A 72,089-nucleotide genomic window follows, 5' to 3' on the forward strand; every position below is an offset into this window, starting at 1 on the left:
TAGCATGTCCTATGCTAATGCATGGCCTATACCTAGCCTATATCTACTCATAAGTTAGACATACCCCTATGTATAGGCTATGTTTAGTCTACACATGGCACAAGGTACATCTATGCTATATGTATGTTTAGCCTAGACTTTTCCTAGGTTTGGTCAATGTTTACACCTACACAATCTATGACATGTAGCCTAGCCTAGCCTATGTCTAGTATAGCTTACACTTACATCTCACACAAACTCAAAGGAGTATCCATAAGCTGGTGAATCACTACATGACTTTGTGATTCACTCATCACAACACAAGTAATGGTTCTTCGTAGGCTATGGATCTATCCCGTTTTTGCACCATCTCAATAGTAGAAATTCAAGACTCAATTGTCCTCTCAACCTCTCTCATCCCCAAGAGAAAACCCACTATGCATATAGCTTGGCAAAGCTCACCAAAGTTAGTCATGATGAATCAATATAATTACAATATATTTAATTAACACGAGAAGAGATCAAATAACACTAAAAATAAACAAAAGAATAGGTAGTTGAACAGAATAGAAGAACATGCAACGTATTTATTGGCATGTGTATCTACATGTTTGTGTTGTGGAATTGCATGTTTAAGGATGCAACTATAAACACATATGTTCCAAAGAATGCATTATCAATAATATTGTAAACACATTTGTCCTAAATAATACATTTTAGATAATCTTGTAACCATGGACAATTTTAAATAGATCTGTAACACATGTGTGGGTGAAAATGAAGACTTTAAGCTCCAAAGTGGTTCATGGTGCAAAGTGATCGAGGTATAAGAGACAAAGCATTCTGAGGTTTGAGACATAGTGAAGAGCCAAGTTAAGTCTAAAAATAATGAAGAAGCATCTAGCCATCACTTGGACATCAACACACATGCTTGGGGCAAAATTTAAGGCCATGAGACTTTAATTTATGTGGGAATGCAGAGTGGGTAGCCAAGGAGGCCAAAAAAGGCTCCAAAACCATGTGGGCATGCCCAATTTGAAGGGGCACTTATGGTAGACCTCAAAGGGCTCTTTTTCTTGACGTGTCTAGTTTTTTGGAAGAGAGAAAGAAGGGGAAAAAGTGGGTAGAAAATGAAAAATGCCATCATGTTGGGCATTTGATGATTGTTGCATGTGAGATCCTCATCATTTCTCGTGTGTGATGGATGAAATGAAGCCCCCTTGCCGTCCTCTATGTGATGATGTAAATTTTGTGGCCTAATATGAATAATAAAGAATGTTGGTTTTTTTTTTACTCTCTCCTCTCTCAAAACAATATTTCTCTATTTTTCCTTTTGCATAATGGCTATTCTTATGAGAGAAGGGGGATGGGTGAAAGAGAGGGAGAGGTGAGAATTATGTGAAAGATACAATTTGTGGCATGTTGTTGGAGCATTGTGGAGTGCTACCAAGTATGTTAGCGGCTATCTCAAGCATTAGCAACCTTGGAATCCATATGGCACCTCATTTGTGTCTCATGGCGTGTAAGGTGATTTTCAAGTAAGTTTATTAATTTTCATAGTATATGAAATGGGATTGAAAAAATATTTTAGAGGATGTTAAAGAGATGAATACTTAATTTTCAGCACTTCATATTTGCTATTTTCTATTTTTTTTGAATTTATATTAAATAAATGGATAGAAAATAAGAAAAATCATAGATAAATAGAGAAAAATACCAATAAATAGTGAAATATTGAGGATGGATCTAAAAATAGTAAAATATAATTCTATTTTATATATGAATTCAAACATCATAAAAATAAGTATTTTTGTGTCTAAATAAGTTCTTTCGATAACACATGAGTGGTCTTAGTGTTGTTCATTGTGTGTTAAAGTAATCCATGTGTTAAAAATCAAAGAATAATTATTGAAAAGAATGATTTTTTTGCATGTTATGAGTAGGATGTTCGTGTATTATTTAACTTTTCAAAGATAGCATGAGTCAAGAGGACTCAGTGCCTTTGTGGTGTGTTTAGCAACACTACAACAAGCAGAGATTTCATGGAAAGATGCAAAGGAATGATTACTACACATTCACACACTTTGATTGTCTCATTAAACATGTTTATACACATTTATTCACATTTTTCATACAAGCATAATCTTGCATATACCGTCTTACTGGAATTGTATTCTATTGACCGAGTGCACAAGATACATCCAAGCCATTGAAATATGTGGATCATTAGGGATATTAGTGAGAAAAGAGTGGAGAGTGTTTTGTTTTTCTTTATATATTAAGAAGGTGCATCCTAGGGCCAATCCTTGGGGAGTAGAAGAGCCATAGGGGCCACAGCAAGGTTGGGGGGACGCCCTTTGTGGGTTTGTATTGAGGTGAAGTAGTCACCTATGTGTGGGAGGCTCCCTTTGCTTTTGGGCAGTATGTTAGACCATAGTTTAAAAATTATATCTACAAACACAGTCATTAGATACATTATTTCGTAGCATCTAGATGCTCTTGGCCACCACAAGGCCGTGAGGGTTGTTTGGAGAGTGTAGGAGCTCACAACTAGAGTCTTAGAGCTAGTGTTGAGTCTGTTTTTGGTCTTGATAGGTGGTGCGTTTGTCGGGAGACACTTATAAGTGGTAGTTTCTGAACCTTGGCTAAAAAGGGATCTAAACATTCATATTATTTTGGTCAAAATTCATGACTTCTCAGTCTTACTAGATGCTTGGAATTAGACATTATACTTGAGTGGTCTACACTAGGTAAGAGTTCTTATGAGTTGTAAAGAAACGTCAAAAAATTAGTTGTGGTGATGTAGCAGATCAACAATAGCTATCTAGGGGACTATTTTCGGTGTTCAGGAGACTATCTCTAGTAGTTGGTATGGGTCCTATGCAAATGATTCCATGATGCAACATTATGGTAGGTATAGTGTAGTAGATCCAAGGTTAAATTATACTTGAGTGGTCTACGCTAAGCAAGAGTTCTTATGAGTTGTAAAGAAAGGTCAAAAACTTAGTTGTGGTGATGTAGTAGATCAACAATACTTGTCTAGGGAACTAGTTTTGGTGTTCAAGAAACTATCACTAGTAGTTGGTATGGGTCCTATGCAAGTGATGCCATGATGCAACATTGTGATAGGTATAGTGTAGTAGGTCCAAGGTTAAATTACACTCAAATAAAATATCCCACATGTAAATTTGAGATGGATTACTACAGGAGGATCTAAAGTTTTCCAACACTTAGTACATTTTAGTCTTCAAGTACTTCAAAATGAATATTCACATGTCTCCAAGCTTGAATGCTACCCTTGTCTACAATGATTGATTCATTTTGTAACTCAAACCCTATGGCACACATGGATCCATTTCAAGAGTTTTGGAATGTCTCCCTACACATTGTAGGGTTTAGGCCACTTTGTGATGTCTACTATGGGTTTTTGTCAAGGTGCCATTGAACACAAGATTGCTTGGATGCATTGTTTTATTGTGCTAGATGTGTGCATAATGTTTCTCATCTTTTGATCTCACACTAACATCATGGCAATATCTATGGCAATTGGCATGGGTCATTAAGGGGATCATTCATGAATGTATGTATATATCACATGAGTTCAAAATAAGGGGTTTTAAATATATAAATTTTATACATTTTTAACATGCAAAGGGTGTTATATAAAGGGTTATAGATTGAATAGAAAAGGATTGTGTTTTATTCAAAAAAATCATAAAATAGGATACTTATAAATAGGCCTTGAATACATGTGATATAATATTGATTTTACATGTTGAACCTATTTTTAATAAAAAGTGTTCAACATTTCACATAACACTTTTACTTTTCTTAGTCCACCACCATGACTTGTGATTCTAACATAGCTTGGTAGTGCCACATCTCCATGCCTTGTGTGTTTCATATTGATAATGGTCCATAATTATCAATAAAGTTTGTTCCATACTTTAGCAAAATGTATTACACAAAAAAGGAACTTGTCACAGGACCATAGAAAAATGAACTTGTGAGATAAAATTTTAAAGGTATATACTTACCAAGTAGAATTTAATGTCCTTTTTTTGCCCAAGCTTTAGCTATTTCTTTTACCAAAATTTTTGTATACTTCTTGAATTCTAAGCAATATCTTACATTGTTCTTGATCTGTTGCAAAAGTAGTACAAAGTTATCGAGCTCCATCCAAACCCTAATTTGATCATTCGCTACCAAGGGGTTACTCATGACATTGGTTGTACATTTTCATAATTCTTTCAATATTCCCATATTGATTTTTTTTTAATTATCAAAATTAGATAGAATTTTCTAGCCTTTTGCCCTATCATTGATATAAGGGCTAATACATGGCTTGATTTTTTTGGTTGTTGTGTATCCTTCTGAAGTTACACATGGGCCTCATCATGAAAGCCCATTCTTGAAAGGGGTTTTTCACATTTCTTGATACAAGCATCTGAAAGTGATGTACGCTTGATAGAGTAAGCATAATCTAAAAGAAAACTTTGAGTCTTATCAAGAATATGAATCTTTGCATTCAATGTACAAATATTCACTTTTTTTAAAATGCAATTTGAAGGATGACCTCCTAATTTCTATCATGCAATTCTTGGAGGGCACTTCTTTGTAACCACTTTCCTAACTATTTAAAGTTATGGTTTGACTATTCATTTTTCCATTGATGGCACAACTCTTATCCTTCTTGCATCAGACCAACTTGAGGAGGTCATTTCATCCATACAAAACACAAGCATGGATGTGGCATTGTTGCTCCACTAGAAATCCCAAACATGCATTTTAGGGCTTTCAAGTCAATGTTTTAAATGCCATTCTACTTCAAATGACCCAATTTCCCACCTAAAGTAGCTCTCCTTTGTACTATGACTCTATAATGCTTGGGATGTATGTGTGATTGAAAAGTCATTTGAGGGTCTCAAGGCTCTCATTGGGAACTTGAGCTACATCTATCCACCATAGATCTTTCTTGGATTGAATACTTTAACCTTGTCATGATGAATCCCTTGCATATTGTAGGGCCCCATTCAAAAATGCAATACTTGTACATTTTATATTTTAATGTTCTATTATTTATGCCTAATTTAGTTTTAATATAAATATGAGCCTCTCCTCTCCATTCTCTAGAGTCATGTTATAAGCATATACCATTGCAACTTGCATGCTCCTAAGATTCAATATACATTGTTGAGTTCATTACACTAAAAAGGTAGTATATCTTTTTTCTTTCCCTTTATAAAATTTGTTGAATCTTTAATGTGCTTGTAGTTACCTAGCAACTATGTGATTGCTAAAATTTACTTTTGCCTTTTTTTTTTTCAAGCATATATAGTTTAGAAAAAACTAAACCACTTTGATAATGTCGATTAAGGGTCTTCACCATTGTCATATTAGTTGTTATGTACCCTTTTCTACTTATTGATGCACTGCCATATGCTTCCAAAACTTCAGATGGTTCAACTATATTTTGAAAATCCTCACTTAACTCCTACACATCTTTCAATAGAGAGCTTGAAGCCAGATCCCTTAGCAAATTGATAATGTCCTCTTTGTTTTGGCATGCAATGTACCTGCTGAAATAAAAATTGTTGAAGTCAATACCTATTATATTCTTTTTAATTGTTCACTTGAGCACTTGTCCTTTGGTGCTAAATTATCAAGGCTCTTGAATTTCTATAGTCTAAACCTTAATTAGCTAAAGTTAGCAAGGCTTTCAATTTAGCCACTTGATTCTTTTCAAATTAATTCTTCTCCTTCAGCTTCTCCATTTCCTTGTTTATTATTTTTAAATATATGTCTACCTTGACCAATCTTCCTGCTTATTGTCTATACTTTGTCTCCCAATAAATAGCTATGATAAAGCAATTGCCTCAAATTGTGAGTCTCCCTTACATGTTGAGACTATAGATGATTACAATATCATACAAGCCATCCTTTCAATCTCCAATGAGTTGGATGTCATGAGGGGTCTACAATTTGGGTGGTAGACTTGTTAAATGTTGATTTATATGCCTCTCTAATAGACTCATTTCCTATAACTGAAACCACTTTTCTTGCTCTTGATTTGTCTATTATAGTAGTATTCCCTGTACATGTATCTACTATACTTGCTGAATCAAATGTTGTCCAAGTGTTGTCCTTGCATTAAGGATAGCTGTTCCTACATTTATGGCAGCTATGCCTACAAATATAGCATCTAAAAACTCAATTCCTATTATCAAATAGTCTCTTTTAGTGGTAATAATGCCTTGATGGTTTGGGGGTACAATGCATTATGGAATGTGGGGATCAAATGGCATTTCTCAATCTCATCTTCTTGGATGAGTCTTAGAAGGTCATCTAGGTGGTCACCGTATTGCTCACTTAGGTATTCTTGCTCTTCCCAGATAATAGGTGTGCTAAGAATTTCTCAGCTTTCTTAGGGCGGATTCCAACATCAAACTAGGCATAGACACGAGTAGGAAATGTGATTTTATCACTTAATTCCTGAAGGAAAATAGTCGTTGGTTGATGTTTTTTGTGGGAAATTTCTGTTGCAATGTCCTTCAATCCTCTTATCCCCAAGTTAGGTTTCCACTGAGTTGGAGGCTTTGACTTGAGAGCTTCTGACTCACTTGGGCTTGTTGGTTTCATGCTAGTATCACTCTTTTCTAAGGCATTAGGAGTACTTTTCTTAGTGGAGTTGGTGGGTGTAGTCGTAGTTAGGAAGTGCAAATATTGTGGTTCCACATTTTGATGGGAAGTAGTAGCTACTAAGTCAATGGTATTGGTAATGGTAGGAGTTGATGGCAACTATTGTTTACATCTTGGGTTTGTTTGGAAGGGCTTGTGGGTTTAAGGGACTCATGTGTGTTTCTGGGTCCTTGTGGACATGTCTCTAAGGACTATGATTCGTCCCCTTTAGATCCTCTATTTAGGATTCCTTTGGGAGGTATGGAACCTTGGCCTAGATCTATAATATGATTGCTCATTTCTATTTTAGTCATGTGAGGAAAAGTCATGGGCAAGTCACCCTACCTATCATCCTTAGATGAATGAGTGAGTTGCACTACATCAAAATTAGGAGATGCATTAGGTTTTGTGTCACCTAGTCATGGGTTAAACCACTTGAAGAAGTCATGGTTATATTTAAGTGAAGCATAGCCATCTAGAATTGTCAGGTTTGGGTCTTATGTAGGGCAAAATATGTAGGCATTGATACCAAGCACCATGCTTCCTATGCCTAGTCTGGTAGTCACCTATAGATCTTCTACAAGGTCTTAACCGTAGGGATGTTTTTGGATGGTGGTTGAAAGCTCAACACTATGGACAATTGATATCACTTATAGAGGGATGTAGGGGTGGATCATATAGGGATGTCCAAAGAGCTTTTCTTTGCTTAGCTATTGTCATTAGTTGGTGGCCAATTTTAGCTACTAGATTCCAGTTAGAATGCCATTTGTGCTCAAAGGTACCTTGTTCATTTCCTTTTTGTTCTAATGCTTCTAGTTTTTCCTTGTTTGTCTCACAAAAGGCTATGTAGAAAGAGGGAATGAAACATAACTCTCTAGTGGTGGCTTTTGGCATAGCTTTCATGAGTTTCTTAGTAATGGCCATGTAGGGAGAGAAAATGTAGTATTGCTCAATTGTTTTTCTAAGAACTATTTGTGCTTGTCTGTTGATTTCACAATGCCAATGCAAATATATGCATGCATTATTGATGTCGACTTTGTATCTAGCTAGACTAAACACTTCATTGCTGGCTCATTAGTTCATTGCGCTATCTCATTAGCCATCTCCTCAAGAGTTTTCTTCCTATGCCTAGGCTTTAAGTGCATTGGGGGTTTTGGATGTGACAAAGATGTTCGTTGAAACAACATTTTTGAGAGTAGGCTGACTAGAGCTTTTAGGTGAAGAGTTTTTAGGATACTTGGGAATTCTAAGTGGGTTCATCACCATCTCTAGTGGTTGCTTGTTGCTTCTTGATGGTGGGACTTTTTCTTGTTTGAGCATTTATGTGCAGCTAAAGCATTACCATGAGGTGGCTACCGGGGTCCCTCTTTGTAGTTGCTATCCCATGGGTTATTACTAACTTTTCCTTGGATTCACAACTGTATCAAGCAATTGTACTTCAATCAAGCTAGGCTGATTCTCCTTTTTTTGATAGGTGAAGTTTGGCTTCTTAGTTTCTATCTTAACTCACTCAATCTCTCGAGTGGTTTTTGTCATAGACCGTGATCCATATTTAAGTCGTTTTCTTTATTTCCTTTCTTTGGGTGAATTTCGGGCTATGCTTGACAAAGGTGGTGATGTGGGTGGTTTGGGTAACCAAATCCATTAATTTCCCATGTAATACCCTTGAGCACATAGCAACACTTTAGGAACCCATTGCATCGCTGTGACAACTCTTTGTCGGTGTTTATGGTGGTATCCTTAGGATTTTGTTTCTTTTTGTGTGGTGGTATATTTTTGGCAATATTAAGAATCATGTTAGAGCTATGAGAAGCTTGGATTTTCTTACGATGACTAGGGAACTTAATACTATTGGGCATTTGCTTTTGGTCTTATTCCTTCAATAGTTCTCTAAGAACTTCATGACTCTTCTTGCTTGAGTTTATATCTAGCTTAGAAATTGATTGCTTACCCTTGTTTTAAGCAATGGCAAGAATTGCTTTTCTAAAGATTGTGATAATCTTTATGCTAAGTAGGGTCAAGTGTATTCATTGTGCTAATTGTGTGTTTGAAAGGTCTACCAAGTAGGATCTCCTTTTCAACATCCTCTCTATTAGGAAGCACATAAAACATAGTTGGCAACCTTTCTGTTTCTAAGGCTAGTAAGATCTTGCATTTACCTAGAAGAGAGTATGGTGATCCTTTGTAAGGATTGATTGTAGCTTCGGTAGGCACTAGTTTGGGTTGTCCTATGTAGGTCCAAGTGTTATAGCTAAGGATATTGTAATCAGCTCATTCGTCAATGAGGGCTTCAATGATGTGCTCTCTTTTCACAATTAACTTGACCCTAAGGTAGGCATGTGAGATTAGCTCATAATCTTTGTAGTCAATGGTGATAGCCGTTGCCATGAGAGTAGAAATCTTAGGACCAATAGGCATAGGGAAATTGCTATCGGATATTGCATGTTTGAGACAATTGTGACACATGGAGGTGAATCTAATGTGTTGAGGGTCCTTAGTGTTGGTTCGTTGCCTTGGGTAGTAGTAGGCCACATGGCCTGATTGATGGCAATTTTACCAAGCTTTAGGCTTGCAAGCCTGTGTAGTAGATGATGTATGGGGTGGGTCATGAGATGATTGCATGGAGTGTGGAGTACCAATACTTCATTGAATTTTCCCTCATCTCAAAAGTTTGCACATGATTTTCTATTCTCACTCCAACTTTTTATTCAATATCTTCTTTTTCTTTGTCTTTTGTTTCAATGGATAGTACATTTTTTTGGCCATCTCTTGTCTTCTATCAATAATTTAGATATAGATAATCAGAGATGGATTCCATGAAGAGGGCCTTGGGCCAAGCACAATGGAAAGAGGGGTCCCTGAGATTTTTGGGGAGTTGCTCATCATCCTCTACCAACCTCAAGGTCCTCTCACATTATGCTAGACTAGGGCTAGCACAACACGAGGAGCAACCCACCATTATGTTTGGAAAGACTTTATTATATTATTTGTAGTGTGATATGCACATCAACTTTCTTATTGGCAACTCCTCTCTTCTATAAGTCATGCAAAACTATTAGAACATATATTAGGTAGAATGATCACATTTCAAATTCAAGCTCTTTAGCAATGGCTTATACCTCAATGAAGCTTGATTTTGTTGGCCTTTATTGAATGATTTTATGTAGGATATGCCATGTGCCATGCTTTATGTAGGATATGCCATGCTTTAGTATATATATTGAATATCTATTTTTTATAGCAGTGCTTTTGGTGCTTACACAATGTAAAGCAAAGACTGGTAGCTCATTCAAGCAAGTATAATATACTATGAGAGCCTCAATGGTTGAAGTTGAAAGTCAACTCATGACCATTTTAGAGCAAAGACGAGCCATCTTGAAATCCTAAATTGACCCAACGTACATAGCTCTAACTTCCCTCTTGAGTGCTTACCATCGTACGAGGAGTCATGCTAGCTAGGGACCCCTCTTAGACCTTTCCTTACTCGACAAAATCCTCACCGAAGAAGAGCTCCGTGTTGCAAGTAGATTAAATCAAGGAGGTTTGTTCCTTGATGTTGCAACTTATCTAACCCTAATTGCATAATTTCCACAACTTCTTGACACATACGTTGCACTCCAATATGTTAAAACATGGATTTAGGACATGGCAATGCGGAAGCTATAGAGATTTAAAGATGAAGACTAAACTCATGAAGACATAGACATAGACAAGACCGACTGTCACACAAGTGAATTAGGTTCCAAGATTGAGACTTGGACTCATAACACAATCTTGTGTGTGCACAATGACATTGACAATTTACTGGAAAGAAAAGAGTACTATCATTGCATTGAAAAGGGAAGCAAGTACAATGCCTTATAGACCTCTGACTAGGCAACACTTTCCACCACTCTGCATATGGGATAAACAACCTGAGCCCACATTGCTTCATACAAAGAGGCTAAGCTAGGTGTGATTGCCAACATCTCAACACGGTACAATCTTGATTGTTATCACTGGCTCACATCCTAGCAAAATAACCTTGTACCATAATCCATCACACTTGTACATCAAATTTTCATATACAATAGATTTATAAAACCAAAAACAAAAACAAAAACATAAAAAATCCATGCATTCCACACTATTAGTATCCCTACAATGCTCAAAAGCATCGCAACATTTTTTGTGCAAGGAGGAAGTAAGTTGAAGCAACTAACTAACAACACGAACTAGTAAGTGATTTAAATAACGATTTTTAGACATTTTTAAGTCCTCATCAAACTCAGTTACACATGCTCTCAATTTTTATCAAGTGAATGTTGTCAAATAGGTGCCACGCATGATATGTTTAAAGCAGTAGCAAGGGAGCAACAAATCAACAAGATATGGAAGACCTCATGGACACAAGAAAGACTAAAGCCATGGATGCATAGGACTTTCAACAAACTCCAAGGGAGCACAAGAAGAAATCTGACACCAAGGAGCTAGTTTTGTCAAGAAAATCTCACATGCTATCTCAAGCTCTCTACCATTCCAACATGAAGAGTAATGGCTACCCAAGAATTTCAACCATCTCTCAAACTTCAAACTCTTCACCAACCAGTTCTTGCATCCTTAACCCAATACTTCTAACCTTTGACTCACCATGGATACTTACCAAGAGCCTAATCACCATCAAAACTCACCAAGAGAATCCCATAGAATACTACCAACTTCAGTAATAACCAGGACACCTACCACCACCCTAGCCACAACTTGCCTCACAACAAGAAGATTCTATGCCAACAACAATCTAAAGAATCCTCCAAGGACAACACATGATGGTCCGTATTATCCATGTCTTTGGTGTAAGCTAAAGCATGCCACCTACGACAAAGAGTGGCATGGGATTAGCACTCATCTAGGAGGGGGATAATGTTAACTGCAAGAAGTAAACAGCATGCAACGTCGTGCAAGCAAAAACAAGAAAGGAGCCTAATGTTTTGGATTATTAGCCACAACATAATCCGCATTAAGCACTTGCATATTTGAATTGCCAAAAGGTTGCAACAATTGTATTGAGTTATCATGTAAATCTACAAGCATGTGCAACTTGTAATGATACCATTAGCTCTCGTGGAAAACCTACAAACATTTTAGTTCATTCTCACTATAGGAAAAGCATGTAATAAGAGATGATCGGGTCTTGAGGCCCAAAACATGGGCTAGATGCCCAAGAGGGATGGGAAAACCCTAACCCTAAAAATCATATGTAAAAAGGATGAGAATGAATAGAACAAGCTATTCATGTGTGTGCAAACTTTGTACACTTTCCTTCTTGCTTTCATTGTGAGATGAGTGTGTGAGGGTGAGAGTGAGGGTGAGGAACCAAGAGGATGAAGCTCTTCTTGTCTTCTCTTCAAGCACTCTCTTTTTCCATGCCCATGCTTCTCTTTTGCATGCATAGGTCATAGAGGATTGAGAGTCAAAGGAGCACTCACTTGGATCATGGAGTGAGCAAAGCATATCCTTCATGAGATTGAAGGAATGCCATGCCACTCACTACAAACAAATGCTTGCATTCGTGTGTGAGAGACTGTGTGAGAGGTAGTCATTGATTCTCATGTGCTGAAGCTCTTGAAGGAATAAGAGTGTGTCCAACATCCCAATACATTGAGCTTGTATAGCACAACATGAGGTGAGAATTGACTAGAGGACCTAGGACTACCACACGTAGGGGGAACATTGTCGATTCCTAAAGTAGTCTAGTGAAGTTCATGTTGTATCCTTTGGTATGATTGGCAAGTCTTCTTGATTAACCAATCCCACACTTGATTTATGGAGAGTGGTGCTCTTTTCTATTGAGTAACTAAAGCTACCACATTGGTTCTATAAATCGAATCCACCCATCAATGTATGGACTCATAACAATCTCTATCCTCCTACTTTCTATCCATTCAACTATCATACTTTATTTTCCTTATCACTATTTAACATGGATGTTCCCTTCTTCCATCCTTAGCACATGTTTCTTAGTAAAAAGTCCCTTGGTAGCATCAATATTCAAATATTCTTTTGCTAACTAAGCAAAAACCATACATTTACTCACTTCATTTTTACATAAGATACCTACTTCATGGCTAAATATTCATGTTGATAACTTAAGAGTTGGCCCTCCAATTCTACCGACTAGGTAATGCCCTAAGGGACTACACACCTATTCAAAGAAACTAGCAAGGCATCAAGCTAGTTGGTTGCCCTTCTTGGACCTGATATTCAACCCTTCTACTCCTCTAGCTAGGAAAATTGAGTAAGATGGTGATGGCTTATGAGAGCTAAGAGCTTAAAGATAGGGTATTGTTGTGAAAAAGGATATTAAAAAGGAATCGATTCATCAACATAGCTAATCAAATTGTTGAAAAGGGCTATGGAAAGGGGTCCTCTCTATGGCCTTAGGAAGGTAGAAATAAGGAAACCTCTCTCCCTCTCCCTCTCCCTCTCCCTCTCCCTCTCCCTCCCCCTCCCCCTCCCCCTCCCCCTCCCCCGCTCCCTCCCTCCCTCCCTCCCTCCCTCCCTCCCTCCCTCCCTCCCTCTCTCTCTCTCTCTCTCTCTCTCTCTCTCTCTCTCTCTCTCTCTCTCTCTCTCTCTCTCTCTCTCTCTCTCTCTCTCTCTCTCTCTCTCTCTCTCTCTCTCTCTCTCTCTCTCTCTCTCTCTCTCTCTCTCTCTCTCTCTATGTGTGTGTGTGTGTGTGCGCGTGCGCGCGCGCGTGGTGCACGTGCGCGTGCGTGCATGCATGCGTGCATGCTTGTGTGTGTGTGTGTGTGTGTGTGTGTGTGTGTGTGTGTGTGTGTGTGTGTGTGTGTGTGTGTGTGTGTGTGTGTGTGTGTGTGTGTGTGTGTGTGTGTGTGTGTGTGTGTGTGTGTGTGTGTGTGTGTGTGTGTGTGTGTGTGTGTGTGTGTGTGTGTGTGTGTGTGTGTGTGTGTGTGTGTGTGTGTGTGTGTGTGTGTGTGTGTGTGTGTGTGTGTGTGTGTGTGTGTGTGTGTGTGTGTGTGTGTGTGTGTGTGTGTGTGTGTGTGTGTGTGTGTGGAGTAGGATGTCACGTTTGATGTTTTGGGGAGGCATTGATAGGCTGATGCCCCTCAGCATTTTGTTTTGTGCTTTCTCTTATCTCCTCCAATCTAGTTAACTAGCTTAAAAGTAGCATCTTGATCCATTAAAAAAGCATAGCAAACTAATTTCAATGAGAGAGTGGTGCTGGCACAACTATTCATTGGAACCAAATGATGCATTAAAACTAACTTTTTAAACTCTTCAAAACCTTAATACAAAGTTTATAAGCCTTTTAAAAACAAGGCGCAAGTCAGACACAATAAACTTAAACTAGAGGATCAAATTTAATTATTCAAGGGGTCCCCTAGATTTAGAAAAAAATATTACTAGAATTTAGGTCAAGGATTCCTTACTAGGGTACCATACTTTACTCATCAAAGATACGAATAACATTCGATAGGTAGAAATTTAACAACTTACACATCATTGGTACTGGGATACTATAATTTAGTCATCAAAGATACGAGTAAGATTTGATATATAAGGATTTAACAACCCACACATCATTGGATTTTAGATGGGATGGCCTACACCTTGGCAATTTGACCTTGAAATGCCTTAGTTTGTGCAATGGACACAAGTAGGCTCTTCTATAGTAGTTGTGGAGTCAGCACAAGAGATAGTGGTTTTCTACTCTTCTCATAGCATAAGCTTGAGAGTCCATACGAGGGTTTTTAGAAGGATGGTTCTTTGGGGGTAACACTTAGGGTTTTCTCTTTTGTAAAACTATATTACATTGTTGTTAATCTCTTTGAAAAGAGGTTTGCTAATTATTTCTTTTTGTAAGGATGTAAGCCTGGTCATCTACAAAGAATTCTAGGGGTGCAAATAAGACCTTGGTAAATTCGGGCCTCTTTTTGTTCAATGATCATTGTCTAAGTGTACTTCTACAAGGTGATAAACTTGAAGTATTGTGCTTCTAGAGTTGATTAAAGTACCTGAGACTGAAGAATTCCTTAATCTTAATGGACTTGTGAGAGGGGTGAAGGATGACGCTCCTTCACTATTCCCTTAATGCTTCTCAAGTTTCAGAAGATTATGTCACTTTGTTGTCCTTGCACCACCACTTCCATTAAAGCTTTGTGTAGTTAGTGAGGCACAATTGTGAAAGCATGGACTAGTTAGCATGGATGCAATGCCTATAGCAAAGAAGTAATCATCAATAGCCTCTATCCAAACTTCAGCATCATCAACCTTTGATTATTCTCCATAGAAAGAGATCATTATATTTGTTTAAAAGTCAACCTCTTCTCTTTGAGTTCTCTATATAAGGTATTGGCCTACAAAAGAACACAATTAATTTATAGACCTCATAAGCTTAATTCAATCTTATATCATCAAACAACATTTTACAAAAGGATCAAAAATAGTTTCATACTCCTATCAAACCCTATACCTAGTTACTCTAGGGTTCTTCTTTCTTGAATATAAACTTTGCACTCTAATACCATGTATAAAAGTACCCTGACCCTTAATAGTTCAAGTAATCTTTCAAAATTTAACTAGATCCATCGGGTTCCCTATCAACAATCACCCCAACCCAAAAATGGCTATGATGCAATGATCAAATGGAGAACCTAGTTCTAGCACATTTAAAAAATGAGGTCATTCCTAAAGCTATCTAGTCAAGTTTCACATTGTACCCTTGGGACTATTTGGCATGTCTTCCTAATGAGAAACCGCACTTGGTTTTGACATGGACTCAAGTTTAGTTTCTATTGGATGTTTCTACAATCTAATTAATGTGGATAAGCCATCCATCTAATCCCATCCACCTGTCCAAAAATGGGCTCATCAGAACATCCATATTCTTACATTCTACCCACTCAGCCCTCATGGTTTAGTTTCCTAATTACTACCATGTTGTGGTCAACATGCATGCTCCTTCATTCCATCCTTAGTACATGTTTCTTAAAATAAGTCCCTTATAATCATCAATCACAAATATTATTTTGGTAAGTAACGAAAAGTTCATACATAAGTTTAACTTTCTTTTATTTGAGATACTGAGTCCACGGCCAAATATCATGCCAAAGGCCTAGGATTTTCCCTTCCAATCCCACTAATGATTGGATATGCATGTGTCTTTGTGGATGATACAACATGTATCCTTTGCTTTTAGAGTTGCAACCAAAAAAGATAATTTCACAAACTTCTCATCAATTTTTGCAATGTTACACAAATACTACCATGTAAGCCAAGCAAGCAAAATTACATATATGAGCAACAAATGGTTTTTTACAATGGCAAGCCTTATAAGGAGTGAGAGGCTCCAATGCTTTCATTGGACATCTAAATAGTGCATAAGCTACGCAAATCACAAAAACCAAGCCAAAAACCATGCAACAATCATACATCTTGCCTATGAGAGACATTGGTGTGATATTTCACATTCAATTAGAAATGCATTACAATCCTTTTAACATATACTTCCCCCTTGAATTAAAATGGAGTGTCCACTTTCAATTCTTCAGAATTTTGATCGATTTTCAACTATACATAAAAACTATGTGAAGCAAAAGAAATACTTTGGACTTAGCTTGCAAAGGATACACTTATACATGCCATGAGTAATGATCAATAAAAGTTACAAAGTATAGGTAATTCCCAAAAGATGTTGTCTACATTGAACCACAAACACTACTACTATAGTTTGCACCAAACCATATTTTGAAAATGGAGCGCATTGTATTTTATCACTTATGCAACTCTCACGAATATGTTTTATAAGTATCTCTAGTGTAGGCAATAAAGACATCAAGTCATATTTCTACAAATGTGGCAAACTATCAAAATTCAAATGACTAAAACGTAGATGTTAAAGCTTTCACTTAAAATAGCCCACATATCTACACATCATATCTTCCAAACATTCCCCTTTATTATTGAGATTGAAACCATGACATAGTAAACCAAATGCAATAATTGTATCAGCATAAATATCATAAATAGTATTAATATCATCCACAAATATGATAATCAAGCCAATCTTAGCAAATACAAAAATTAACAATAATTCCTATTTTAATATGATATGTACAAATCATATGTTAATTTAAAGTACTGCCATCATTAGCATCAACATAATTTACCAACTCCTTCAGAATGATAAAAAGTGTTATTGGTACATGTAACAATACTATTCTTAGAGGTATGCCATTGTTGTCAAAGTATCACACCCCTAAATCTAGAATAGACATACAAAAATTGTGTATAAAAGAGTCATAATAACATTGAACTCTGATAAGGATCAAGAAGACTATTGAGAATAATCTACACAAGTGAATTGACTAGCAAATCCCAATCCCTGAAATAATTAGCTGCTCCTTAAGATCTTTAATCTTTGTCAAAAAAATATCTATAGAGTCACCTTTATCCATGGGTTCCCTCTCTAATTGCTTACTCAACTAATCAACAATAATCTCATATCTTCTTCAATGCAAACATATACCTCTTTTGTACAAATGAATGTGTGGAATCATGGTACATTTAATGGACAATGCAAGGTATAAGCCTCTACATATCTATCATCCCAATACATCAATACTAAGTGTTGGCACTCTACTATTAACTATATAGAAACTAGGACCTCCAACATCCTCAACACCATTTGTTTCTACTACACTTACTTCATAGCCACAACATGATGTATACAATTTCTTACACAATGTGCCATTACCCTTTTGCAATCAATACATGACACAACATATAAGCCCAATGGATCATTGGTTCCATTCAACTTGTCCTCAACAACTTACATAAGAAATACATCATGGTTGCTACCATGGCTATTAAATAAGTGATACACAAGTTACATATATAGTTGAAAAAAATATGCACTAAATCAAGAAGTGTAGGACACAATATAGATGGTAAAATGCATTGCTTGTAAATGAACACTATGAAAAATTCTACACAAAAGAGAAAATAGGCAACAAAGTGTTGATAGTAGTGCAAATGGAGCCTAAAATGAATCTAAAATCAAAAATCTGACATCACTTTGCAATAGTAGTTAACCTACAAATGTTCATTCAATCTGTCTAGATCAAATGAGATGAAGCTAAAGGGTTTTAATATCTCTACCCAACAAGCTAAAGCTCACTTTGATATTAAATATTGAGTTGAGAGTTACAAGAATGCACACACACAATTGGGAGAAGCAACTTGAGGGCACGCCACACAAAATGTATTGAGTGGTATCAATGTAGAAGATTTAACAAACTAAGTTTACTGTAGAGTGATTGGATATACATACACTCGAGGGGAAAATCTAGCAAGGGAAAACAATCTTACAACAATCCTATGCATGTTCACACACATAACTTCCAAGATATTATAGCATAAGGTTCATCCCAACATACTAATATTAGAAAGTCCATCAATAATTCAAGGGCGGCACAAAAAATCAAGCAAACAAGACAATATGCATATATTAAAGTGTCACAAGGGAAGAATAATCTATAAGGTAATGGCCTAAACAACAATGGTGTCCGATTGCCCAACTAAGAGCTAGCATTGGAACAATATTGAACAAGTGCAACAAATGTTTCCATCGAGGAGTTTGTGCTTGAGCCCTAGACACTTCTAATACAAGACTGTATGTGCACCAAACTTAATATCTTTCCATGTTAGAAAATCTTCAGTTTCTATAATTTTAACATGCTACACTCAGGCATTCAAATAACAGCTCTTCTGAGTGGGTACATTGCAGGAGATGGATGTGGGGTTAACAAACTGAATGTTGAGATTAAAAGATGGTACAAGAAAACTGTCAAAGGAATCCTTGCAATGGTGTGAAACCATGCTTATCTCATATTAAGCAGACTTCGATGTTTTGAACGTATGGGATAGACAATGAGTAGTTGATATATAACCTCAATTGATCAAAACAATTCAGCATCAAAGATTGCTAGGTTGTGATCTAGATCATAATTGGACAAGCAAATCTTAAATGAAGTCAATGATCAACAGAAATACAGTACGATTTGGATAATGCAAGAATGGCTATTAGGCAATCACAACAGAGGAGCAAACTCAACCGTCATCTTTGACTTCCATTGATGCTGATGTGGGGATTTTTCGCAAAAGGAAGATGACCAGACATGTCTCATGGACTCACTAAATTTGGATGTTATTGCCTTTTTGCCAGGAATGTCGTCAATTTTTGTCCACTTCTGGGGCATTTATAAATTACTCACACTCTTGAACTGAGTCGGACCCCCTTGAGCACTCCCACTTTCAAGTTGCTCTTGGCATAGGTAATTGCTCACTTCTTTTACTAGCCTTGAACCACATGAATTGAAGTAACCTTACTCTTTCTTCTTATAAATACCATTTGGGCTCATATACACACATTACACCTTTAACCATCCTCCACCTCGTGATTACTGTCAATGTATGTGTGCAGTGTAAGCTTGCATCAGAACTAATGAAAGTGTTTATGTTAGTGTCAGGCCTCATTCTATTCATTGCTGCCCTCTCTTGCTTGTACACCGCCAATAAAGGTATACACAAGTAGGGATACAAATGGCAAAAGCAACGCATACCAGTCCATATAATGTTACACAAAACTCAAACATAAGCCTTTGGGGGTGGAGTCAAATGTATGGGTGCCACTCAGAAGACTTGGATGTATTACAACACTTTTGAGTGAGAAAACACAGATTTGAGATTTGAAACTGCAAATTTATTTTAGACTTGTTTGTATGAAAATTATCCGCCACCATATCCGGTGCACAGAGTAACAATTCAAAAAGCTCATGCTTCTGTGTTAGCATATCAAATCCATCATCTGTTAAGGAAACCCCTTCGAGGGATATGTGCCATCAGAAGCCAAACTTAAAGCCACCCCCAGCTTTGGCATCTGTGACAGTGTCCCAAAACAATGCTTTCTTTTGTTTGGCTCTGGCGCTCTCCTCTGCTTCTCTTTGAAGCTTTCCAATAGCACCAGGAAACATATCTTCATACTTGCTTTTAAATTTTGCATACAAATTGGTGCGATCTCTCGTACCTGACACAAGTTGGGCAGAATTTGGCCTATTAAGAAATTCCAAAACATTGAGAAGATTGCTCCTGATTCCAATAAAAATAAGAAATATTTTGTTAGCTCAAGTTCAATGAAAATGAAACCCGTTTGTTCGTGTAATTTTAGCAACACAGAAACTATCAGTTTACAAACACAACGATCTACCTGCTGACAAAATTTTGTGTAATTGCAATGGAATCCTCCAAGTTAACAACCAAATGCCACCACCCATTTGGGATAAACATCATTTCTCCCGCCTTGCATATACATTCAACAGGTCTCTTCTTCCAATGTTTAGTCTGTTCATAGAAGTTCATAAACCATTCCATGATTGATACAGGGGCAGCCACCTCTGCCCCATCAGCGCTTGGATGCACACCTGGCGGATTTACATCCGGAGGAAAAAGAATCCACTTTTTTGAGCCTTGTACAACAGCATTCCAAGCTGATGTACTATTTGGATCAATGTGAAAAGATGACCCTGATCTGGCAGGCCCAATTATAAGCCAGCGATAATCAGGCCTTTCTTTTCCAAGAATCTTAAACAAATCTTCCCTAAAATATAGCGGCACCTCATAATCTTCGGTCAATATAGGTACCTTCTCAGCAAACTTAGGATCAAATAAATAAAGGGGTCGCTCTTCATTAGTAGCATCTGCATAACAAAAATAGTCATCCAGTCTCATCTCTACTGGACCTACAGCAAATTTAACATCTCCTGCTGTTTCAATGAGATAATCTTTGTTCCATTTTTTCAGTGCCGGCCAATTAGCTAAGGCATCCGTTATAATTACTGGTTTGTTTGGCACTTCATACCTGTTGATAAACTCTTCCACTGAAAGGCTACTCCTCCTCTCAATGTTGTCCACAGTAAGCCAATCATGTTTCATCTGCAAACTGCTGCATAGCCAGCTTTGAAAGAGGTAATCAGAGAAAAATCCCTTCACCTGCACATTCACATATAGTTGCCAAGAAACTTGTTTCATAAGGAAACTCATTTCATCCCAAGAAATTCATAAACATATGAAACACCTATTTTAAACTTTCCACCCAAAGAAAACTTCCTTGACAAATGTGTTTGAACTTTGGCAATTGACATTTATCATGGATTCGTTTGATAGGCTGACATAATTTATCACTAATTATTGCCATTGATTGTAGGGATTTTGTTCATATAGTCGCAATGTTCATCTATGCTGCTTTTACATTTAAAGTTATATTTCAGTCATGGATAATAGATCATGATGCATGTAGATATCTGTGTTAATGTTGAATGGTATTTGTATTGTATAGAATTAAGAATCATGATTAATCTTTAAGAGTGGCCAACAGAAGCAAGGAACGCAAAGAAGAGAAAAGCAAATGAATTGCCTAAAATAGAAGGAAAATCTCTTATCTAAATGTAATACAAGGCTGCAATGCCACGTCACGGAGGGCACCAGACTGATGGCAGAAGATGAAAATTTGACTGAGGAAGATGAAGAAAAATTCACTGGATGGAATGTGCATACACACTGAGGCATGTGACTAGCTTCCTTTTTAGGCAAAGGACAAGAAGCAGGCCAACTTGACCGTCCATCTACTAGTGCAATGACAACACTCCCACCGCCTAGGCTGCAATCTGGCTAAAATCTGAAAGACTCCATGACACAAACTGTGTGCAGTGTGACAAGGCTGAGAATAGCAGTGGATGCAATGATCAAGTCCTAGAAACCCAAAATCTCCATCTGATGTGCCTAAAATGAAGGAAACTGACACACAAGAAAGACTGACAGATGATGATAGTGTTAGAGCTCCAAATATCCTTGACTGACTCAGAAGGAGGCTCACAAGCAACAGATAAACATGGAGCTAGGCACAGAATAACATGTCTGTTAACAACCCTCCTCAGATCCTAGGGGTGGCCAAAGGCAAGAGCAGTAGAAAATCCAATGCAAGATTGAAACATGTGAATGTCAATCGAGTATGTCAATAAAGAGAACCAACCGAGTACCATGTCCTCCTCTCTAGATAAGAACCTATTGATGGTGGCAAGGACGAGCCAATGGGAGTGGAGAGGCCTTGAATTGGGCACATCAAATGTACCCAATCGAGAAAGGATAAGCCAAGACTCAAGTATGTACCCGATCGGGAAAGGATGAGCCAAGTCTCTAACCCGACCAGAAGACAATATGCAGGAGCTATGGAAAGCACCGAAAAACACTTCTGCCGAAGGTAAGACATCAGGGACCAAAGGGCATGGGATGGGTATGCTAGCAGCAAGGAAGGTTGGCTTAGAGAAGAGGGAAAGTAGCCAATGCATGAGATAAAGACCATCTGAAGATGCTCCTCGCGATTCTTGGAATCCCCCTCTAAAACTAATAGAAGAGCCAAGGAAGCCACAGCTACATAATCAATGTTGATAACACCCCTTGAAAGAGATAACAGGTCTAAGGGAACTAGTAGAGAAGATGGTAGAGGAAGGGTAAGAGCGTGTGGAAGAGAAGGTAGCAAGATAAATGAGACAATGGGGGGATGCCAAGAGGACCCTGCACAAGAAAAGGGAACTGAAGCTAATAAAGCCCACACTCCTAACAACCTGCCCAAAGAACTGTTGAGGTAGCATCATCTTCAAAGATGGCCTGGTCAGTAAAGATAATCTAAGTATCAAGATGGGTAAAGGCCACGGCCATGGACTGAGACAAGATGAAAGCCCAAATTCAAACATGGAGGAGCTCTACTACAAAATTCAAAGATGGACCGTCAAGTAGAATCAACATGGTGCCAATGCCATTAATAGACACTAATGACACGTCACCTATAGTGATAATACCCTCTTGGGAACAAGACCTTGGAGCCAATCATACTTGTAAGTCATGCAACTAGAAGCAACACTATCCACAAGGCAAGGCCTCTCAGGTCGCAAGAAAGCCAAAGGAGAGTCTTCCACCTAATCAATGTGAATAAAGGATGACTTGGTCATAGTAGCAAGAGCAGATATAGATGAAGAGGTAGGCTTCTTCACTTCACCCTTCACATTGAGATAAACATGCAAGTACTTCCAACACTTCTCCTTGGGATGCAAGGTCCTTCCACAGTGAGGATGTCCTTTATGCTTGACCTCTTTGTCAAGTATCCAAAACAAAATAAGACTTTAATTTGATTTTCTTTCCTTTCTTCTTCTTTTACCATTTCCCTCATGATTTGCTATCCGCAAATTGCTGACTTTATATTTGATCTTCCAAGGACGCCTACAAGGAATGCTAGGATATGGACTATCATTTGCAAGTTCACTAAGCAAGCCCATTTCATTCAAGTGAGAAAGAAGAAAAGGCTGATCATATGACACGATTATTTTTGCAACGTATGTTTAGTATCATGGCATGCCAAAGTCGATTGTTAGTGATCGAGATCCGGAGATGACCAATTTCTTTTGAAAGGGATCATTTGAGAACATGAGTACCGCGCTGAAATTTTCATCATCCTTCCATCCACAAACAAATGAATCCAAAGAGGCAAACTCCACAATTTTAGATCTCTTGAGATATTATATATCAAAGCATTAAGTCACGGTGAAACCGATCTATGACTCACATAAAGCGGTAGTTCTTTCAATTAACACCTAGTCTTTACACACACGCATACATAAGCAGAGACCTCACTCAACACTAGATTGGCCCCGAAGGGCGGCGTTTTCTGTGTCCAATACTCAATGATTCATGTGCAGAATTTCAGAGAAAACACAGAATTGTACCTTCGATGGAATCAGCCCATCATGCGAAGCATTTTCTCTGAGAATAGAGAGAGAGTTCATTGGAGGGAGAAAGCTCTACCTTCGTACTTGAGCCAGAAACGTAGAAGTACTCTCCATGGCTGATTTTCTTGCAACGATCTGCCCTCAACTCCTCAAAACTCCATTCTCCCCTCTGCCCCTTATGCCTATTGGTTTTTTTTAATGCTCTCTCTCTCTCTCTTTTGGGAATTTGTGCCACATGGCATACATGTAACAATTTTTCCATTTAAACCTCCTGGTCTAAAATTCTCTATGATCGGTGCAAAATTTGACCTCGGCACAAACCAGAGAATTAATCCTCGTGCAAAAACGAAGATAATGACGTGAACAAATTCTGGGGCCCAAAAATAGTAACTCCCTAAATTTTAGGGATGGTCACCCCTGCATTCCTCAAGTTGTTCTGAGCAACTTTTATCATTGTGACCACATCAAAAAGTGTAATGTGGCTCAATTACGGTGACTTTTATTTCGTGGGCATTCTCACATGTGCATCTTCTGTCTTGGCCAGGCTCATTGTCTTGCACCATCTCCAATGAATAAGCACACTGTCCCAAACTACTGGCATTCTATTCTTCAATGCCCATTCAATATGGAACTAGTCCTAAGGCTCAAACAAACCATTAGTCCAATTTGTCCCAATGGTTGCCTCTTCTGACTATGCAAAGATCCCGGTTTATTCCATGTGCCAGGATCTGCTAAGGAACTAAAATCTCATCTAATTCCTCTACTTCAAGTTGTTCCGCTTCAACCATATCTTCTGGTACTTCACCAATAAAAGGCCTCAATAGGCTCACATGGAATGCATTATGAATTTTCCAATTCTCTGGCAATTTCAGCCAGTATGCTACGTCATTGATCTTCTCTAAGACTTGAAAAGGGCCATAGTAACACATACTCAGCTTTGGAAACAAACGTTCCTTGCCCTTCTATTTTCTCAAACGTGCCTTTTCAAAACGCAATAAGACCCAATCATCCTATTTGAACAAGAGCTCCCGACGATGACTATCAGCAACTCTTTTCTATTTAGCTTGTGACTTTTCTAGGGCATACTTAACCTTTGTATATGCTTCTTCCCAATCTTTACATAACGATCTATTTCAAAGATATTATCTTTTGTCTGCAAAATGAAAGGCAATTTCTTTCCACCTTCCACAATCTCAAAAGGTACTTTGCCAGTAGACGAGTGCACTGTATTATTGTATGCATACTCAACCAATGGCAAGTAGTGTTCCCAAGAAGTCTTATGATCTGAAACATAACACTTCAGTAGATCTAAAATAGTCGAATTTGCTTCTTCAGACTGTCCATCAGTTTGTGGATGGAAAGAAGATGAAAATTTCAGCATAGTGCCCATGTTTTCAAACAATGCTTTCCAAAACAAGCTAGTCGTTCTTGGTTCTCTATCACTCACAATTGACCGTGGTATTCCATGGTACTTGAAGATATTTTACATAAATATCTTTACCATGTGTTCTGACTTAATCTTTTTCCTTACAAGAATGAAATGTGCCTGTTTGCTGAATCTGCAAATGATAGTCTAGATTCCATCATTCCCTGAAGAAGTTCTCGAAAGATCAAAAATGAAATCCATGGCAATACTTTTCCATGGCCTTTCTGGAATAGACAATGGTTACTCTTACATGGTGCTCCTGCTTGGGTAATTTAAAGGTAGGAGAAGATTTTTTTCCGACGAATTGATAATCAAAATCATTCCATTCTGCATGCATCACACTGCACTAGAATGGCTTAGACAGATTTGGCAAAATAAGTACTTGATCTCTAGTCATTTTTCCCTTCAAACATCTAAATGCTGATTTCTCTTTGTCAGTCCATTGTCATTTGACATCCTTCTTTTCGAGCGCATGTAAAGGAGAAGCAATCTCTGCTACAAATCTTCTATAGTAAGAGCATAGACCAAGGAAACTGCGGACATCATGGACGATTTTCAAGTCTGGCCAAGAGACAATTGCTTCTATCTTTACAGGATCCATCTTTAGAAGCTATGTGCCCAAGGAAGTGAATCTCTTCCAAAAAGAATTCACTCTTCTTACCATTAATGAGCAATCTGTTACGCTTAAGCTCATTAAAGACTGCAACTAGGTGTTTTCTATGCTCCTCTTCATTCTTTGAAAAGATAATCATATCATCAAAGAATGTGCCAACGAAACTTCGATAAGGGCAGAAAATTCTATCCATCATCCTGTTAAACGTAGCAAGAGCATTGGTCAATCCAAACTACATGACTAAAAATTCATAGAGACCAAATGTCGTTCTAAAAGCAGTCTTATGGATATCCTCTGGCTTGATTCTGATTTGATGGTACCCACTTTTTAAATCTATCATGCTAAACATTCCTACTCCCTGTAATTGATCAAGAATGTCATCTATCCTCAGAATCGGAAACCTATTCTTGATCATGTTTTTATTCAACGCTCTGTACTCAATACACATTCGCCAAGAGCCGTCCTTTTTCTGAACTAACAACACAGGTGAACAAAACGGAGAACTACTGGGCTGAATTAGTCCCTTCTCTAAAAGCTCATTAACTTGTGTCATAATCTCTTTCTGCTGCGCCGCACTGACCCTGTACGGTGACCTATTGGGTAGACTAGTCCCTAGAATAAGATCTATGGTATGATCTTCAAGCCTCTCAAGGATAAACTCTCCTGATAACGAATCTGAGAAACAGTCACTGAATTTATCCAAGAAAGCCCTTCTACTTTCATCTAGTACAAACACATTACTGTCAACTTCATTAACTTGCTTTGCAAAAACCAAGTACATAGAAATATGATTTTTCATTACAGAAGTAATTGCAGAAGCAAAAACAACTGGGACAGACTCTCCTTTAAGCTTCACATCTAACACACGAGTCTTGCTCCTATGTACGAGAGTAATCGTTCTATTGTAAGTATCCAAGATAGTGTGCTTCCTGTGGGACCATAGGATACCCAACAGAACATCACAGCCCTCTAAAGGCATGATATGGAACTCCTCCGTGTCCACATAGCTCTGAATATGCATAGAAGTTTGCCAAGAATGGGGGTGACAAGTTCAGTATGTCCTGGGCATGCCAAATCAACCTGTCCAACTGGTCCCATTTCCTCGTGACGTATAGCCAGCTTAGCTGCCAATACCAGTGAAATAAAGTTTGCATGAGCTCCATGATCAAAGAAAATAAGCATTGTGGAATCTCTGATCTTTCCCCAAGCTCTGCACAATTTTGTAGCATCATTAGCTCATTGATCTCCCACCATATCAGGCACTAAGCCAATGCTGGGCTTCTTTTTACTAGGTGCATCTTTATCCTCCGCATCTTTAGAAGATTGTTGTGGGCACTTAGAAGCAATATGGCCTTTCTGTTCACATATAAAGCATTTACCAGCCATCATTAAAGCCTTTCTTTCCTCAAATGGTTTGCCAAAAAGTGGTCTCTTCTGTCCTTTACCCTATTTAAAAGAAGTCTAAGGTTGCTACTGAAATCTTTTCTTCCAAAAAGACTTCTTTGTAAAGCTGGTCTTTTCTAGAAATTGCTTCTTCTTCTTGCCAGGATCCTGCTTGAACTAAGAATCCTTCTTTTCAGTGCCTTTAAAGCTGTCAGCTTTTCCTTTCAACAATGCATTTGCCACACCAGCATTTTCAATTAACTGTACCATATTTGTAACCCTAGTCTTGGTACAATAATCCCTGATGGCTTCGACAAGCCGCAACAGTACTTTTCAATTTAAACTGACAGGAGCACTGTCCTGTAAGAACTCACAGGCAAAAGTGCTTTCCAAATTTTCTTATTGTACTCTTCTAAATCCGTACAATTTGCCGCATCCAATTTATGTCATGCAGTCATGACATCTACTTCAAACATGTTAGTTAACCATGAGGCTGCAAACAACTGTTTAAAATGGACCCAAGTGGCAGGTGCATTTCCTTGCATCAATAATATGTTCCACCACTGCAAAGCATTACCTTTCAAAAAAGTTGTAGCCTTTAAGTCTCAGTAAAATTCCCTCTTGTGTAAGCTGCATCAAACTGTTGTATAAATGTCAAAGCTTTCAGCTTATCTTGCATACCACTGAAGGTTTCAAACTTGATTGCCTGACCACCCTCTTTATAGTCTTTAGGCTTTGTACTTTTTGGTGTCAGGTTGTCATAGAGAGGTAGCTGTAAAAAGGGGAGTCCCTTACGTGCATTATCAGCATTCATTTCACCTGTCTTAGCTGCCATATGTCTACTAGGCTGGAAAAAACCAGCAGCTGCATTTTGTACTCCAGGCGTCAAATAAGGACTCTGTAGAGTCTGATAACCGGGCTGTAGACCAATATTAGCATAAAGTGGGTTCACTACCTCAATAGGCATCATTCCTAGTGGCCCTCTAAGCAAGTATCCCTAATAACCCGTGGGTAATCCAACCATTGCTTAAAAAATTGACCCACCACCAAAGTAACCAGGATAAGTAGCAAACTGAAGAGGAATAGTCTGATGTGCCACTTGTGCATAAGTGCCTTGACCATTCACTCCCTGGTCTTGTGCTTGTGCTTCTTGTTGCACTAGACCCGTCTCCATGTTTGGTGTCTTCCACATGCTCACGCACATTAGAAGTTTACCTTTTTGAGCGCTCCATGGTATCATGTGATGACTCAACCTGAGAATCCTCATTATGTGACTTCAAAAATTTTTGCATCCAAGGATTCTTTACCAGTTGTTCGAAAGAGCCAACCATACTAAGGAGTTGTGCCATAAACAAGTCCTCTTGTTCTTGCTCCTCAACCTGTGGTTCAATGTTGGTTCTAGAAGGTGCTAACACCTGTCCACCAATACTCTCTCTTCGGTGTCTACGAGCAAAAGAATAACTCTCTTCTTCATGAGGGAGTTTTCCTTTGCCTTTATCCATGTATGTCATCTCTCTAGTCCTGTAATCTCTGTAAAACATGTGTATGGCCTTTTCACCCAAAACTGTCCGAGCTTAAATTCTTACATAAAATAATTCAAATCCCTCGGATGGAACCATGAAACCGGTCTATGACTCACATAAAGTGGTAGTTCCTTCAATTAACACCTGGTCTTTACATACACACATAAGCAGAGACCTCACTCCCTCGCTCAACACCAGATTGGCCCCGAAGAGCGGCGCCCCTCTCGGTATTTCCTTATCAATTAAAAGATGGAAAATTACAAAAATGATAATGTTCCAAAATACATAACCTGTGAACAGTTGGTTTTCATCTCTTCTGAGTAAATCCCAGCTGCATAAGAATAGTACAACATGTCCAGATCAACATCTCTTTTAGGAAAGCATTTTCTGTTACCAAAACTCAATGATTCCTGTGCAGAATTGCAGTCTGCAGATCTCTGAATTCACTGTTCTTACTCTCCAACATGTCCTGTGCAGAATTACAGTCCGCAGATCTCTGAATTCACTATTCTTACTGTCCAGCATGTCCTGAATTCACTGTTCTTACTGTCCAGCATGTCCAAAGTTCACTGTTCTTAATGTTCAGCATGTGACCAAAACTCAATGATTCGTGTGCAAAATTACAATCTATAGATCTCTGAATTCACTGTTCTTATTGTCCAACATGTCCTGCGTTTTCTGTGACCGATACTCAATGATTTATGTGCAGGATTTTAGAGAAAACACAAAATTGTACCTTCGATGGAATCAGCCCATCATGCGAAGCATTTCCTCTAAGAATAGAGAGAGTTCATCAGAGGGAGCAAGCTCTACCTCCGATCTTGAGTCAGAGACGTAGAAGTACTCTCCATGGCTGATTTTCTTGCAACAATCTGCCCTCAGCTCCTCAAAACTCCATTCTGCTCTCTGCCCCTTATGCCTATTAGTTTTTTTTAATGCTCTCTCTCTCTCTTTTGGGAATTTGTCACATGGCATACATGTAACAATTTTTCCATTTAAACCTTCTGGTCTAAAATTCTCCATGATCAGTGCAAAATCTGACCTCGGCACAACTAAAGAATTAATCCTCATGCAAAAATGAAGATAATGACACAAACAGATTCTGGGGCCCAAAAATAGTAACTCCCTAAATTTTAGGGATGGTGACCCTGCATTCCTCAAGTTGTTCTGAGCAGCTTTTAACATTGTGACCACATCAAAAAGTGTAATATGGCTCAGTTACGGTGACTTTTATTCTGTGAGCATTCTCACATATGCATCTTCTCTCTTGGCCAGGCTCATTGTCCTGCACCATCTCCAGTGAATAAGCACACAATCCCAAACCACTGGTATTCTATTCTTCGATGCCCATTCAATATGGAACCAGTCCTAAGGCTCAGACAAACCATTAGTCCAATTTGTCCCAATGGCTGCCTCTTCTGGCCATGCAAAGATCCCAGCTTATTCCAAGAGAACTTTGGGGGTAAGAAGCAACAGCAACAAAAGAAAAGAAAAATAAAATATTTATGTAAGTATATAAGAAAAGAACTCTGGTGACACATGTTGGGAGCAATACTTGCCTTTAGTAGACTTTGCATATAATAATACAATTCAGAGTTCCATTGGTAAGGCTCCCTTTGATGTTGTGGAGGGTGGCAAGAAAGTGCCTTCTATTTTACACATTAAGGTTACAACCTTCAAGGCTGATCATTATGTAGAGAACATGGATGCAGCCCATAAGAAGATTAAGTATATACTTCAAATATCATAGATAAAGCAAAAGATGGCAACTAATCGTTGTAGGCGTGCTTTGTTTGTTGTATGGACTATGATGGGCCATTATCATTGTATCATTGTATTGTATCAGATCACCCATGATCTGAGAGAGGGTGTTAGCAATCCAAACAGCTTATGTGTGAATCTAAGTTATGCTAGGCATGGCTATGCATTTTAGGGATTTTATTGTGGTATTTATGATGCTTATTTAGGGCATTTATTGCTAGTCAGCCAACATTAAATGTTGTCCAACCTGCTGCCATTTATAGCACTGCTTTATCCTTTTTATTCCAAGTCCCCTCCTCATTTGGTCATATCAGTACCTATAGATTCTGTGGAGAGAGAGAGACAATCCCAGTGCCTATGAGCTAGTGACTCACTGTTGTCTACATCATTCTCGAGCTTGGTATATAAATTCCATTTCTCGAGTATCCTCCTGAGTTTTTTTCTTTGCAGTGTTCTTCTATGTTTTTCTCTTCTATCCTTATGTTCAACATCCACTTCTAATACTTTGATCCAAAGGATACTATTGAGTCATTCTTGCTTCATATTACACAAACACAATATCAGCTTTGACACATGCAGCCCATTGAAACTGGTCTACATAAAGCGGTAGTTCCTTCAATTAATACCTGGTCTTTTCACATGCACACACCAGATTGGCCTCGAAGACCGGCCACCCTCTCGATATTTCTTTATCAATTAAAAGACAGAAAGTTACAAAAATGAAATGTTCCAAAATACAAAACCAGTGAACAGTTGGCTTTCATCTTTTCTCAGTGAATCTCAGCTGCATAAGGACAGTACAGCATATCCAGAATAGCCTCCCTTTTAGAAAAACACTTCTGTGACCATAACTCAATAATTCAAGTGCAGAATTGCAGTCTACAAAACTCTGTATTTACTGTTTTTACTGTCCAGCAAATCCTAAACAACATCCCAAGTAGGAAAGCACTTTCTATGACCATAACTCAATAATTCAAGTGCAGAATTGCAGTCTGCAGAACTCTATATTTATTACTTGTTTCTTGACCTATTCTCAGCCTTATTCCATTCCAGATCTGTTCCAAACCAGTTGGACTACAAACCCTTTGACCCTGGCATCGTTCCAGTAGTAAAACGGTCCCACTCCTGTGTGACATGGTCATCGCTTTCTTTAGTTCCTCTATACATGAGTCAAAGACAAAGAAGTACTCTCCATAGCTGATGTACTTGCAGCAATCTGCCCTCAACTCCTGAAAACTTCACTCTCAGATCTGAGCTTCCTACCTATTACATTTCTTTTTTCTCTCTCTCTCTCTCTTTTGGGAATTTGTGCCTAAATTGTGGCACATGGCACACATATAACAATTTTCCCGTTTAAACCTTCCGATCTAAAATACTCTATGATCGGTGCAAAATTTAACCTTGGCACAGACCAGAGAATTAATCCTCGTGCAAAAATGAATATAATGACATGAACAAATTCTGAGGTCCAAAAATAGTAACTCCTTGAATTTTAGGGATGGTGACCCCTGCATTCCTCAAGTTGTTCTGAGAAACTTTTATCATTGTGACCACATCAAAAAGTGTAATGTGGCTCAATTACGGTGACTTTTATTTCGTGAGCATTCTCACATATGCATCTTCTGTCTTGGCCAAGCTCATTGTCTTGCACCATCTCCAATAGCTAAGCACACAGTCCCAAACCACTGGCATCTATTCTTTAGTGCCAATTCAATATGGAACCAGTCCCAAGGCTCAAACAAACCATTAGTCCAATTAGTCCCAATGGCTGCCTCTTCTGGCCATGCAAAGATCTCGGCTTAATCCAAGAGAACTCTGAGGGTAAAAAGCAGTAGCAACTAAAGAGAAGAAAAATAAAATATTTATATAAGTAAATAAGGAAAGCAACTACAAAAAAGTATCACCACCTGGTGACACCCACCCTTCTAAAGGCTCATCTTATGAAGACTATGCTCTACAAGCTCCCTCCAGAGTTTAATGGAGTGGCCAACCTTTGAGGGCTCAAATGTCATTGACACTCCTAAATTTTCTACATATGTCCTCGATACTAAAGAAGAAGTCAAAGGCCCACTACTATCATTGTGGAAAAAAAAGACATTTGTGCAAGAATTGCAAAGAGTTAGCGATTTCGAGGAAAAAGAAGAAGAAGAAGAAGAAGAAGAATCAAGCTATGGACTCCTCAACTGAGTCATCCTCTTCCTCAAACTCCAACTCGGATCCTCCAACCAAAGCCAAGGCGTGGAAAAAATCATCTTCTTCAAACCAAGGGAAAGACTTCGCAACCCCTCCTTTTATTAGGCAGGTGATAATGCCACATGGCAATTGGAGACTTGATCGCTAATTATTTTATTCCTTTGTGGAATAGTCAGCTAGATTTGATCAGGTTGTTAGGCAATCAATTGGCCTTCACCCGCTTTGATAGAGATGGAAAATGCCCCATGTTCATTGATTTGCTAATCCCTTCATCTGAATTTGACTAAAAACAATTTCAGCACTGTTGAATCCAAGTCTTGGGGCTTCCAATTTCTGGCACGCTTCTCGAGGCTACTGCTAAACCCTAATTTATGCTTTGCAGATTAGAATTTACAACAAAGAAATCTGAAATTTCTCAACCTCTAGTAATCTCAATGTTATAATCTTCAAAGTAAGGCTATGAAAATGTTGGGAGATGAGAGAGAATGTTGAGGAGAGAGAAAATTCAAATTTTCTTCATGAAGAACTGAAGAAAATCAGCCATTTACTGCTACCGCCCTATCTCAACAACTTGTAGATGCAAAGAGCTGAAGAAAATTGATCATTTACTGCTATTGCCCTGTCTCAACAACCCATAGATACTGTCACCTATAGTTGATTGGTATTCTCTTGCCCCTGGCTGCCTCAGAAGGTCCTCCAATGGAGGCAAATCAAACCAACAACATCTCCTCCCTCTCTCTTGCAAACTGAATGCACTAAAATGCCTCTCTCTGATCTCTAAAGACGTTTTTCAATCTTTGCATGGGCATTTTGATAAGCGGCAACCTTTCCAAATGGTTTTTCCAACATTATCCATAATGAAATATTAACTTTCAGACTTTAAATACTGAAAATCAATCTAATAATTATTTCGATGTCCAAAACCGGCCAATAATTAAATTTGCTAGCCAACTTCCACTCCCACCATCAAATTGGTATTAGGTACCATTAAATGCCACTTCTCTAGTGTAACCAACTGACACTTATGGCCAAATGAATAACCTAGGCCAATAACTAGCATTAGATACCACCAAGTACATGTTCGACATAGCTTAAAGCAACTTTTGCCTTCGACATCCCGTAATTTTCTCATGTCCCGAGCTCGTAAATTTACTCTAACCTCTTTTACACCTCACATGTGTAACATTTACTTAACCATGTGATTAAAATTTAATCCACATGTTAAGTGAGGTTTCAAAAATACATATCCTCAAAGTGAGGATGTACAAGATGACAGGCATAGAGTTGCGGCTATCTTATGGTGGGAGGACAATGGAGCCAAGGGGCCTGAGTTGCATATATTGGCTATCTATATATTGAGTTTAGTTGTGAGCTTCTCTTATTTAGAACAGCTATGGAGCTCCTATTCACATGTTGCTTCAAAAAAGCGGAATAGTTTAGATGTGCAGAAGGCAAATGACTTGGTGTTTGTGAGTGTCAATTTATGCATGTTGGAAAAGAGTGTGATTGCACTTACAGATCCATTTGTGGTATGGGAGAAACAACAGGAGGATGAGCAGAAGTAGCAAGCAAAGTATGCCCAACAAGGAGATCCCCAACAGGATGATTAAGCATTCTCCTTCCAGTTGATGATCAAGCTATAGATTCACAATTCTTAGTTCCTAGTCACTTGAGTCTCTCAATTTGTATTGTTTTAACTTTCTTGTAGTCTTCAATGACTACTGTAAGCAACGAGTACTCATCCCCAAGTGTCACTTCTAGTCTTCTACTCATTATTGTTTCTTGTATTTATTTTGAGTACCAACTTCTCATACTAAAGTCACCATTTGGCATTGTCGCATGTACACTTCAATTTGAGTATTGATTATTCATTTAATAACTATTAAGTTTCAGCTTTCAAGTTTCAGCTTTCAAGACTTTTATGTGACATTTATGATTTTAAGGAGGTTTATAGTTAAGGTATCATATTTGTCTAGTTTCATTATAAAGTGTCTCAATTATATCTAGAAAATATATAATTATTAGGTCCCCGTCCATGTCCCCTATATCCCCCGTCCCCATTCCCCATCCCTAGTGACTATGGATTGCAAGATCTAGGTTCCTACTACAATTTTTCTACTAATTACAAGTCTTTCTTTCCTTTGTTGATCAAGTGACTTGCTGCTAGTGGTTTTTAGCCTGTATATACTCAGCTGCTGCCTGCGTTTTCAGACCAACAACTTGCATTTTCAACCTACACTTGGATTCCAGACTGGAATCATCAGTTTTCTCCGTTAAATGCTCAATCAACCTGCATTTTTTGGTTTTCTGCTCCTAACCGTTGCTGGGATGACTGTTTGTCCAAGCCATTTTTGCTGTTTTTGGCAGTATTTGATTGGTTTTTCTTCATTTTGCAGTAGTTGCCCTTCATTTCTAATCAAAGTATTGGTTACACTACATGTCAACTCTCATTTTGTGAAGTCATTGTTGTTCTATTGTCTATCTTCTCTTCTTCTCCTCTCCCGATGGCTCCTCCGTGCACTTCTACAAATGGTACATTACATGGACCTATCTATCTCACATGGCACGTTATGATGAAATCCTAGTTTGTGCAAAAGTGAATTTGGTACATTGTTTGTGGAGGTATTCCTCAGTCTCAACGTCCTTTTCCTCTTCCTAAAGATTTTGATGAGGACAACCATGAGGAAGCTATGCTTACATGGGATCCGGATGATGCACGTGCATATTCTACACTACTTTGGTGTATTTCTAAAGCTCTAACGGTGATCACCTCATGTAGGACATCCCAAGAAATATGGTCAAAGCTTCAAATGTTGTACGAGGCACCTTCCACCATGCGTGCAATGACCCTTTGTGGATAGCTTCAGCAAATGAAGTTTGAGCTGACGAACACCATTCAATCCTTTTTACTCTGTGTTCCATAGATACAAGGCCAACTTCGACAAATGCAATCTACCCTTCCTAATGTTGAAGAGCTAATCTAGGGATGTGCAACAGTTCGAGGAGAGAGAGTGACGACGAGAGTCAAAGAGGAAGAGTGAAAGTACGATTAGATTTGAATGTACCAATAGCGTGTTGGTACACAAAGAATAAAAAGTATTTATACTTAGGGCATACTAAGGGTGCATTCACATGTGCAATTGAATAGTGTGTGTACTATACACGGAGGTCAAATGGGCCTTTATCCCAACAACCTCCCACTTAAAGGTTTGAAGTGAACCTCTAACCAACTCCCAGAAGTCGTATGCAATGCTCATGCTGAGCTTTGCTTAGACTTTCAATGAGAACATCTGCAGGGTTGTCCTGTGTTTTAATCTTGGTCAATGTGATTTGACCATCTTCCAGAATTTGTCTGATAAAGTGATATCGCACATCAATATGCTCTAAACGTGTTTGATACATGGCATTCTTAGCTAGATACACAACACTCTGGCTATCACATCCCAAAACTGCAGTACCCATAGACATGCCGAGATCCTCTGCAAGTCTACTCAACCATATAGCTTCCTTAGAAGCTTCTATAGCTGATATGTATTCAGCTTCAGTAGTACTCAGTGTGACAATGTTCTACAATCTAGAACGCCAAGAAGCGGCCCCACCAGCAACTGTAAAGACATACCCACTAGTGGACCTATGAGTGTCCAAGTCACCTGCCATGTCTGCATCACAATAACCCTGCAAACTAAGTGCACCCTGCCCATAGCAAATACACTTTCTTTGTGTACCCTTGAGGTATCGAAGAATACACTTGACAGCCTCCCAATGTGTTTTGCCAGGATTTGACATAAACCTGCTGACAACTCCCATTGTATGAGCAATGTCTGGACAAGTAGCAACCATAGCATACATAAGAGAGTTACAAGTTGATGCATAAGGGACTCCCTTCATAGCATTTGCTTCCACGTCATCTTTTGGGCTGTTAGCTTACTAAGCTTAAGATAAGGAGGTAAGGGTACCCCAAAAGGTTTAGCTTCAGCCATGTTAAATCTGTCCAATACCTTTTCAATATACTTTTCTTGAGATGAAAACAGCAATTTCTGCATTCTATCTCTGCAAATTCTCATGCCCAATATATGCTCTGCATTCCCCAAATCCTTCATGGAGAAAGCTGATTTCAGCAGATTTTTGAGAGCATCCAAGCTAGTCTTTCTTTTCCCAGCTAGCAACATATCATCCACATACAAAACAAGTATGATGGGGCTACCATTTGTATCCTTTTTCCTGTACAAGCAATGATCTGCATGGCTACGTGTAAACTCATGAGATAGCATAAAAGTGTCAAACTTTTTGTACCACTGCTGTGGTGCTTGCTTCACCCCATATATGCTGCATTTTAGTTTACACACCATCTACTCTTTTCCAAGAACTACAAAGCCCTCGCGTTGTTTTATGTAAATTTCATCATCAATGTCTCCATGCAAGAAAGTTGTTTTTACATCCATTTGGTACAGCTCTAAGTCCAATATACCAGTGAGAGCAAAAAGGACATGTAGAGTGATCATCTTCACAACAAGTGAGAAGACCTCTTGGAAATCAATCCCTTCCTTCTATGCATACCCTTTAGCGACCAGTCTTACCTTGTACTTGGGTTTCCCATCAACTGTCTTTACTTTGTAAACCCATTTGTTTGAAAGAGGCTTCCTTCCTTTGGGTAACACCCCCTCTCAGATCTTGGATGTGGCTGAAGGCCGAAGAGGAAATAGATCCTGGGGTGGCAAGAGGAATGCCAATGTCGATGAAGTCCGTCGATGTAGACTGCCCCGCTGAGGGAGCTCCTCACGATCCTGGGAACCCCCCTCTAAAACACTAGGGGCCAGGGAATCCACAGCCGCATCACCGAGATCATCCCCCTCTGAAACGGATGGGGGGTACGAGGGAACCACCAAAGAAGGTGGGGGATGGGAAGAAACCTGTGGAAAAAAGGGTGCACAAGTGGAAACGGGTGTAGCAATAGACAACTGCCTCAGAGGTCCCTACATAAGAGAAGGGGAATGGAGCCTATAAAGCCCGCTCTCCTGCCAACCTGAAGATAAGACAGCTCCTGTAAAAGAATCCTCAATAACAACGGCATGCTCGGTGAAGATCACTCGTGTGTCAAGCCTCGTAAGGCCATAAACTAAGAGGAGGGGAAGGCCCAAATCCGGAACATGTAGGGCCTGTTAAAAGGAGCTCGAAGGTCGGTCGGTAAACAAAGGCAATGTGCCAACACCACTAATAGGCACCGATAAAATGTCACAAACAGTGACTGAACCCTCTGATGAATGGAGATCCTGTAACAAATCACCTCGGGGAGTCATATGACTCGAAGCACCACTGTCCACTACCAAGGCTGCGCAAAAGACACTGCAGCTACGGAAGAAGGATCCTCCCCCAAAGCATGGATATGAAGGAACACTGACTCATGGGTAATAGCTGGTGTAGAGGTAGAATAAGGCTCCGATGTAGATCCACCCTTCGCTCCCGGATGAAGATGAGGGTACTTCTTCCAGCATTTCTCCTCGGGATGTGTCCCTTTCCCACAGTGTGGGCACTTCGATCTCTCTGAATCTGAGTCTGCACCTGAAGTATTGTCCTTCTTCTAAGCCTTTGACTTCTTCTTCTTCTTCTGTCCTCCCGAACATGCAACAAAGGCTCTAGTGGAGTCGGATCCCCTAGCACTGACCTCTCTGAGTCGCTCGTCATGCTCCAAGACAAGCGGGGATAGCTCCTCCCATAGAAGCTTCTCACGGGTCCTCGATGTAAGAAGGCTGGTGTAGAAGACATCAAACCGAGGCGATGGCAGCTGAGTCAAAAGAATCATAGCCATGTCTTCAGAAGATATCGTCCGACCGAGGGATACAAGCTCATCCCTCATATCCTGTAATCTGTTGATGTGGTCCTTCATGGAAGGACTATCATCAATAGCGAGCATCCGCAACTTCTTTTCGAGAGATATCCGGTGGGCAAACGTCTTCTGGTGATAGAGAGACGCGAGCTTTCTCCACACATCTGCTGCAGTCTTCAACCTGTGAACATGAACAAGGACAGAATCCCGCAAACTCAAAAAGAGGAAAGATCTGGCTCTAGAATTGAGCCGATCCCATAAGGCTGCACGATCCATAGATGTCCCACCTGCGGGATCCACCTGAGGCCGGGGAATAGGAACAGAAACAAGCTCCCAAAGATCGAAGGAGTCCAAGATACACTCCACCTTGCAGGACCAGAGAGAAAAGTTGGAGCCATCCAACCGGTCCTCTTTGGGCAGCTGAGAAAGTACGAGTACCAGTACAGGGGGTACCAAAGGCTGCATCTTCAGCCCACTGGAAGGGGCTCGCCGAGATACATGAATAGAAGGGGGACGGGAAAGAGGAATAGACTCCGGATGACGGTCCTCGTGATAGAAATCACGCCTCCGTTCAGATGAGTGTCGAGACAAAAGCTTATCATCTGAGTCATCAAAGCCCGTAAACTCATGAGAAGACATCTTCGATATCTGCAAACACCAAAACACAACAAGGGAAGGTTGCCGGTGCCGAAACACAAACAACAGAGGCTCCTGAGCTAGCCGCCTTGCACAGAATGCAAGGATGATGTCAAACGCAAGTGGTAACGATGCAATCACCACAGAAAAACAGCCTTCTGCCTCAAAACGCAGCCTGGGAATAGGTCGCCAGCAGGAAAAGAGCCGCCTGAAGATGGAATAACAACCAGAACAGCAAGGCGCAGGCTAGAGGAGTATCGCCCAGCTGGAGGAGGGCCGCCCAGGCTGAAAACGCAAATTTGGGGATAACACCAACAGCAAACGCAAATAAGTGGACACCAAAACAGGCCGCCTTGATCAAGGAGATGGTGCTGAAGGTGACGCCTCAGCTGTTAGAGACGTCTTCACCAGCAAACGCAAGGTTGTGGGTGTTCTCCAGCGTAAAACTTAGCTCCGTGTACTCTCCTTCGGCTCTGATACCATGTGAGAGTGCGCTGCGGAAGAGGGAATACGAACACGGAGGGAGAGAGAGAGAGAAAGCAGAAAATAAGAAAGAGAAATCTGCACTGACTGAAATGAATGCTGAATACAAACGGGAAGGCGGAAGGAGACTGATCAGTCCCTGCACGCAGCCCACAGCATCAGTGAGGGCACCAGATCAGGCTGATGATGATGGCAGCACCACCACGGGAGAGAAGGAGTGTCGGAATCTGCAAGAAGACAAGTGATCAAGTGGGGAGGGGGGTTGCCTATAAATAGACAAAAGGACAAACCCTAACCCTAACCCTAACCCTAAACTGGGCGCAAACTCTAAAAATGCCCTAAAATGGGCGCCCCACAACAGTGATCAAAAAGTGGCCGGGCAGCCAGTGGCTGCCCACTAAAAGAGGCCAAAAAGAAATACACATCCTAAGACAGCCAGTCAAGAGTGACTAGCCTCCCCCATCATAACACATGACAGACGTGTCAAAGCTCCTAACGTCCTCGTCTGACTCAGACTGAGGCTCACAGGCAGGAGATGAAAAGGCATGACAAACATGACTGCTAACATCATTTGCATATAGAGATTTAATCTCTTTCTACATAGCTAGCTCCCACTTATTGCTGAATTCACATGACTTGGTCTCTTTGTATGTAAGAGGCTCACCCTCATCTGTAAGCATCGCATAATGCAAGGAGGGGTCAAACCTATGTGGTTGCCTTCTTACGCGTGTAAACCTATGTATCCAATGATCAACATTTTCAAGGATTGGGTCTACATCTGGAGATATGTTATTTTCAGCATTTATTGGCTATTATAAGCCATTTTCAGCATGTTATTCAGGCTGTACAGCACCTTCATTTTCATTACCAACACCTGCATTTTCATGGTCTATCTTGCTGTCCATGGCCTCCTTATGCTCTGATTTGCTGTCCATCATTAACTGGCTCAAAAATAACCAGCTGTCATCAGTTTCAGCCTGTGGTATAGCACCAAGAGGCTTATTTTCTGAAGTAATAGGTGGCTGCAAGCTCTGAAATTTGACCTTTTTCAAATCTTCATTAGAGGCTAAAGTGCGTTTCAGCAATTTTGCCTCATTAAACACAACATTACGGCTGCGAATAATTTTCTTGGACTGAGGTAACCACACTCTGTAGCCAAATTCACCCTCATCACCATAGCCCATGAAAATGCCTTTGGTGGATTTTGGGTCAAGTTTGTTCCTCAGCTCATCTCTAACATGCACAAAAGCATCACAGCCAAATATGCGTAAATGGTCATATGAGGCTGATTTGCCAAACCAAACCTCCTCAAGGATGCCATTATTTAAGGACCTGTTTGGAGAGCGGTTGCGAATGTGAACCATGGTTTTGAGTGCCTCTCCCCAAAATTCATGACGGAGATTAGCAATGGACAGCATGCACCGCACTCTTTCACATAAAGTCCTATAATATCTTTCAGTCACCCCATTTGAAGAAGGGTTGTAAGAGGCTGTAAGCTCCCTCTTAATACCATGCAAGTCACAAAAGGACTTAAATTCAATAGATGTAAACTCACCCCCCATTATTAGTTCTCAAGCATATTAGCTTTCTACCTGTCTGAGAGGTCACAAATGCATTAAAAGTTTTAAAGACAGCAAACACTTCACTTTTCTTTTTCAATAGGTATACCCAAATCTTTTTGGAACAATCATCAATAAAGGAGACAAAATATGCAGCACCACCCAACAATTTCAGAGGCATACTACATACATCAGAATGCACTAAGTCCAAGACATTGGACTTACGAGAGACACCAAAATAAAAGGAATTTTTTATTTGCTTCCAAACTGATACTCATTACAAAATTCAAGTTTAGAGCCTTTTCCATCAACTCTCTTCGGAGAGGTAAGGGCATCAAGTCCTTTCTGGCTCATATGGCCTAATCTCTTATGCCATAACTCCAAGTGACTATAAATTTCAGTAAGTGCAAGAAACTTGCCATTCAAAGCTTTACAATGCAAACAATACAAAGTGCCCTTCTTGGTTCCTTTTGCAATCAGCATGGAACCCTTTTTCACTTTCCACAATCCACCACCGAACAGTGTAGTGTAACCATGCAAGTCAAGCTAACCAACAGATAATAAACTCTTTTTAATGCCAAGCACATATATGACATCTTTCAACACAATCTCTTGCCCATTATCTAAAGACAAGTATAGAATGTCAATCCCATCAATGCTGCAAGTATGGTTATTTCCAAGATACACCTTTCCATAACTGTCTGCATTGAACATAGCAAAACACTCCAAACAAGGGGTTACATGGAAAGAGGCACTAGAGTCTACAATCCAAGTTTGAGTGACACCATCATCAACTGATAAAAGTGCATCAATCACATCGCCCTTGGTAATCTACATATCCTGCATGTGACATAAAAGGGTATCATAATCAACTGCACATAATACATTAGCCTCTGTATCTGAAAGCTTCTCTATGACCACAATAGAGGCCACATTGGCCTTTTCCTTGCCTTTGGTTGCCTCAGATGCATTTGTCTTATCCTCCTTCCTTTTTATCTCCTACATTCTTCTTTCTCTCTTGTTCCTTCTTGTAATACCTACAATCAAGTTTCTTGTGGCCCTTCCAACCATAATGATAGCAAGTAATGGCACTCTTTTCCTTTCCTTTGCTCTTGCTCCTGTTTCGTTGTCCTGCATTTGCAATTTTCTTTTCACACGTGCCTCTTACATTATAAGTTGAGTTGCTACATTCTCCACTAGACATACGTCTAATTTCCTCATTCAAGATTGAACCCCTCACCCCATCATATGAGAGATTGAGGTTATTGCTGAGAGAAACCACCAAGGTCTCCCAAGAATCACGCAGTGTCATGATCAGAAAGATCACCCTTAACTTATTATCAAAGTCCAAATTTGCATCCTTGAGCTGATTTAAAATGCCTGTAAATACACTCAAGTGATCAGCTACAGGCTTTGACTCATCCAGTCGCATATTCGCTAACTTACGTATTAAATGCACCTGATTAACAAGTGTGGTCTACGCCTGGTCTATCTCGTCCTACGCCTGGACTGTTCGCCTACCATTGCCCCGTTGAGTTGCTTGCATGCCTAGACTACAGCTCGTCTATCGCTTGTAACCTAGCTGCTCCATAATTGCATACCCCATCATTTGCTTATACTCGTTACCCACATTTGGATCATCATGCTACTGTATTGGCTCTTTCTTCGGTGCATCTTACTATCCCAAAGCTCTTGAAGACGATTTCTTCTTCTTGCCTTTGTTGTCCTTCCCTAAGGGGTTTACGAAGTACATAAACTAAGAATCATTTGCCAATTCCACAAATATTTCAACTGCTATCCTCAACAAATCTTTACACTCGTCATCAAATTCCTCTTCCTCTTTCCAATTGTCATATAGGCCTAAAAGAACCCACATTTTGGTCTAAACCAACAATTATCAACTTGTTGTCTATGTTGTAAGCATGTCCAAGATCAGGCATTGCATTTTCCCAAACACTTTGTAAATTGTCAGATTCAGAGACATCATCCTGCTTAATCCCATCTCACTATCTGAAGACATTCTTGCTGTAATGCTCAGTTGAATACAATTTCAGCACTAGAGTAAAGCTTCTAACCTTCAACCACGTGCCTTGGGCCCACCAATTCAAGGGAATAGATAGTATCCCTACAATGGAGCCATGAAACTAGCCTTTCTCCTCAGATAGAATGGTAAATAACCTAATTAAGTACTCATTACAGCAAGTATAAAATTCACCTAAACTGAGAATGCACACTTTGTCACTTTAAGCTTGGACATTGGCAAACCACATTTCAAATTATAACTATTAACATCATGATTCATTATCAATGATTGTCAGCATAACATTTAAAAGGAAACATCAAATGTCACTCTAAAGCAAGGATACAAGTAACAAACATTAATAGAATCATAGAAGTGACAAGGTGTCAAACAAGTCCCAAGCCTCACGAACCTTGTCAAATATTCAATACATAAATGGATTATGCAAACTACTAAAAGTCAATCCTAAGTTCTGGAGAATATATCATGAGTCATGACTCCTACTAAATGTCCTCCTCACTGTCCTCAATGTCCTCATCCTCCTCCTCATCACTCTCATTGCTAGAGTTGGAGTTCTCAAGTAGATCCTCATCATTAGCTATAGCGGTACTTGTATTAGCTGCATTACGACTATGAAGTGTTGTATCTTGTAGCTCGAACAAGCATTATAAGCTCCTCATAAGTTTATAGAAGGGGCTGCAGTATCAAGACTAGCAACTAGAGCAGCAACAAGTCATCTGGGTAGAATTTCGAATATACAAATAGCATTGATTCTTTCATGGTCTCTCAGCTTGTACTCCAAACTTTTTCTTAAAGACATTGCCTTAAGTGGATTGCCATATTGTGGTCTAAGGCGTCAACATTATTCAGTTGCATTGGTTTGGAACACTTGTCTTCGACCTGATGAGCACTTCACAACCCATTCAAACAGCAGTAACAAAATCCATCGCACCTGTATATGAAAACAAGTGATAGCACTAGCAAGCTATATACCAAGTTACATTTGGCTTCAGGGAGGTGTGAATTAATGCTGTTTGCACATTTTGTCAAACACGTCTATAAAAGCTTTGGAAGCTTATTTCGAGTAGAAAAGGAATAACACAAGCCAACATTACTATCAAACAGTGTTCTACTCTGCTCGTAAAGAATAATATTATGTGCATTTTCTCCCTTCAATGTTCGTTCTTTTATTTTTCGACTTACCTTCAAAGGAGGAAATGGTGTTGTGGAGGGAGCCAAGGCCATCGCATATGTGGTTCTCCAGTTCAGCTTGAACTTGAAATCCCCACCAAACGTGTCTAATACAAGGCTCCTCCACAGGAAATCTTGATGGGAGAACACGTAGAAAGCCTTACTGACAAAGGACAGGGCTGCCAAATCCTTGGCCTGCAAATGCTCGAGTATCTCACACACTATCTCGTCACTGAGGACTCTGAGGAACCCCAGCCCCGAGTCTCTGATGTTGTGAGAAGAGGCAAAGAGCAAGTTGCCCAGGGGCTGAAGGCCATAGCTGTTGGCTCCCTGCTGCAGTTCCAAAGCCGACATCTCTTCCGCTTCTGCGTCCCCTCCCTCTTGCGCTTCATATGCCTTTTGCTTCTTTCTCCTCTTCGCCATGGATGCTTTAGAGCGATTTTCTTCCTTCTGCCTCTTTCCTGCAGCCTATCCTTGAAGCTCACCAGCATCCTCTTCCTCCTCCAGCACGATTAAGGAGGAGCATGCATCCCCCAATGAGATGAGTTGCCCTATAGTACGTTATAGTCAATGTCTGCATTTTTGGGACTGCCAAGGGCCCATTGTGTTTGTTAGGAGTGTCACTTAGGCATATCCTATTACAACGCTAAAATGATGTGATCCTTCTTTGAAACAATACCCAAGCTCACGATATTGTTCTATTTCACAATATGTCAATTCTAGTTGTAAATTATCTATAACCTATTATGATCATCGAAGCGCTTGGGAATGTTTTGTACATGCCAAAGAGTAGCTTGGGACTTACACATGTAAAGAAGAATGTGTGCATCTTTTGGGATCGCATATTAACTCCTCCTAAAGTTTTGGAGCTATTTAATGCAAGATGCAAATGGCCTAGAAGAGGTTACTGAGGCCCGATGTGTTGCATTCTGAGATTTACTACATCTATCAAGGCATTGGGCACTTTGCTTGTGACTACACATGCGAGCATGTTAAAAGTGCAACAACAAACTAGCACCAAGGAAGATTGCTTGAGGTGGACAGACAAGCAAGAGTGGAGGTAGCATCATCCAAAACTAGCAATTAATAAAAAAAGGCGCATGCCAAGCTATCAATAAAGAAAAGCACAAACTAAGAAGAGCAAGCAGTTGAAGGGCAATGTGTCTCCACAAGGACAAGGGAAGGAGAACATTAAGCAGTTCATAGAAACAACAAAGGTTGATAAGGTTAGTAAGCCCCTATAGCAGCACGGAAAGAACAGGGTTAAAAAGATTGCAAGGAATCCATTGGTCATAAGGAACATATTTGTGGTTCTTGGAGATGAGGGTTAGATGTTAAACTTGGAAGATAATATATGTAATCAAATCTATTGACCATGTGGCATTATTAGACCTTAAAAAGAGGGGTAAAGACGGAACCTTACTCTTAGTTCACTCTAAGCTAGATCCAAGATTACTTTCAAATTCTATTCAAGGCAATGGTTTTTTTTAACTGTAAAAATTATATTAAGCAAATATGAGGAATGCTCTTTGCTTTTTGTAATAATATCACTCTATAAGAACATTTGCGCAAGGGAAGCAAAGTCACCCCACAATTTACTTCCCTTGCATCAACCACTTATAATCCAAATTGCATAAACATATTTTAAAAGCCGATGGAGCTCCAAGAAGAATGGAGATTACACAAAGATAGACATAGAGAGAGAGACAGAGAGACAAAGAGATAGTGAGAGCTGGCTATGTTTGTGGTGCCTCCGATAGCTCTCTTGTGAGAAGCATTTTATTGCCTTATCACTCAAAGAATAAAGAATGAGTGTAGTGAGTAAGATGGGTGACTAGCCATATTGAACTTTACCCCAACAACCTGCCACTTAAAGGCTAATGTGCCTTTAAGGGAGACAAAATAATAAGAAAATGTGTGAGGTAAATACACAGTGGCCTTTATCCCAATGACTCCCACTTAATGACCAATGTGCCTTTAAGGGAGACAAAAGAATAAGAAAATGTGTGAGGTAAATACACCTGACTACCCTCACCCAATGACCATCAACTCCTTGCAATGTGCAAATTTTTTGGAGGGCAAACTCTTGGTGAGAAAGTCTGCATGGTTATCAACAATATGAATTCTGACAAGTCCAACTTGCTTATCCTCAAGCGCCTAATGAATGAAGTGATACCTCACTTCTATGTGCTTGGTTTTTGCATGAAACACACGATTCTTTGTTCCCAAGTTGATGGCACTCCAACTATCACTATGCAACAATTATATGTCTTCACCATGGCCCAAGTCTCCCCCTAGATGAGTAAACCACATGGCTTCTTTGCATGTCTCTATGGCTACAACATACTCAGCCTTTCAATGGTAGATAGTTTCACAGATTTTTGCAGATGAAACATCCACCATGAGATTGCACCACCATACAAGGTAAAACCATATCCTAAGATTGACTTTTTGTTGTCAGCATTCCTTGTATATTTTGTGTACCCAAGTATGCCACTACTACTCCTTCTAAAGCATACCCATATGTCTCTTGTACCACTCAAGTACCTCAAGATGCATGTCTTGCTTCCCAATGCTTCTTGCCTGAATTTGACATGCACTTACTCATGAATCCCACTACAAAAGCAATGTCCAAGCGAGTAACAATCATAGCATATATGAGACTATCCACACATGACGAATATGGAGCCTTAGCCATTTCAACCCTCTCATTATCAAGATTGGAACAAGAATCAATATTAAGTTTCACATATGGAGGCAATGGAGTACCAATCATCTATTTCTCTCCATATTGAAACACTACAACACTTTGCTAACATAATCCTTTTGGGATAGATAGAGTAATCTCTCTATTACACATACTAAGAATGTGATTTGCATGTCCCAAATCCTTAATTTCAAAGGTTTCCATTAACCTTTTCTTTAAGGGATCAATCTCATACTTGTTTTTTCCAACTATGAACATATCATCCAAATAAAGGATCACCACTATCAAGTTTCCATCTTTAGCCTCTTTAATATACAAGTAATGGTCTATTTCACTTCTCTTGTAGCTATGAGACTGAATAAAGGGATCAAACGTATTATACCATTCCCATCGGGCCTACTTTAATTTTGAAAGACTCTTTTTTAGCTTATAAATAAGCTTTTCTTTCCCATATTTTGCAAAACCCTCTGGATTCCTTAGCCACCAAGGCAGCCATAGTGTGAAGATAGTTACTTTCACCATAAGTGAAAAGATTTCATCAAACTCCATACGTTTTTCTTGCTTAAAGTCATTGGCCGCTACCTTGCCTTATACTTTGGTTTGTCATCACTTGTAACCTTCAATTTATAGATCCACTTGGATGGATAAGCATTTTTTTCCTTTGGCAAAGGACCCAACTCCCAAGTCTGATTCTTTATAATGAAATCCATTGTATGCTGCATAGCTAGCTTCCCACTTAAGTTTAACATTGTTAGCAATCATGGCTTATTTATAATAAGATGGATCTCCACAAGTTATCAATATCATATAGTTAACCATATGCTAAAATCTCTTAGGGGAATGAGAGATATGAGTAGATCTATTTAACAAAACAGGCTAACTTGGAGTGGAAATTTCAACCTTTGCTCTTTCTTCCCAAGGCACCATATGACTCTTAATTTATTGCTCAATAGATTTCCTTGCTTCCTACTCACTAGATTACACAAATGGCTTTGTCATCTACAATAAACAAGAAATTGTATAATATTTGAAAGTTTGATGGTACTGACTTCAATTATGGAAGGAGCAAAACTACGATAATCTTATCTAAAAGAAGCAATTAAGGCCCATAAGAGGTATAAATGCAAAACTAGGAAACATATATGAAGAGAATTGTTTGGAGCTTAATGCATTGTCTAAACCCACTATTAGACTACACTTGGCAGAATCTATATATTTTATAGTTGTAAATGAGATCACTACACATGACTTATGAAAAGCTTATGGAAAAATCTGTGTGATACTTATGAGAAGGGAACTACCTCTAATAAGGTGTATCTCATGAAAAAGTTGTTTGAGTTGCAAATGAAGGACGACACTACTATCCCCTCCTCACTTAATGAATTCAACATTATATTTAGTCAGATGTGGGCTCAAAAGTTGTCAAAGATGAGATTAATGCAATCTCTTTTTTGTGCTTCTTGCTTGCATCGTGGGACATCTTTAGGACAACCGTCAATAATTTAGCTCTCAGTAGTGAGTTGAAGTTTAATGATGTTTGTGGATAGTTTGTTGGTTGAAGAGATACACAAGAAATCCATGGACCAAGGTAAAGATAGTTCGGCATTAGCAACTTAGGAAAAAAGGGGCCAAAAATAGTATAAAGGTAAGAACTAGGATTGTGGATGATCACGTAACAAATCTAGGCCCAAGAAAGACATTGCATGCTTCCACTATGGTTAAATAAGTCATATCAAGAAGGATTGTCGCAAATGAAAGCGAAAGCAAAAAGATCAGAAGAATCACTAAATGCATCTTTTTGGACTATGGATAAAGTGGCAAGATGAGTTATCAGGATCTAAAAGTTAGAAAAATTATCTGTAGTAATGACATGATCTTTAATGAGAAGAAGATGCATAAGTTGCCCCTTGAGGAAGCGGAAACAAGCCTAGTTAGTTTCTAGGATGGAATGCCACCTATTATTTTACCATGTAAGTGCTAATGCACCAAGTGTGCAAAAAGAGGGCACAAGGGATGTGGAAATGGAGCCTAAAACAATCTTAGATTGAAAAATGAAGTAGACTAAGCCCTTACAAGCAATCCTTGATCATTTGTTGATTGTTTCAAGGGTTAAAAGCTGCATGTGCCTAGCCACCTATATTTATCTTATACTTAGTACCTACACACCTATATACTCTAGGTGCCAACTGCCCATCACTGTCATGTTGATTCTTTAGTCATTACAATGAAATAATAAAGGGAAGGCATGTCACACATTGTGACTATTGAAGTTTCCACATCTTGATCTTGCTCTCTTGAGTTCAAACCCATAGCCATTGCCCTCTTGTTTCCCTTTGAGCTTCTTTCTCACTCTCACTCCTATCACCTTTCAACCAGTATCAGAGTAGGCATTCAAGGAGCTTTATCCATTCTTCTTCAACCTGGGAAAGAGAGCTTCAACCAAGCTTCCATGGCAACCACACCTTCTTCCAGCCGAGGTACACAGTAGCTTTGCACCTTCTCCAGCTTGCTTCCCACATTCAGAGCACCTTCAATCAATAGCAAGTGACCACAAAAAGTCACCTATAGGAAGGACAAGCCTAGGGAATAGCCCACAATTTGCAACACATTTTTAGGGGTTGTCCTTACCTTACTTGCATCAACCATTGCTTCCTCCTGCTCCTCCTACTCCTCTTACTCATTATCCAGCATTTGAGGATTCTTATCAACATCTTACACTCCATCTTGGCATCATTTGAGACTAAGATGATGAGCCATTGATTCATTATTGTGGATAGACTTGTTGTTCACAATTTGGGGTAGCAAACCCTTGAAGATTTATGCTACTTTGATGCTTATGCACTAAATATTCAATGCCGGGATGATGTATTAATGCATGAGAAGGCTCCATGAATCACTCAAAGCTTGCTTTGCTTAGTTGTTACAAGATTTATTATTGTCATGAATAGTGGACAACAAGCTTTATCCATTAGCTTCCAATGGGAGTATTTTCAAATTTTCATGTGGGATCCTTCTTTATGCTTGTTTGTTTATGCAAAGCTTGTCCTTACAATCATTTATCAATGTAGACTGATCTCTATTTGATATTTGGTTCTCTGATTCTTCCTCCTATCAGCAATCATGGATGCATGCTTCATTATGTAGTGAGCTTCATTATTTATTACCAATGTGTTGATTGTAGTGTGGTAGATATCACAAGTGGTTGGAGATCTCTTATGTACAATTGGATTATGTAAGTGGATACCTTGTGGTTGAGATGCAAATGTATCTAACACTTTTGGATTCTTTGAGAATATCCAATACTTAGAGTTGCATACTCTTATTTGGACATTGCTAGTTGCATTGTAAGTCATGTTGCTATCCGAAATTCCCTACTAGTGGGAGCACTCTAGTTGTCTCGTTATTTATTGTAGTTTTATGGGTAGCACTATTGAAATTTAGTTTTGAGCTACTTTATTGAGAGCAACACTTGTATCGGGCACTCTAGTGCTTTTACTTTGTGATTAGCAATACATTGGGTTGATCTCCCCCTATTACATTCATTTTTGGCTCAATTTTGGAGCTAATTTACCATTTCTATAGCATCCCATTCTCTCTTTGCTTTGTTGTCATAATGGAAGGTGCTTCTTGTGCCGATAGGGATAATGCTATCTTTAACATTGACAAGCTAGATGTCAATAACTTCAATTATTAGAAGACCCAGACATAGCAAGATTTGGTGCAAAAGAAGCATGCTAGATCATTGAAATGCAAAGGCATAAAGCTTCAGGATATGGATGCTAACACTTGGTATGATATTGATGAGTTATGTAAGTCCATTATCATTTTGTCTTTGTCTAAGAGGTGGTGCATGGTAGCTATGAGAGAAAATATTCCATCTTTATGATAAGCAAAGTCTTTCTTCACAATTATATTGTCTAAAGAAACTTATGGACCTTTTTATGAAGGTAGAAAATGCCTATCTCCACTGATTTGAATGAGTTTTACTCTATTTAAAACCAACTTACTTTGTAGAAGATCATCTTTGATGATACCATAAAATCTACATTTCTGCTTATCACTCTTCTCGAGTCTTTGGATACCTTTCATACTAATTTTAGCACTAATGCTAATGAGTATGGGTTTAAATGCTTAAATGTAGAGGGAGCATTGTTTTATCAATATTATCAAATGACCAATGCATATATAGGCTTAATGTGTTCTTTAGCATCCCATTACATGATGACTTTTTGCATCTTGTGTTTAACCTTTGAGTTATTCTTCCTTGTACAAAGTATTTCAAGTATGAAGGTGTGATCATCTCAAATGTAGAGAGTTTCTTTGTTTTGTTGTTTTCAAAGAGAAGACCATACCAAGCAGTTATCGTCTTGAGGTGGTAGATATCAAATTCATCAAGGAGTGATTTGTGACATAAACACACCCTTACACATCATGTACCATTGATCTTGACCATAAAAGTTGTGATTTTGTACCCTATTTTTGAGTACAAGAGGCTATGACTGAGGTTTTCTGTATGAGGGTTGATCTTTATATAATCATTTCATTGTATTGAGGTGTGTGGTGTATATGAGTAACCTTAGAGTTCTCGTTGGTTTCTTGGGTATTATTTAGTGCTCTATCTTATTTTCTCTTTCAATGTCAAAATGCCAGTAGAGGTGCATCAATATATATCAATACACATATTGATAGTCACAACAATGCATATATTTTGACACTATAAGAGACACATTTAGGAAAAACTTTCCCTTTCTCTTCTCATTCTAGAATTGCAAAGTATATGGGAAGGCACAACAAAATCTTCAAGGTAAAGTATTTCTTCTCTCCATTTTCATACATGTCTCCATCTTTTTCTTGCTTCTCTTACACAACACACTTAAGGATGATACAAGAGGTAGTTATGACTACTGTGGTAGAGACCCACAATAGAATAGGTCTAGGTCTAGACCTTATGGGCACGAACATATATAGTCATAGTGCCCTAAAATGCACTAGATTAGGTGTGAGAAAGGCAAAAGAAAAGTGCAGGATAATGCTAAGACATTTGATGATTAGCATATTACGAAGTCCACTATCAAGATTGAAGAGATAAATGCATTAGAGTATAGTTTTAGATTATTATATTTTGGCTACTTCCTCACTTGGTGCCATGCCATTGATTGATGGTCAATCTTCTTTCTCTCAATGTGTTGCTTGCTTCCTTTCATGTGACCTTGCATCGTAGTTGGTTCTATGCTTACTGTACTATTTATGGTTCAATACGATTGGGGAATGACCTTGTCTATGATATTGTTGGCATTGGTGATGTACATATGCAGTTTCGCAATGGTACTTTCTTATTCTCCATGATGTACATCATATACCAACTTTGACCAAAAGCCTTATCTTTGTAGGATAGTTGGATGATGTTGGGTATTATGTTTCTTTTGGTGATTCTACATGAAAAATCACTTGTGGCAACCTCTTCTTTGGTAGAGGTGCCAAGATTAGTAGTCTTTATCCTTTGCTTGTCTCTCTAGCTCCACTAATCATATATCGGCTTGGTTATTGACCTCCCTCATGTATTTTTATGGCATTGACACTTTGGAAATATATCTCTCAAAGGAAAGAAATTTTTGATATGTTTGCAGTATCTCCCACCCTTTGATTACTTACTTTTTGACTCTTGTGATCCCAAGCAAGATAAGGATTTGGCCAAGCAGTCAACCTCAACCACCAAAAATAGCCAGTCCTATGACTCCACTACTACGACTTACATGTAATACATATAAAAAGTGTAGTTATATACACATGGGTGAGCCCCTGGCTCTTGTTCATTTGTATGTTTATGGGTCTATGTCCTTTCAATCCTTGGGTGATTCTAAGTACTTTGACACATTTATTGATGGATTTTTGCATAAACTTTGGGTCTACTTTATAAAGTAGAAGTCATAGGTTTTAGCCATGTTTTAGAGCCTTGTTGCTTTGGTTGAGTACTAGTCTGGGTACAGGCTGAAATACTTAAGATATAATGATGGGTATGTCTCACACACTTTTGAGTAGTTTTGTGATGATTAGAGTATGAAGTGTAAGTTGATCGCCCTTTATATCCCACCATAGAATGGTATTGCAAAGTGCATGAATAGAACCATTCGAGAGAGTGTCCATAGTATGCAGGGTCCATAGTCATGCACACTTACCAATATATAGAATGGTATTGTAGAGTGCATGAATAGAACCATTTGAGAGAGGGTCCATAGTCATGCAATCTTACCTATATTTTGGGCTAAGGTAGTGACTACTATAGCTCACTTGATTAATACGTGCCCATGCACCACTCTTGGTGGTAGGGTTGTTGAGGAGATTTGTGTTAGTAAACCTGCCTCATATGAACACTTTTTGAGTCTTTCAATGTGAGGATTTTTGCTATATTCTCAAAGATAAGCACAACAAGTTGGATCCAAAGTTTGTCAAATGCATCTTTCTTAAATATGGTGATGCAGGTAAGATGTGCTATCCCCTTTGAGATCCACAGGCTAGGAAATCTAGTCGTAGTAGCTACGATGTTGTGCTTTATGAGGAGAAGATGCACAAGAAATCGGAGCAAGTGATTGAGGTACGCATGATGATCTTTTAAGAGGAGCTTTCTATTATAGTACAGCTCGTCCTAATCAGATAGCCTGTAATTGCTGTTGATGCTCTAGTGGCCCAAGATCAGCTTGTTGTGCAAAACCATGTTGATGATGGACAGAGGGGATAGGATATACTGACTCCACAGCTAGTCTTGTGACACGCATTAGGTCATAGTGACACATTTTGATGAGCCCCTTACTTATGAGGAGGCTATGCATAGAGGTGATAGTTCCTCTTAGGAAAGAGCTACGCAATCCGAGTTTGACTCACTATAGAAGAATCATATTTGAGATTTCATTTTCTTGTCTAATGGTACATGCATTGCCATGCAAGTGGGTGTGTGAGTTAAATAGCACCCCTAGTTGCCTTAAGCTAGCATATAAGGCCTAATTAATTGTAAAGGGTTTTAAATAGAAGAAGGGAGTTGACTTTGATAAGATCTTCTCTCTTGTGGTCAAGATGACTAAGTTGCGCTTGGTCTTGACCTTCGTTGCACAGTTGAATTGGACTTGTACTAGATGGATGTTATGGCAACTTTCTTACATGGGGACTTGCATGAGGATATTTATATGTAATAGCCTAAGGGCTTCGTAGAAAAGAGTAGGGAACACTTAGTGTGCATATTAGAAGTGGAATCACGTGGCAAATCTAGCAAATCAAACATCTCAACTATTAAATACAAACAACATTATAATACATAAGAGAATTTGAATAACTCAATAGATTGAGAAACACAAGAGAAAAACACATGATTGGGCCCAACCTCCCCCATAATAAAAGCCATGGTTTGCCATCCTTAATTATATATTATAATTTTACATGAATATTTATATTCATATCTTATATATAATTACAAAGAAAGTACAAATATCAATTGAAATACAGAGTTTTAAGAGTCAAGAGGTATCATGTAACATGTTGTAGTTAATGTAGAAAATTTTGTGTTCTGAATCTTGATGTTTTGACATCACCATCACGTCCAGAGCATGCCAAAATTCCCAAAACGACTTTTAAAGCTCTAAATTCTGATTCCGGATGAGGAAGAAACGAAAAAACTCAGTTTTCACCATGTTCTCCTGTTTTGCGCGTGATCATGTTGCTTTTATAAAGAAAGCTAGGAAAAGCCTTCTAAACGTGACCACATTAAGAAAATAGCAAGGTATTCTTTAAAAAAAGCTTACTTCAATAAAAGCATATCTTAAATCTCATATTCTAAAATAATTTATATTAAAAATAAATAAATTAATAGTACTAAGGACAATGATATAATTATTACTAAAGAAGTTTAAACTTATAACTTACAAATAGAGTAATAATTTTGATAATACAATATCATATAAATACATAATATTATATATTATACTTAAAATAACTAATCATAATTATGAAATTTACGATTGGACTTACGCTAACGCCCAGTGCTACCCAAAGGTACCGCTACCTACTCTACACATCAACTGAAGCATTCACAATTGTTTATCTATGAGCCTTGACAAATACATATAGTTTTATAGAATCCACCAAAAAACCTCACGGAATCCACCGTGGAATATGCCTCCTGGCATCATCAGTGCAAGTTGAGGAAAAGTGTTTATGGACTTAAGCAAACATTTAGGAAATAGTATCATAAGTTTGATGCCTTCATGCATTCACAGTCTTATACATGCAATGCTATGGATATGTGCCTTTATACAAAGAAGGCCGGTGATGGTGGCCTTATCAATTTGGTGTTATAAATTGATGATATACTGATTGTTGGAAGCACTCATGATGAGGTGGATGCTTTGAAGACTCAACTCAAGAAGAGATTTGAGGTGAAGGACATGGGGTATACTTTGCACATACTTGGTATGCGCATTATGTGCAACTGCTCTAAGGGACTCCTCTACTTGTTGTCACAAGAGGAAGAGTACATTCACAATATGGTACTTGTGCTATATGCAAGGTGATAATCCCATTGGTGCCCCTTATCTTTCTATGTGAAGGTCAATTAGGAAAATTGTTTCTAGTTAGATGATAAGAGGATTGAGATAGCCAAGATTTTATGTGCATCTGCAGTGAATAGCTTAATGTATACCATGATAGCCACCACTAGACTTGACACATCATTTGTAGTGGGAGTTGTGGCTCGTTATATGGTGATACCTAGCAAGCACCATTGGATGTTGTGAAGGGTATCATGAGATACCTTAAGGGCATTATAGACTTGTGCCTTTGTTATGGTTGCTAAGATATTAGAATCATGGGGTATATTGACTCATATTAAGTAAGAAGTGCAGAGAGTAGGAAGTCCCCCTTTGGCTACGTCTTAAACTTTGCTAGAGGTGCTATTTCTTGGATGTCTAGGATGCAAAAATGCACTATCTTATCTATTACCAAGGCTAAGTACATTGTAGCCCCACTCATGCTTGCACAAGGAGGCCCTATGGTTAGGCCACCTAGTTGCAGACCTTGGTATCACTTCTATGACTCCTACATTGCATTTGGATTCAATGAGTGCTATAAAATTAGCACATAAATTGATCTTTCATGCAAAGACCAAGCACATTAAGGTCCATTATCACTTTACCATAGAGGTGATTGAGGACATGCAGATAGAACTTGTCAAGATCTCTACAGATAAGAATCCTACTAATCTGCTCACTAAAAGTCTCCTAGTGAAACTCTATGCCTTCCTTTAAGAATATGATGGGCATAGGATGAGATGATGTCTTTCCTCATCTAGTTATACTCATATTTACATTTTGTATTTACTTTCTTCTCACTCTTAGCACTTTCATATTTAAAAGTGGGAGGTTGTTGGGGGTCAAAAGGCTACTTATGCCTCCTAGCAAAGATTTTTCTAAATGGTCTTTGTGGATTTAGTTATATGTGAAACCATGATGATGTCTTATATGTATCTTAAAGGTGATTTTCTGATTCCAAACGATGAGGATTTATCTTGGTATGTGGAGGATGTTGTTTTGAAAGATGTTCTTTATGCCTGACATTTGGAGTCGTAGATGGATGAAAATTTTCAAGCCTATTCCTTCAAGTGGCTACTTGTCCTTAAGTTTCTTGGCACTCCATGATAGATTCTGTTATATTGAATCAGCAATAATTGAAAGCCCCTACACGTTTACAAAATGTTAACCAACTGAGGGAGAATCTTTTAGCCCATGTTTCTAAACAATCCCCTTTTGATACGTCATTCTTTGAAGCTTACAATCGATGCTCTATTCTAGGTCCATTAGTGCCTTCCCTCATTTATTATCAACAGATGGCCCATAGGTATGATTCTTACATTTCTCTATTTCAATCAAATCCACATATCATTTCTCCTTTTCTTTTTCAATTGCAAGGTGCTCCCCAAATTCATGTTTTTACTCATTACCCATTCATTGTGGATTGTGTTTTCTCCCTTGCTCCTCCTTGTCCTCCACCATCTTATCACACTCCTTTATACTTTTTCAGCGTATTTCTTAATTCCTTTCTTACATTAGGGGAGATTTGAGGTCTCAAAAAGGCCATGTTAGCAATCTTAGAGAGAGAAAATATTTTTAGAAATAAAATTAATTTTTATATTTTTTAATATTTTATATTTTGATAAGTAAATATGTAAAAAATTGTTAATAAATCATTGTCATGATATTCCCATGGTCACATCAAACCTAGAAATCTAGGTTGCCATAAAGGCGACAAAGATTATCATAATGAAGATATTACTTATCCTAGTTAAAGTGAAACCTAATATTCAATTTGAATTTTATTCGACGTTTGATTACTTCCCTCCATTCTCACTCTCTTCTTTCTTTTCTATCCTTACTAGTTTCTTCTTCATTTTCCTTTTTGTTTATAATTCACATAAATTTTATTTCCCCTCCTTACTAGTTTCTTCTTCATTTTCTTTCTTGTTTATAATTCACATAGTTTTTCAATCCAATCTTCTAATCACGTCCTTATCTATGGATCAATCACCCAATGATCTCTGTAGCTCTAGTAAAAGACCTTATCTTCATATTGAGTTGGATAGTGAGTATGAAGCAATAAGGAAGAGAACAAAACCCATTACTATTACAGAGTCTACGAAACATATGCTTAAGTTTGAAGGAAAGAAGAATCTTGATCTTTGGTTAGATGGCAAGCTATATCCCAAATATCCTAGCAAAAATAGAACTCCACCTTTCTATAATAGCTTTTCATTGATGAGGTTCATTAGTAATGGTTATAATGGATTTCTAGGTTATACACTTAACTTGGTTGCAAAAAAGAATATCCTCAGATTGGAGAACCATATTTTATCAAAATAACAATGAGTACAACATAGGATTCATTTGTTGGAGAAATGCATCGAATCTTGTCAACGAAAGCAAACTATTTTAGGCTTTCAAAATCGACAAAGGGCTCTTAAAAATATTGAGAGTCTCAAACGAGGAAGAGGTGGTTGTAGTAAAAGAACCTAAGTAGTAAGGTACATTTTTTTTCACTTTAAAAATATTAAATATGGCTTTGTTTAAATTAATTATATTGATTTGTGATGTTAATTTTGTTTAGGTCTCTTCTTCAATCGAATACAAGTAAAAGAGATTCTTTAAAAGCATCTCAATTTTATAATCATCTTCTTCCTTCAATAGTTTCAAAAGATATTTTGGAGTAGAAGAAATTAAAAAAGACAAAGACACAATGCTTGGAGTCATTTATAAAGGATCATTCTTTGGATACTTAATTAGTGCAAAAGACACTAGATAGTATTGATATCAGTCGAGATGCTTATATGCAACTTTTTTAGCTTTTGCAATCAAATATGAAGTAAGGACAAGTATGTAATTGCATACTTCCAAGGCCATATGTGGTTAGAACTATTAGATAGAGAGTGAATAATAAAGTGATGGAGATTCTCAGTGAGCCTTTCCATATCAAGGCTAGCTTTAAGGGTAAGAAAAAGAAAGTTGTATTCAATGAATTTAACAATATATTCCTTGACTTTCCCACCACCCTACAATGTTTAATGATCAGATTTTGTGACTTGTCACTAGAAGAGGCACAAGGAGTGGCTAGATTTGTGGTTAAACTTGATGAAAGTGAGATTTTGAAATGCACAAAATTAGAGAGGGTTTCTATTGTCTTGATGAATAGAGCACTTTTATCAAGTCATTGCAATCATTCAATGTCATTTAGTACTCAATCTGAACATAATATCTAGTGGCTAGGAGCATTCGAAGTAGATATAGACGATTTTGATATATTGTATTGGGTTTGTCATCAAACACCAATACCTGATGTTATTAAGAGACAACAGGCAGGAGAAGAGCTATTTGTTGAAGGATTTAGGAACTATAAGATTGACTGGCACATAATTGGTGACTTAAAGACACTCAAATGTATGTAAAATGTGTCAAAGGGAGTCAACTCCAGATCTCCTTAGCTATAATGCATATCTCCAGTCATAGAGTTAAACTTAAGCAATTGAAATAGAGCTTCCTCTAGCCACAATAAGGATCCACACTTAGCTAGTCCTAGATATTCATTTAGCAAATGTCCATATCTGTACACTTTATGCACTTTGTAGGATAATTGAAAAGCTTGTTCATCTTTATATAGGGTTTGCATGGAAGATGAAGCCATTATTAACTAAAACGAATGCTATAACAAAGATTGAAAAAGTATTATCTGCAAATTGGTTTGCATGGTGGTAATGTTGTTATTGAACTAGATCTTCAAAAGTTTAAGGATGACAATGGTGTTCTCAAAAAGCAATCTATTGGTGGAGTGAAGGCTAGAAGGTTCCTAGGCTTTCATGGGAGACTTGGTAAGATAAACTCTAGGAATGGTGACTTAACTATTAGATACAATGGGTGGAAGTCCCTACGTAATGCAGTTAAGGATCATGCTGATAATGGACAAGCTTGGAATAGAAAAGCCAATGTTTGGGAAACACTAGAAAAGTATTCCTTTATTAAGATAAAACTAAAAGGAATGATGATGATTTCAAAGACTTCAAAAATCAATTGTTTGGCACGCATGTGGTGGAAACATTGGTGTAAAGACCAGGGACTTGCTAAGATAGCTATTACCTGGGAAAAGCTGAAAGAAGCTATGCATGGTCGATATTTTCCACCAGCTTATCGCACACTAAAAATGAATGAGTTCTTTAACTTAAGATAGCTGGGAATGAGCCTGGAGGCATATTACTCAAAGTTTATCTCACTTATTAAATATGCACCTTCCATTACTGTTGCTTAGCAAGTGTCTAAGTTTTGTCACAGATTGAATGCTTCTCTGAAACACACACCTTGAATCTATGCGCCCAACTAATTTACAAGATGCTTTGATTCATGCAACACCTCTTGTTTAGGAGATTCAGCCAAACCCAAGGAATAATAGGGTCTGGAATCAAAACAAAGGGACTTCATGGGGCTATGCTAAGCGAGCCCAAGGTCAACATTCACCTGGTTAAGGAAAGAAGGCCAAAACAAATACAGTCGGGAACTTCATTCCTACGGGAAGTAATTCAGGAGTCCTAGGTGTTTCCACTATAATGAGCCATGCCACTTTGAATGACAATGCGCACAGATTGGCCAAATTCCTCGCCAAGGACAGTACAGAGGTTAGAACTAAGCTTTAATTACAAAAGGAAAAACATCTACTATAATTCTTAAATAGCTTGAAGAAGAGGGAAACCCAACTATGGAAGTCGATATGGAGAGGGCATCAGTTCATGCCACCCTCCATAAGAAAGGCCCAAATTGCCATTTTTCAATGATTCAAACATCAATAGAATTATCAGGGTAAGTTCTTTAGAATTCTAATTAACTGTGGAAGCACACATTAGTTCATGTCACCAAAGTGTGCCAAGAAATTAGGTATAGACACAATATCTATCTCTAGGTTTCTTGTGGAACTTGCTAATGGAAATAAAATCATGTCTACTCAGCAAACTTGCAAAGTGACATTTAGCCTAGGAAGAAATCTCTCTGACATGGGATTTAGAATCATGAATTTAGGGGCCTACGAATGTCTATTGGGCATGGACTGGCTAATCCCCAATGACACACATATTCAGTGCAGAATAGGCCAAGTGACTTTTCAAAACCTAAAGGGGGAAAAAGTGATGACCCAAGGTGAGGTAGGAAAACCCAAGGTTCAACTAGCCAAATCATCTCACATAATAAAAGGGTTAAGAAAAGGATTACTTGTGTATCTCATAAAATTAAATAAGGTTGAGCAGAATAAACAAGACAAGGGAGAGCCATATTGGTTGAAGGAATATGATGACATCTTCTCAGAAGAGCTAACTAAATTACCACCTCGAAGAGAAGTTGATCACGAGATCAGACTTGAACCACGAGCCACTCCAATCGTTAAGAGTCCGTATAAAATGTCTATCCTTGAAGCAATTGAGTTGAAAGAGCAACTCTAGCAATTATTGGATCAAGGATACATTTGCATTGATTATCGAGGTGGTCTAAACTAGGTAACAATCAAGAATAAGTATCAGATCCAAAGAATAGACAACCGAGCTACTTGAGATAGGCTGCAAGGGGCAAAAATCATTTCTAAGATTGAGGTTATTACCAAATAAGGATCAAGGAAGAAGATATCCCCAAAATTGTCTTCAATATTTGATATGGTCATTTTGAATTCCTTGTAATGTCTTTCGGTCTAACTAATGCCCCTGCTACATTTAACATAGTAATGCAATACATTTTTTGACCTTATCTTGATGAGTTTGTCCTAGTCTTCATTGATGACATCCTAACATACTCCAAGAGAGACAAAGACCATGAGCTGCAATTGCGCATTGTGCTGGACACAATGAGGATGCATAAGCTCTATGCAAAGAAAAAGAAGTGTGCCTTTTTCAAAAGAGAGATGGAATATCTCAGAGTCATAGTATCTGTTGAAGGAATCTCTATAGACCCAACCAAAGTTAGAGATGTTTAAGAGTGGAAACCTCCAATGATACTTAAGAAAGTGAGAATTTTTTTAGGGCTGACTGGATGGTATAGAATTTTCATAAAAAATTACGCCCTAATAGCTGCACCTCTCATTGATTTGCTAAAAAAGTAAACTGACATTGTATGGACGCCCATTGAGCAAGCCAATTTTGAGCAGCTCAAGAGAAGTTTGGTGACAACCCCCATTTTAAAGCTACATGACCTAAGTCAAGAGTTTGAGGACGTAAAACAGATGTAAGTTTTCTTGCACTAGATTGTGTGCTTATGTAGTGGCAAGATCATCTGATAGCCTATTCCTCAAGGAAACTAAAAATCCATGAGAGGAATCATGCCACCCATGATCTCAAGCTATTGGCTATGATCCATGCTCTCGAATTGTGGTGACACTATCTGCTTGGAAGCAAGTTTACTTTGGTCACTGACCACAAAAGTCTCAAATTGATCTTTACTCAACTAGACCTCAATATGAGGCATTGTCGATGGATTAAAGTCTTGCAAGAATTTGATTTTGAAATCAAGTTCAGACCTGGAAAAGAGAATGTGATTGCTAATGCATTAAGTCGTAGCTTTTCTAAATGCACTTATCATGGAAGAGCCATCTAAAGGAGAGACTTTAGCTAACATGATATCGATTCCTAGTAATCCAGTTCATTGAGCTAGCCAAAGAAGAGGCTGACAAGGATCCTAAGTATCAGCTAATGCTTAGAGAAATCCTAGTTAAGGACACTGATCCTAAGCTCAGATTCAAATACCCTCGAGTAAGTTACCCATGAATATATGTGTGCATCACATGGGTTAAAAAAAATGTATTTTCACTACAACATATAGACCCAATAGCGACGTTTAAAGCGACGGCATTATTCATGGAAAAAATTACCCCTGTCATTGCTATTCGCATTGCTATTAGCGACGCAATCGATTCATTGCCATTAGCGTCGCTAACCCAATTAGCAACGCTAATAACGACGCTTATAGTGACACTAATAGCGATGCAAATAGTGACAATTGCAGAGTAAATTTCCGATGCAAATAGCGATAGTTATAGAGGGGCAAAAAATTAGGTGGCAGGGCATGTAGCCCTGCCACCCTTCTAGCTATATGCACTAATATTCTTGCATAATTCATTTACCAATGTCACCTACACCTAATGTCTAAAAATTGTGTATCAGATTTTCCAAAAAAAAATTGAATCCTTTGATTGCAAAAGCTAAATATAATTAATTCGAAAAGGTATTTCGCAAGGAGCTTTTTCATCACTTGCTTAGGCCCGAGAAGAAAAAGAGCTTGTGATGGCAAAAGCTAGATATAATCAATTCAAAAAAGTATTACTCGAGGAGCTTTTTTATCACTTGTTAGGCCCAAGAAGAAGAGCTTCACTTCAAGCTTTCATTATAGTCAGGACCTTGAGGTATGAATAAGTCCCATTGATCTTCTGCTCACTCCAGCTTATTCCAAACTTGTTCAAGTCTTTTTGGGGGAGCATTTGGACATCTGTAAGAGTTATACCATGGTGTTGGAGCCAAAAACACATATAGGGAGTGGTAGTGTCTCTAAGCTCTACTTCTTCCTTTTTGTTTTTACCTACGTCTAAGTCATCTTCTATCTTTTCTTTCTTGTCTTCACCCTCAATCTCAATGGATAGAGGTGTTTTAAGATCAAAATAATCAAACTCATCCTCCCCCTTCTCAAACTCCATTTCTTGAGCTCAGACTAGTTGCTGTACTCCAAGTAGATCCCTGAAACGAACAAATTTCTCTTTACCAAGTGATTTGGTAAAGATATCGGCTACCTGGTCTTGTGTCTTCACATGAAGTAGATCAATCTATCCTGCAAGTACCATTTCTCCGATGAAATTGTAATGAATCTCTATGTGTTTGGATCTAGCATGATAGATGGGGTTGCTAGCTAGCATCCATATACACCTCAGGTTGTTTACATAACCCTCACGCTACTCCATATATACCTCTTCAAGTAAGTCACCATTTAGGAATGCATTTTTTACATCCATTTTTCATAAATTTTAGCCCTTAGAAGCCGCTAATGCAATGATTATTCTCACCATTTCCATCTTGGCAACCAAGTTGAAAGTCTCCTCATAATCTAGGCCGTTGTCGAAGGGTTTTCGAAAACAAAGTCGTGACCACAAAGGTCCTTGAGAAATTCCAAGACGGAAGATCAAGTGAAGCAAATAATCAAGACGAATATGATGCCGAGTAACAATTGTATTACTGCCAAGATATCACTGTTATGTTCAAAAAGCGCCACACCACATTCCCCTTCATGGCCTTGTAAAGTATATCTCATTTCCACACTGTAGACCCAGATCCATCTTAAACTTGTTGATGACTTTGTGGGGAGTAGGGAGGTGCATGCTACCAAGGCTACTGGTCATTCCAAGAAGCCCTCTTCTTGCACAGGAAACCAAAGAGCAGCATGAAACAAACCATAGAACAGAAGACAGATTCAAAAAAAAAGAAGAGCAGGTGAAAGAAACTGAAATGTTCCTATTTTCGGTGAGCAAGACTGAGTCTTTCTTTCTTCCTTCTTCCATCACCAGCCCAAGCATAGAGCACTCTTATCATCCTCATCATGAAATCTCAAGTCTACTAATTCAGCTTTCTGCTCCAATTTTGTCATTCTTATTTGCGAGCCCATTTGTGACACGAAAGTATAGAGAGACATCATAACAAAACCACATGTGACCTATGCAATTGACCCATGCCATGTATACAAGCTCTTCTTAGAGTCCAAGCTCGTGAAAAGCAAGGCTTCAGATGCACACAATTGACAACAGTTTCTGCATGCTTTGCATCATCTATATGTGATTGCAACAGTTGAAAAATTTGTGCCACCCTCTCATGAGCAGTGTGATAATTGAGAATAGCTCCTCAAATCATGGCAACTAGACTCCTGAAAATGACGACTTTGTAAACATAATCAAGCTTCTGATTATAATTGTTGTAGATGGCCATGGTGCAGAACTGGTTGAAGATGATGAAGGGAACCAAACGCAATCATCGAAATCTTTACTTTCTTAACAAGCTCAGTAAGATCAACGACACCTACATCTGCCATCGGCAGCAGTTGCTCTCTAAGATTTTCTTCACACGAAGTGAACTGCTTCTCTGCAGTAGATGCCTCATCATTGTGAGGCGGCCATTCTTCATTAAGTATGACTAATTCGCTTCAACAATGCTCTCACTTGCTACCTATAACATGTCAGATCTTCATGCCGCTTTGCTCATCCCTCTCGATAATCATGCTGGTAATCCCCCCAAAGAATCGTGAGCTTCAGGTCTATTCTAGATGTGTCCTCTAGCAGTCCTATTCCTTATGAAGATGTGTAAATTGCTGTTGTTTCTTCCTGATTTGAATTTGTAACTCTCTAGTTATCATGTCTTCATGCAATCGCCTATATCGTCTTCTTTTCTTTTAGGTTCTTGTCATAATTCACTTGGTCTTCTTCCTGAAAACACAGTCCATGGCTTCCTTGAATCGTGTTCTCTGAGCTACCTGGAAATCAACCATAACCTGTATCACAGCAAGCGCAAGTCGATACCACATTACATCTGTGCTTTTTTTCTGTTTTTCTGTACCAATCGACAATGACTCTCCCCTGCATACCATCTGTCGAGCTTTTTCCAGTGACCCCTAAAAATCCCCAAGAGCATGTAGTTTTTTTAAAAAAAATATGTGTTCCATCACAACACTTACGATGATGCTAACTGCACCAAGCAGGGTCACCAAAATAGTAGGAGTGTATGCATACGTAGCAAAATTTGCAACTTCCCCACTTATCATCATTCTAGCTACTTTTGTGTCACCGATATCTTTCGTGGCAAGAAGCAATGTCATCCCAGAGAGGATGATGAGGAAACCACACATCTCAGAGATTATGCTTGCAGCACTCTGACCCTGCCAGTTCTTGAACATTATCACACTGGCAAGGATTGTGAATGAAGTAAAGAGCACATAATAGATCAGAGATACCACTGCTGTGTCAAATGTATCAAGAGCCTGAGGTCACTTGTTTAAGTAATTTAGTTGTGTGAGACCGTAGAGAACAACCATAAACAGAAAAATCCAAGAGTGTGGGTAAAAAAATTGGTTGTCCCCTTCAAAGGTCAATTTTATGGCTATCCCAAGGGCTTTCACACTCATCACCGTGAGAGATCCCACCAAGGAGCAAATGGTGATGCATACAGTGACATGTGAATGGCCATACTGAGGTACAAAAAAAAACTACCAGAACCAGAACCAGAACCAGAACCAGAGCAAAGATGGATGCCATAACATAAGATTCATGATCGCACTTTTTCAAAGCATCCACACTTTTGGTCTTTCTTTGAGGCATGGGGCCATTTCGATTGCAGCAGCCCATAGTTGTCCACTTGTAGGGCATTCTTGTATTTCTTTTTATCTTAGATCTGGGATTTCTTGTACCGCTTTGACAGCTTCAGCAATCTTCCTTGGCATCGGTTTTTTAAAAATATTTTTGACACGCACAAGAATTCATTCACACACGCAGAACAAAATGCAAACACAACGACTAGGTATACAGGAAACATAAATGTCACATACACAAACTTTTTGGTGGATTCCACACCTCGGATGCGCAACAGCACGACAACTATTGCTGTGCATATCCCTTTGCAACGAGTCGGGCTTTATACCTTTCCAACGAACCATCTGAATTGCATTTCTCTTTATAAACCCATTTTCTTAAAGACATCGAGTACCTCATCCTTGTACTTCCGAATGTACAGCAATGTGTATCAGTTGAAATCATCTATCCAACTGACAATAGATTCTTGCAAATTTTGTTCTGCCATCTGTCCAGTTGACAATAGATTCTTGGTAATAGAAGGTACATATAGTACATTATGTAGGCTCTTCTTTCTATAGTCATAACTGCAACAATCTACCTTCCTACTGGTGGGCTGTCTCGCACGCGTGCCCAAAATCTTTCCATCCCTTTCAGCTCCAAGTCTTGCATGACTTCTCGAACAACGTCCTTATGAAGAGATCTTTTCGGGATGAGAAGGTCGTATCCACACTACATTCTCCTTATTTCTCGAAGGGTGATAGTGCCCGGTTTCTATCTCTTCTTCTTCTTTGGTGGTCGTTGTGCTCTATGGGGAGCACCTGCTGCACTAGAGGAGGCTCCACCTTGTGCTCCAAGTGGTGGGCTTTGGCATGAGGCCTTCCCATGGCTGAGAAATGGGGACATGCTTGCTTGGTGTCTGCCATGCAAGCTCGAGGAGGGCAAGATGGAGAAGAGACAGAGGTTGGGGGTTCCCTCTTTCTCCTTTGTAGTTGTCCCCTCTCTTTTAGTGGATGCGGTGGCAATGGTAGCCTCTCTCTCTCTCTCTCTCTCTCTCTCTCTCTCTCTTTCAATCTCCCTTGTGTTGATTTGGCTCCCTTCTTCTCTCTATACATCTCTTCATCAACAAAAAGGAAAAGAGAAGTAAAGAAAAGAGAAAAACAAAGAGAGAAGAGATAATGCATTTACCTCAAAGCTTGAAGAAGAATCCTTTCGTGCTTCTCTCCTCCTTCTTCTTCTTCTCCTTTCACGGGTTCCCTCATTCTTCTTTGCAGTTGTCCCCTCTAATTTTGTGGTGGATTGGCGGTGGCAGCGACCTCTCTCTCTCTCTCTCTCTCTCTCTCTCTCTCTCTCTCTCTCAATCTCCCTTGCGCACGTTGATCTCTCTCACTTCTTCTCTCTATACACTCTTCATCAACAAAAAGAAAGAGAGAAGTAAAGAAAATAGAAAAACAAAGAGAGAAGAGATAATACACTTACCTCAAAGCTTGAAGAAGAATCCTTTCGCACTTCTCTCCTTCTTCTTCTTCTCCTTCTCACGGGTTCCCTCCTTCTTCTTTGTAGATCTCCCCTCTCTTTTTGTGGTGGATTGGCGGTGGCAGCGACCTCTCTCTCTCTCTCTCTCTCTCAATCTCCCTTGCGCACGTTGATCTCTCTCACTTCTTCTCTCTTTACACTCTTCATCAACAAAAAGACTTCTCTCTTTACACTCTTCATCAACAAAAAGAAAGAGAGAAGTAAAGAAAATAGAAAAACAAAGAAAGAAGAGATAATGTACTTACCTCAAAGCTTGAAGAAGAATCCTTTCGCGCTTCTCTCCTTCTTCTTCTTCTCCTTCACGGGTTCCCTCCTTCTTCTTTGCAGTTGTCCCCTCTCTTTTTATGGTGGATTGGCGATGGTAGCGACCTCTCTCTCTCTCTCTCTCTCTCTCTCTCTCTCTCTCTCTCTCAATCTCCCTTGCGCATGTTGATCTCTCTCACTTCTTCTCTCTATACAATCTTCATCAACAAAAAGAAAGAGAGAAGTAAAGAAAAGAGAAAAACAAAGAGAGAAGGGATAATGCACTTACCTCAAAGCTTGAAGAAGAATCCTTTCGTGCTTCTCTCCTTCTTCTTCTTCTCCTTCACGGGTTCCCTCCTTCTTCTTTGCAGTCGTCCCCTCTCTTTTTGTGGTGGATTTGCAGTGGCAGTGACCTCTCTCTCTCTCTCTCTCTCTCTCGTACACGTTGATCTCTCTCACTTCTTCTCTCTATACAATCTTCATCAACAAAAAGAAAGAGAGAAGTAAAGAAAAGAGAAAAACAAAGAGAGAAGAGATAATACACTTACCTCAAAGCTTGAAGAAGAATCCTTTCACACTTCTCTCCTTCTTCTTCTTCTTCTCCTTCACGGGTTCCCTCCTTCTTTGTAGTTGTCCCCTCTCTTTTTGTGGTGGATTGGCGATGGCAGCGACCTCTCTCTCTCTCTCTCAATCTCAATCTCCCTTGCGCACATTAATCTCTCTCACTTCTTCTCTCTATACACTCTTCATTAACAAAAAGAAAGAGAGAAGTAAAGAAAAGAAAAAAACAAAGAGAGAAGAGATAATGCAGTTATCTCAAAGCTTGAAGAAGAATCCTTTCACGCTTCTCTCCTTCTTCTTCTTCTCCTTCACGGATTCCCTTCTTCTTCTTTGCAGTTGCCCCCCCTCTTTTTGTGGTGGATTGGCGATGGCAGCGACCTCTCTCTCTCTCTCTCAATCTCCCTTGCGCACGTTGATCTCTCTCACTTCTTCTCTCTATATACTCTTCATCAACAAAAATAAAGAGAGAAGTAAAGAAAAGAGAAAAACAAAGAGAGAAGAGATAATGCACTTACCTCAAAGCTTGAAGAAGAATCCCTTCGTACTTCTCTCATTTTTCTTCTCCTCAGGAGTTCATTCTCTCTCCTTTACACTTGTCTCCTCCCTCTTCGTGGATGGCGGCAGTGGCGTCGGCTTCTCTCTCTCTCTCTCTCTCTTGCTTGTTTACAAACCTGTAAAATGCCATGCTTGGGTTTTGACACTTTTTTATGAAGCCCCCCTCTCTCTCTCATTTTTTATTTATCTCCATCTCTCTCTTTCTTCCCCTCCCTTCTTCTCTCTATTTCTGTCCCTCCTTCCCTCCCCACTCTCACTCAACTCATCTCATTGCAAAGACAATCAAAGATAGAAAATAAAAAGCTTAAGAAACAAAGATATTGAAAGAAATGTCACCCTGCCTCTCTTTATCTCTCTCTCCTCCCTCTCCCTTTACTTTTCTTTATTAACCTTCTCTCTCATTCTCTCATTGTTTTCCTATTTCTCTCTCCCTCTCTCTCACTCTCTATTTTTTCTCTCTATCTCTCTTTCTCCCTCTCTCTCTCTTCTTTTCACTCTCCTTCCTCTCTTTATCTCACCCTTATTTTCTACCTCCTCCTCTCTTCCTTCCCTCTCCCTCTCTCTATTTCTCTCCCCCTCTCTTTCTCTCTCTATTTCCCTTTTTTTGTTTCCTCTCTCTTTGTTTCTCCCCCCCTCTCTCTCATTGTTTCTCTCACTCATTGTTTCTCTCACTCATTCTCTCTCCCTCCCTTCATCTCTCATTTCTCTCTTCCTCTTTCTCTTTGTTTCCTTTCTCTCCCTCTTTCTCTCTTCCTCTCCCTTCATTCTTCTCCCTCCCTTCCTCCCTCCCTCTCTTTCCATGTATCTCTTTGCAAAGAAAAAAGAAAAAGAAAACAAGAGAACACAAAAATAAAGCAAGAAGAGGCAATATACCTACCTCAAAGGCCTGAAGATGAAATCCTTTGTACCTTCTCTTTGCACCTTCCCTCCCTTCTCCCTTGCACACTTCTCTTTCTTCTTTGTGTATAGCGACGGCGGCAGCGACAATGGTAATGAGCTCTCTCTCTCTCTCTCTCTCTCTCTCTCTCTCTCTCTCTCTCTCTCAAAGCTTTAAGCTCTCTCGCTCTCTCTTTCATTCTTTCTTGCAAATGTTTTCTCGACAAATGTTACGCTCAGGTTTTCAAAACTTTTTCCTCAGACCGACATCACTATTAGCATCGCTATTTGCGTCCGTCGCTATTTGCATCGCTAACAGAATTAGCGATGCTAATAACGACGTTTTTAGCGACACCGCTTTTTTGCATCGCAAATGGCTGTCGCTATTGCCCCATTCCCTTGTAATGTTTTAAAATACCATTTTTATACATTTTTTACATATAAAAGGGTGTAATACAAATGTGTTATTTATAGATTAAATAGGAAAGGGTTATGTTTTATTTAGCAAAAATTCACAAATAAGGATATTTATAAATAAGCCTTGAATCCATATGATGTAGAGAATATACATATAGTAGCTTTCCCAAGAAAATACCACAATTTCATTGTGGATGATGGACTTGTCTATTTCAAGATAAGGCTCTGCATTCCCCTCAGTCAAGTGCTGAAAAAGAAGTTATTATGGGAAGCCCGTGTTTCCCCGTTCTCAGGACACCCTAGCTATGCAAAAATGCTTAATGTAGTCAGGAAAAATTACTACTGGGAAAGACTGAAGCATGATGTACTCAGATATGTTATTGAATGTCTAAGTTGCTAGCGGGTGAAAGCTGAGCATGTCAAAATGCCAGGCAAGCTCTAGCCACTTGACATTCCATAGATGAAATGGGAGTTCATTAGTATGGATTTCGTAGTTGGCTTACCTTTTGTTTAAGGAGGGTATAATTCAATCATGGTGATTGTGGATATGCTGACAAAGGTCACTCATCTTATCCCAATCAAGACCAACTACAAATCTTCAGGTATTGTATGATTGTTTGCGAAAGAAAACTTTAGGCTTCATGGATTGTCTAAATTGATCATTAGTGATAGCGACTCTCTATTTACGTCACATTTCTGAAGAAGCCTACTTGAAGCAATTGGAACCCAACTTTGCTTTAGCACATCTTACAATCCCCAAATTGATGGTCAAACAGAGTGGGTTAATCAGGTCATTGAAGATATACTAAGAGATTATTGTTCTAGAGAATTGACAAGGTGGATACATTATTTTCCCTTAGTAGAATTTTCCTACAATGCATCATATCACCAGAGTATTCAAATGACTCCATTTCAAGCATTACATGGGCAAGATTGTTTGACGCCACTGAATTTCTCTGATCCAACCCTAAAGATTGAGGCTTCTAAGAAAATGCTAGAAGACATGGACGATTAAGTCAAAACTATCAAACAAGACATTCAAGCTGCTAAAGACCACCAGAAAGCTTATGTTGATCTAGGATGGCAAGAGTGTATCTTCCAAAAGGGAGACGTGGTTTTTATCTGTGTATGTCCAAAGAAGAGTTCCCTATCATTGGGAAAGTTCAAAAAGTTGAGTCCAAGGTATTGTGGACCATACAATGTTCTCAAATGCCTAGGAGCTAATGCCTATAAACTGCAACTTCCTAATCATGTGAAAGTCCACAATGTATTTCACATTAGTCTTCTGAAAGCTTATGTGGCAAATCAAGATCATATTCTTGATGACCAGTAAATTGTAATGCCTAGTCAAGGAGCCCTTCAACTCCATCCTGATAATATTCTAGATGTCAAGGAGCCCTTCAACTCCATCCTGATAAGATTTTAGATGTAAAAGAGAATCCTATGAGAAACAGAACCATTAGAGAGTATCTTATCTAGTGGAAAGACTATCCTGAGGAGGATGACACCTAGATAGAAGAGACATCTCTAGAAAAACAGTTTCCCCGATTGTTTTCGAGATGAGGGCATCTCAATTCCTCTAAGGAGGAGAGGATGTAATATTCTGGCCACAACTCTTCATATCAAGAAATGAATTTGGGCTTGAGGCATTTTAAAAATTACTCATCAAGCTATCACATAAGTGACCACATGTAATTTTCTTAATATCGAGTCTTGCCTTAAATCAATTCCACAATCTGCCACAAAAAGATGCCTCAATGTTCCTAGCCAACAAAAAGTAAAGACGCCTCGTAAATAATATTACGATGGCTTGATCATAATTTTTCTCACATTATATTTGATTTAGCATTCCTGATTCCATTTAATGCGCCAAAGATCGCATTGATTTCGTGACCGCAAGACAAATCGCAAAAGCCTTAATCGGTAGATGAAGAACGCGCAACAATGAGCATGATATTGAGTAAGTTAAGTATCAAAGAGTATGGCATGACTTTATAAACTAGAGAAGTCATGAGGTAACTTGGCCAAAAATTACCATATGAAGTTGTTTTGAAGAAAAAAAGGCGTTTTTGAAAAAATAGGTAAAAATTCAGTATCCTTTTTATGCATGGAATGAGAGAAAGCATAAAATAATCATTCCCATGTCACCATCGAATAGGTCGATCAAAATACATTTTTAATAAAGCTCACTTGGCTCTTGACAAGTAGCCAAAGAAGTGA

The 72,089-nt window shown here is 38.8% G+C and overlaps 2 protein-coding genes across 3 annotated transcripts; both read right to left on the reverse strand.

Annotated features, from left to right (window-relative positions):
- Positions 1-18,708: 18,708 nt before the first annotated feature.
- Positions 18,709-44,716, reverse strand: LOC148014788 (transferring glycosyl group transferase). 2 transcript variants are annotated; one of them, XM_087665566.1, is made up of 3 exons: positions 44,117-44,711; positions 19,922-20,703; positions 18,709-19,803 (listed from the first exon to the last, which is right to left on the reverse strand). In XM_087665566.1, exons 1-3 carry the CDS (start codon positions 44,525-44,527, stop codon positions 19,557-19,559), a joined length of 1,440 nt encoding a protein of 479 aa, XP_087521692.1. In that variant the 5' UTR covers positions 44,528-44,711; the 3' UTR covers positions 18,709-19,556. The 2 variants fall into 2 exon arrangements, with proteins under 2 accessions (XP_087521692.1, XP_087521693.1); XM_087665567.1 differs by having other exon boundaries at positions 19,569-19,741; positions 44,117-44,716.
- A 20,091-nt stretch (positions 44,717-64,807) lies between these two features.
- LOC148014789 (putative magnesium transporter NIPA1) lies at positions 64,808-65,738 on the reverse strand. Its single transcript, XM_087666055.1, has 4 exons — positions 65,604-65,738; positions 65,127-65,374; positions 64,954-65,008; positions 64,808-64,870 (listed from the first exon to the last, which is right to left on the reverse strand). Exons 1-4 carry the CDS (start codon positions 65,736-65,738, stop codon positions 64,808-64,810), a joined length of 501 nt encoding a protein of 166 aa, XP_087522181.1.
- Between the last annotated feature and the right edge of the window lie 6,351 nt (positions 65,739-72,089).

The sequence above is a fragment of the Lygodium microphyllum genome, chromosome 24 (genome assembly GCF_053477565.2).
Source record: "Lygodium microphyllum isolate KBCC chromosome 24, Lygodium_microphyllum_v1.1.10, whole genome shotgun sequence".
Lineage (NCBI taxonomy): Eukaryota > Viridiplantae > Streptophyta > Polypodiopsida > Schizaeales > Lygodiaceae > Lygodium > Lygodium microphyllum.

Excerpts from the sequence above, each read along its gene's own strand:
- LOC148014788 (XM_087665566.1), bottom strand. The coding sequence starts at position 44,527 with ATGGCGAAGAGGAGAAAGAAGCAAAAGGCATATGAAGCGCAAGAGGGA. Across the intron at positions 20,704-44,116 it reads CACCATTTCCTCCTTTGAAG|GTGAAGGGATTTTTCTCTGA; the intron begins GTAAGTCGAAAA and ends GTGAATGTGCAG. Across the intron at positions 19,804-19,921 it reads ACACAAAATTTTGTCAGCAG|GAGCAATCTTCTCAATGTTT; the intron begins GTAGATCGTTGT and ends TATTGGAATCAG.
- LOC148014789 (XM_087666055.1), bottom strand. The coding sequence starts at position 65,738 with ATGGGCTGCTGCAATCGAAATGGCCCCATGCCTCAAAGAAAGACCAAA. Across the intron at positions 65,375-65,603 it reads TGGTTCTGGTTCTGGTTCTG|GCTCTTGATACATTTGACAC; the intron begins GTAGTTTTTTTT and ends AAGTGACCTCAG. Across the intron at positions 64,871-64,953 it reads GGGAGAGTCATTGTCGATTG|GTAGCTCAGAGAACACGATT; the intron begins GTACAGAAAAAC and ends GTTGATTTCCAG.